This window comes from Heptranchias perlo, chromosome 18 (assembly GCF_035084215.1).
Source record: "Heptranchias perlo isolate sHepPer1 chromosome 18, sHepPer1.hap1, whole genome shotgun sequence".
NCBI classification, from domain to species: domain Eukaryota; kingdom Metazoa; phylum Chordata; class Chondrichthyes; order Hexanchiformes; family Hexanchidae; genus Heptranchias; species Heptranchias perlo.
The window spans coordinates 55,658,022-55,730,110 of record NC_090342.1 but is presented as its reverse complement, the minus strand read 5'-3'; the positions used below and the strand labels follow the sequence as shown (position 1 = coordinate 55,730,110).

General features: G+C 49.6%; 1 protein-coding gene and 1 pseudogene across 3 annotated transcripts; one reads left to right on the top strand and one right to left on the bottom strand.

The window, feature by feature from the left end:
- The first annotated feature begins 22,138 nt into the window (after positions 1-22,138).
- Positions 22,139-41,965, top strand: LOC137334473 (transcriptional regulator protein Pur-beta-like; annotated as a pseudogene).
- A 1,681-nt stretch (positions 41,966-43,646) lies between these two features.
- On the bottom strand, positions 43,647-53,978 carry mrps33 (mitochondrial ribosomal protein S33). Of its 3 annotated transcripts, none has more exons than XM_067999932.1 (3): positions 53,719-53,978; positions 48,721-48,967; positions 43,647-45,155 (listed from the first exon to the last, which is right to left on the bottom strand). In XM_067999932.1, the coding sequence occupies exons 2-3, from the start codon at positions 48,933-48,935 to the stop codon at positions 45,050-45,052; spliced, it is 321 nt and encodes a 106-aa protein (XP_067856033.1). In that variant the 5' UTR covers positions 48,936-48,967; positions 53,719-53,978; the 3' UTR covers positions 43,647-45,049. The 3 variants fall into 3 exon arrangements, with proteins under 3 accessions (XP_067856033.1, XP_067856034.1, XP_067856035.1); XM_067999933.1 differs by having other exon boundaries at positions 53,750-53,821; XM_067999934.1 differs by lacking the exon at positions 53,719-53,978 and adding an exon at positions 53,476-53,497.
- Positions 53,979-72,089: the final 18,111 nt, after the last annotated feature.

Here is a 72,089-nt window from a genome sequence, read left to right as displayed (position 1 = left end):
AGGTTATCGCAGGGAGAGAAAGGGAGAGAGACAGGTCATCAAAGGGAGAGAGAGAGAGAGGTCATCACATGGAGAGAGAGAGTGAGGGAGAGAGATTTCATCACAGAGAGAGACATTTCATCAGAGGGAGAGAGAGAGGTCATCACAGAGAGAGATAGCGAGAGAAACAGTTCATCATGGAGAGAGAGGGAGAGACAGGTCATCACAGGAAGAGAGAGAGAGAGACAGGTCATCACAGGAAGAGAGAGAGAGAGACAGGTCATCACAGGAAGAGAGAGAGAGAGTCAGGTCATCACAGGGAGAGAGAGAGAGACAGGACATGACAGAAAGAGAGAGAGAGACAGGTCATCACAGGAAGAGAGAGAGAGAGAGACAGGTCATCACAGGAAGAGAGAGAGAGAGACAGGACATGACAGAGAGAGAGAGAGGTCATCACAGGAAGAGAGAGAGAGACAGGTCATCACAGGAAGAGAGAGAGAGAGACAGGTCATCACAGGAAGAGAGAGAGAGAGACAGGACATCACAGGGAGAGAGAGAGACAGGACATCAAATGGAGAGAAAGAGAGAGAGACAGGACATCACAGTGAGAGAAAGAGAGAGACAGGACATCATGGAGAGAGAGAGACAGACAGACAGAACATCTCAGGGAGAGAGAGATACAGGACATCACAGAGAGAGAGAGAGAGACAGAACATCATAGGGAGAGCGAGAGACACGGCATCACGGAGAGATAGAGAGAGAAAGAACATCATCGGGAGAGAGAGAGAGACAGGACATCATCGGGAGAGAGAGTGAGAGATACAGGACATCACAGAGAGAGAGAGAGAGACAGAACATCATAGGGAGAGCGAGAGACAGGGCATCACAGGGAGAGATAGAGAGAGAAAGAACATCACAGGAAGAGAGAGAGAGAGACAGGACATCACAGGGAGAGAGAGAGAGGACATCACAGGAAGAGAGAGAGAGAGAGAGACAGGACATCACGGAGAGAGAGAGAGAGAGAGAGAGACAGGACATCATAGGGAGAGAGAGAGAGAGACAGGACATCACACGGAGAAAGAGAGAGACAGGACATCACAGGGAGAGAGAGACGGGGCATCATAGACAGAGAGAGAGAGAGAGACATGACATCACGGGGAGAGAGAGAGACAGGACATCACGGGGAGAGAGAGTGACAGGACATAACGGGGAGAGAGGGAGAGAGAGAGGACATCACAGCGAGAGAGAGAGAGGACATCATAGGGAGAGAGGGAGAGAGACAGGACATCACAGGGAGAGAGAGAGAGAGAGGACATCACAGGGAGAGAAAGAGAGAGACAGGACATCACAGGGAAGAGGGAGAGAGACAGGACATCACAGGGAGAGAGAGAGAGACAGGACATCACAGGGAAGAGGGAGAGAGACAGGACATCACAGGGAGAGAGAGAGAGACAGGACATCACAGGGAGAGAGAGAGAGACAGGACATCACAGGGAGAGAGAGAGAGACAGGACATCACAGGAAGAGAGAGAGACAGGACATCACAGGGAGAGGGAGACAGGATGTCACAGGGAGAGGGAGACAGGACATCACAGGGAGAGAGAGACAGGACATCACGGAGAGAGAGAGAGAGACAGGACATCAGAGGGATTTCGAGAGAGAGAGACAGGATATCACGGGGAGAGAGAGAGAGAGAGAGACAGGACATCAGAGGGATATAGTGAGAGAGAGAGGACATCATAGGGAGAGAGAGAGAGACAGGACTTCGGAGGGGGAGAGAGAGAGATTGGGCATCACAGGGAGTGAGAGAGCGAGACAGGACATCTAATGGAGAGAAAGAGAGAGAGACAGGACATCACAGTGAGAGAAAGATAGAGAGACAGGACATCATGGAGAGAGAGAGACAGACAGACAGGACATGTCAGGGAGAGAGAGATACAGGACATCACAGAGAGATAGAGAGAGAAAGAACATCATAGGGAGAGAGAGAGAGACAGGACATCATCGGGAGAGAGAGTGAGAGAGACAGGACATCACAGGAAGAGAGAGAGAGACAGGACATCACAGGAAGAGAGAGAGAGAGACAGGACATCACAGGGAGAGAGAGAGTGAGAGTGACAGGACATGACAGGGGGAGAGAGATAGAGACAGGTCATCACAGGGAGAGAGAGAGAGCGAGACAGGACATCATCGGGAGAGAGAAAGCAGAAAGGACATCGGAGGGAGATAGAAAGACAGGACATCACATGGAGACAGAGAGAGAGAGAGGACGTCACAGGGAGAGAGAGAGAGAGACAGGTCATCACAGGGAGAGAGAGAGAGTGACAGGTCATCACAGGGAGAAAGAGAAAGTGGGAAAGAGAGACAGGTCATCACAGGGAGTGAGAGAGAGAGAGAGACAGGTCATCACAGGGATAGATAGAGAGACAGAGACAGGTCATCACAGGGAGTGAGAGAGAGAGAGAAAGACAGGTCATCACAGGGAGAGAGAGAGAGGGACAGAGACAGGACATCACAGGGAGAGAGAGAGACAGAACATCACAGGGAGAGAGAGAGAGAGACAGGACATCACAGGGAGAGAGAGAGAGACAGGACATCACAGGGAGAGAGAGAGACAGGTCATCACAGGGAGAGAGAGGGAGAGGCAGGTCATCGCAGGGAGAGAGAGAGACACAGGTCATCACAGGGAGAGAGAGAGAGGGACAGAGACAGGTCATCACAGGGAGTGAGAGAGAGAGAGACAGGTCATCACAGGGAGAGAGAGGGAGAGGCAGGTCATCGCAGGGAGGGAGAGGCACGTCATCGCAGGGAGAGAGGGAGAGAGAGAGACAGGTCATCACAGCGAGAGAGAGAGGTCATCACAGGGAGAGAGAGAGCAAAAGAGAGAGACAGGTCATCACAGGGAGAGTGAGAGAGAGATAGGTCATCACAGGGAGGAAGAGAGTGAGAGCGAGAGAGAGATACAGGTCATCATAGGGAGAATGAGAGGGATAGATAGGTTATCACAGGGGGATAGAGTGAGAGAGAGGTCACAACAGGCAGAGAGGGATAGATAGAGAGAGAAAGGTTGCAAAGGAGAGAGAGAGATGGAGAGGTCATCAAAGGTACAGAGAGAGGGAGAGAGGTCATCACAGGGGGAGAGAGAGGGAGAGACAGTTCATCACAGGGAGAGAAAGAGAGAGAGAGAGAGACAGGTCATCAGAGGGAAAAAGAGTGAGAGAGAGTGAGACAGGTCATCACAGGGAGAGAGGTCATCACAGGGAGAGAGAGAGAGACGTCATCACAGGGAGAGAGAGAGAGAGAGACAGGTCATCACGGAGAGAGAGCGAGAAAGAGGTTATCACACGTAGAGAGAGAGTGAGAGCGAGAGACAGGTCATCACAGGGAGAGAGAGAGAGAGATCAGAACAGGGAGAGAGGGATAGAAAGAGACAGGTTGTCAAAGGAGAGATAGAGTCATCAAAGGGACAGAGAGAGGGAGAGAGGTCATCACAGGGAGAGAGAGAGAGAGACAGGTCATCAGAGGGACAGTGTGGGAGAGAGGGAGAGAGAGGTCATCACAGGGAGAGTTAGGGAGAGGCAGAGACAGTTCATCACAGGGAAAGAGAGGGAGAGACAGGTCATCACAGGGATGGAAAGAGAGAGAGAGAGAGAGACAGGTCATCACAGGGAGAGAGAGCGACAGGTCATCACAGAGAGAGAGAGAGAGACAGGTCATCACAGGGAGAAAGAGAGAGAGTGTGACAGGTCATCATAGGGAGAGGGAGAGTGTGACCGGTGAGCTATGGAGAGAGGGAGAGAAAAGGACATCACTGGGAGTGAGAGAGACAGGTTATCGCAGGGAGAGAAAGGGAGAGAGACAGGTCATCAAAGGGAGAGAGAGAGAGAGGTCATCACATGGAGAGAGAGAGTGAGGGAGAGAGATTTCATCACAGAGAGAGACATTTCATCAGAGGGAGAGAGAGAGGTCATCACAGAGAGAGATAGCGAGAGAAACAGTTCATCATGGAGAGAGAGGGAGAGACAGGTCATCACAGGAAGAGAGAGAGAGAGACAGGTCATCACAGGAAGAGAGAGAGAGAGACAGGTCATCACAGGAAGAGAGAGAGAGAGTCAGGTCATCACAGGGAGAGAGAGAGAGACAGGACATGACAGAAAGAGAGAGAGAGACAGGTCATCACAGGAAGAGAGAGAGAGAGAGACAGGACATCACAGGGAGAGAGAGAGACAGGACATCAGCGGGATATAGAGAGAGAGAGGGAGACAGAACATCATAGGGAGAGAGAGGGAGAGAGACAGGACATCATAGCGAGAAAGAGAGAGACAAGACATCACAGGGAGAGAGAGAGACAGGACATCAGCGGGATATAGAGAGAGAGAGAGAGACAGGATATCACGGGGAGAGAGAGAGAGACAAGACATCACAGAGAGAGAGAGAGAGGACATCACAGGGAGAGAGAGAGAGAGAGAGACAGGACATCACAGGAAGAGAGAGAGAGTCAGGACATCTCAGGGAGAGAGAGACAGGATATCATAGGGCGAGAGAGAGAGACAGGACATCACAGGGAGAGAGAGAGACAGGACATCACGGGGAGTGAGAGAGAGACAAGGCATCACATAGAGAGAGAGAGACAGGTCATCATAGGGAGATAGAGAGAGAGACAGGACATCACAGGGAGAGAGAGAGACAGGACATCACAGAAATAGAGAGAGAGAGGGAGACAGAACATCATAGGGAGAGAAAGAGGGAGAGAGACAGGACATCATGGGGAGATAGAGAGAGAGAGACAGGACATCATGCGGAGGGAGAGAGAGGGAGACAGGACATCACAGGGAGAGAGAGAGACAGGACATCATCGGGAGAGAGAGAGAGACAGGACATCATAAGGAGACAGAGAGAGAGAGAGAGACAGGACATCACAGGGAGAGAGAGAGAGAGAGACAGGACATTGCAGGGAGAGAGAGATGGGGAGACAGGACATTACAGGGAGAGAGAGAGAGAGAGTCAGGACATCAGAGGGAGAGAGAGAGACAGGGCATCATAGGGAGAGAAAGAGAGAGAGAGACAGGACATCTTTGGAAACAGAGAGAGACAGGGGAGAGAGAGAGAGGACATCACAGGGAGAGAGAGAGTGTTGGGACATTTTCGGGAGAGAGAGAGAGAGAGACAGGACATCATAGGGAGAGAGAGAGAGAGAGAGTCAGGACATCATTTGGAGAGAGAGGGAGAGACAGGACATCACAGGGAGAGAGAGAGAGAGAGAGAGAGAGACAGGACATCAGAGGGAGAGAGAGACGGTCAGGACATCATCGGGAGAGAGAGGGAGAGACAGGACATCATAGGGAGAGAGAGAGAGAGACAGGACATCACAGAGAGAGAGAGAGAGAGACAGGACATCACAGGGAGAGAGAGAGACAGGACATCACAGGGAGAGAGAGAGAGAGACAGGACATCATCGGGAGAGAGAGAGAGAGAGAGGACATCACAGGGAGAGAGAGAGACAGGACATCACAGGGAGAGAGAGAGAGAGAGACAGGACATCACAGCGAGAGAGAGAGACAGGACATCAGAGGGAGAGAGAGAGAGAGACAGTCAGGACATCACAGGGAGAGAGAGAGAGAGACAGGACATCACGGGGGAGAGAGAGAGACAGGACATCACAGGGAGGGAGAGAGAGAGAGAGACAGAACATCATAGGGAGAGAGAGAGTCAGGAAATCAGAGGGAGAGAGAGAGAGAGAGGGACAGGACATCATAGGGGGAGAGAGAGAGAGAGAGAGGGACAGGACACCATAGGGAGAGAGAGGGACAGGACATCATCGGGGGAGAGAGAGAGAGAGAGAGACAGGACATCATAGGGAGAGAGAGAGAGACAGGACATCATGGTGAGAGAGAGAGAGAGAGACAGGACATCATTGGGAGAGAGAGGGAGAGAGAGAGAGGACATCACAGGGAGAGAGGGAGAGATAGAGGTCATCACAGGGAGAGAGAGAGAGACAGGACATCACAGGGAGAGAGGGAGAGAGAGACAGGACATCACAGTGAGGGAGGGAGAGAGACAGGACATCACAGGAAGAGAGAGAGAGAGAGAGAGACAGGACATCACGGAGAGAGAGAGAGACAGGACATCACATGGAAGAGGGAGAGAGACAGGACATCACAGGGAGAGAGAGAGACAGGACATCACAGGGAGAGAGAGATGGAGAGAGACAGGACATCACAGGGAGAGAGAGAGACAGGACATCACAGGGAGAGAGAGAGAGAGACAGGACATCAGAGGGATTTCGAGAGAGAGAGACAGGATATCACGGGGAGAGAGAGAGAGAGACAGGACATCAGAGGGATATAGTGAGAGAGAGAGGACATCATCGGGAGAGAGAGAGAGACAGGACTTCGGAGGGGGAGAGAGAGAGATTGGGCATCACAGGGAGTGAGAGAGCGAGACAGGACATCTAATGGAGAGAAAGAGAGAGAGACAGGACATCACAGTGAGAGAAAGAGAGAGAGACAGGACATCATGGAGAGAGAGAGACAGACAGACATAACATCTCAGGGAGAGAGATACAGGACATCACAGAGAGAGAGAGAGAGAAAGAACATCATAGGGAGAGAGAGAGAGACAGGACATCATCGGGAGAGAGAGTGAGAGATACAGGACATCACAGAGAGAGAGAGAGAGACAGAACATCATCGGGAGAGAGAGAGAGAGAGGCAGGACATCACAAGGAGACAGAGAGAGAGAGGACGTCACAGGGAGAGAGGGAGAGAGAGACAGGACATCACAGGAAGAGAGAGAGAGAGGCAGGACATCACAGGGAGAGAGAGAGAGACAGGACATCACAGAGAGAAAGATAGAGAGACAGGACATCACAGGGAGAGAGAGAGAGAGGCAGGACATCACAGGGAGAGAGAGAGAGAGACAGGACATCACAGGGAGAGAGAGAGAGAGAGAGGCAGGACATCACAGGGAGAGAGAGAGAGACAGGACATCACAGGGAGAGAGAGAGACAGGACATCACAGGGAGAGAGAGAGAGACAGTACATCACGGAGAAAGAGAGAGACAGGACATCACAGGGAGAGAGAGAGTTTTAGGACATCATATGGAGAGAGAGAGAGAGAGGACATCACAGGGGGAAAGAGAGACGGGGCATCATAGAGAGAGAGAGAGAGACAGGACATCATCGGGAAAGAGTGAGAGACAGGACATCACGGGGAGAGAGAGAGAGACAGGACATCACGGGGAGAGAGAGAGAGACAGGACATCATAGGGAGAGAGAGAGAGAGAGAGACGGGACATCACAGGGAGAGAGGGAGAGAGAGAGGACATCACAGGGAGAGAGAGAGGACATCACAGGGAGAGAGAGAGAGAGAGAAAGGAGATTGGAGGGAGAGAGAGAGACAGGACATTACAGGGAGACAGAGACAGGTCATCACAGGGAGAGAGAGAGAGAGACAGGACATCACGGGGGAGAGAGAGAGACAGGACATCACAGGGAGGGAGAGAGAGAGACAGGACATCACAGGGAGAGAGAGAGACAGATCATCATAGGGAGAGAGAGATGCAGGAAATCATAGGGAGAGAGAGACAGGACATCATGGGGAGAGAGAGACAGAACATCATAGGGAGAGAGAGAGAGACAGGACATGACAGGGAGAGAGAGAGACAGATCATCATAGGGAGAGAGAGATACAGGAAATCATAGGGAGAGAGAGAGACAGGACATCATGGGGGGAGAGAGAGAGAGAGAGACAGGACATCATTGGGAGAGAGAGGGAGAGAGAGACAGACAGGACATCACAGGGAGAGAGGGAGAGAGAGACAGGACATCACAGGGAGAGAGAGACAGGACATCACAGAGAGAGAGAGAGAGAGACAGGACATCACAGGGAGAGAGAGAGAGACAGGACATCACAGGGAGAGAGAGAGACAGGACATCACAGGGAGAGAGAGAGAGAGAGGCAGGACATCACAGGGAGAGAGAGAGAGAGACAGGACATCACACGGAGAGAGAGAGAGAGACAGGACATCACTGGGAGAGAGGGAGACGACATCACAGGGAGAGAGAACGAGACAGGACATCACGGAGAAAGAGAGAGACAGGACATCACAGGGAGAGAGAGAGTATTAGGATATCATATGGAGAGAGAGAGAGACAGGACATCACAGGGGGAGAGAGAGACGGGGCATTATAGAGAGAGAGAGACAGGACATCACAGGGAAAGAGAGAGAGAGACAGGACATCACAGGGAGAGTGAGAGAGAGACAGGACATCACAGGGAGAGTGAGAGAGAGATGGGACATCACAGGGAGAGAGGGAGAGAGACAGGACATCACAGGGAGAGAGACAGGACATCACAGGGAGATAGAGAGAGAAAGGACATCGGAGGGAGAGAGAGAGACAGGACATTACAGGGAGAGAGAGAGAGAGACAGGTCATCACAGGGAGAGAGAGAGAGAGACAGGACATCACGGGGGAGAGAGAGAGACAGGACATCACAGGGAGGGAGAGAGAGAGATGGGACATCACAGGGAGAGAGGGAGAGAGACAGGACATCACAGGGAGAGAGACAGGACATCACAGGGAGAGAGAGAGAAAGGACATCGGAGGTAGAGAGAGAGACAGGACATCACATGGAGAGAGAGAGAGAAAGGACATCGGAGGTAGAGAGAGAGACAGGACATTACAGGGAGAGAGAGAGAGAGAGAGACAGGTCATCACAGGGAGAGAGACAGAGAGACAGGACATCACGGGGGAGAGAGAGAGACAGGACATCACAGGGAGGGAGAGAGAGAGAGACAGAACATCATAGGGAGAGAGAGAGTCAGGAAATCAGAGGGAGAGAGAGAGAGAGAGGGGCAGGACATCATCGGGGGAGAGAGAGAGAGAGAGAGAGGGACAGGACACCATAGGGAGAGAGAGGGACAGGACATCATAGGGGGAGAGAGAGAGAGAGAGAGAGAGACAGGACATCATAGGGAGAGAGAGAGAGACGGGACATCATGGGGAGAGAGAGAGAGAGAGAGACAGGACATCATTGGGAGAGAGAGGGAGAGAGAGAGAGGACATCACAGGGAGAGAGGGAGAGATAGAGGACATCACAGGGAGAGAGAGAGAGACAGGACATCACAGGGAGAGAGGGAGAGAGAGACAGGACATCACAGGGAGGGAGGGAGAGAGACAGGACATCACTTGAAGAGAGAGAGAGAGAGCGAGACAGGACATCACAGAGAGAGAGAGAGACAGGACATCACATGGAAGAGGGAGAGAGACAGGACATCACAGGGAGAGAGAGAGACAGGACATCACAGGGAGAGAGAGAGGGAGAGAGACAGGACATCACAGGGAGAGAGAGAGACAGGACATCAAATGGAGAGAAAGAGAGAGAGACAGGACATCACAGTGAGAGAAAGAGAGAGACAGGACATCATGGAGAGAGAGACAGACAGACAGACAGAACATCTCAGGGAGAGAGAGATACAGGACATCACAGAGAGAGAGAGAGAGACAGAACATCATAGGGAGAGCGAGAGACAGGGCATCACGGAGAGATAGAGAGAGAAAGAACATCATCGGGAGAGAGAGAGAGACAGGACATCATCGGGAGAGAGAGTGAGAGATACAGGACATCACAGAGAGAGAGAGAGAGACAGAACATCATAGGGAGAGCGAGAGACAGGGCATCACAGGGAGAGATGGAGAGAGAAAGAACATCACAGGAAGAGAGAGAGAGAGACAGGTCATCACAGGGAGAGAGAGAGAGGACATCACAGGAAGAGAGAGAGAGAGAGAGACAGGACATCACGGAGAGAGAGAGAGAGAGAGAGACAGGACATCATAGGGAGAGAGAGAGAGAGACAGGACATCACACGGAGAAAGAGAGAGACAGGACATCACAGGGAGAGAGAGACGGGGCATCATAGACAGAGAGAGAGAGAGAGACATGACATCACGGGGAGAGAGAGAGACAGGACATCACGGGGAGAGAGAGTGACAGGACATAACGGGGAGAGAGGGAGAGAGAGAGGACATCACAGCGAGAGAGAGAGAGGACATCATAGGGAGAGAGGGAGAGAGACAGGACATCACAGGGAGAGAGAGAGAGAGAGGACATCACAGGGAGAGAAAGAGAGAGACAGGACATCACAGGGAAGAGGGAGAGAGACAGGACATCACAGGGAGAGAGAGAGAGACAGGACATCACAGGGAAGAGGGAGAGAGACAGGACATCACAGGGAGAGAGAGAGAGACAGGACATCACAGGGAGAGAGAGAGAGACAGGACATCACAGGGAGAGAGAGAGAGACAGGACATCACAGGAAGAGAGAGAGACAGGACATCACAGGGAGAGGGAGACAGGATGTCACAGGGAGAGGGAGACAGGACATCACAGGGAGAGAGAGACAGGACATCACGGAGAGAGAGAGAGAGACAGGACATCAGAGGGATTTCGAGAGAGAGAGACAGGATATCACGGGGAGAGAGAGAGAGAGAGAGACAGGACATCAGAGGGATATAGTGAGAGAGAGAGGACATCATAGGGAGAGAGAGAGAGACAGGACTTCGGAGGGGGAGAGAGAGAGATTGGGCATCACAGGGAGTGAGAGAGCGAGACAGGACATCTAATGGAGAGAAAGAGAGAGAGACAGGACATCACAGTGAGAGAAAGATAGAGAGACAGGACATCATGGAGAGAGAGAGACAGACAGACAGGACATGTCAGGGAGAGAGAGATACAGGACATCACAGAGAGATAGAGAGAGAAAGAACATCATAGGGAGAGAGAGAGAGACAGGACATCATCGGGAGAGAGAGTGAGAGAGACAGGACATCACAGGAAGAGAGAGAGAGACAGGACATCACAGGAAGAGAGAGAGAGAGACAGGACATCACAGGGAGAGAGAGAGTGAGAGTGACAGGACATGACAGGGGGAGAGAGATAGAGACAGGTCATCACAGGGAGAGAGAGAGAGCGAGACAGGACATCATCGGGAGAGAGAAAGCAGAAAGGACATCGGAGGGAGATAGAAAGACAGGACATCACATGGAGACAGAGAGAGAGAGAGGACGTCACAGGGAGAGAGAGAGAGAGACAGGTCATCACAGGGAGAGAGAGAGAGTGACAGGTCATCACAGGGAGAAAGAGAAAGTGGGAAAGAGAGACAGGTCATCACAGGGAGTGAGAGAGAGAGAGAGACAGGTCATCACAGGGATAGATAGAGAGACAGAGACAGGTCATCACAGGGAGTGAGAGAGAGAGAGAAAGACAGGTCATCACAGGGAGAGAGAGAGAGGGACAGAGACAGGACATCACAGGGAGAGAGAGAGACAGAACATCACAGGGAGAGAGAGAGAGAGACAGGACATCACAGGGAGAGAGAGAGAGACAGGACATCACAGGGAGAGAGAGAGACAGGTCATCACAGGGAGAGAGAGGGAGAGGCAGGTCATCGCAGGGAGAGAGAGAGACACAGGTCATCACAGGGAGAGAGAGAGAGAGAGGGACAGAGACAGGTCATCACAGGGAGTGAGAGAGAGAGAGACAGGTCATCACAGGGAGAGAGAGGGAGAGGCAGGTCATCGCAGGGAGGGAGAGGCACGTCATCGCAGGGAGAGAGGGAGAGAGAGAGACAGGTCATCACAGGGAGAGAGAGCGAGAGAGAGAGGTCATCACAGGGAGAGAGAGAGCAAAAGAGAGAGACAGGTCATCACAGGGAGAGTGAGAGAGAGATAGGTCATCACAGGGAGGAAGAGAGTGAGAGCGAGAGAGAGATACAGGTCATCATAGGGAGAATGAGAGGGATAGATAGGTTATCACAGGGGGATAGAGTGAGAGAGAGGTCACAACAGGCAGAGAGGGATAGATAGAGAGAGAAAGGTTGCAAAGGAGAGAGAGAGATGGAGAGGTCATCAAAGGTACAGAGAGAGGGAGAGAGGTCATCACAGGGGGAGAGAGAGGGAGAGACAGTTCATCACAGGGAGAGAAAGAGAGAGAGAGAGAGAGACAGGTCATCAGAGGGAAAAAGAGTGAGAGAGAGTGAGACAGGTCATCACAGGGAGAGAGGTCATCACAGGGAGAGAGAGAGAGACGTCATCACAGGGAGAGAGAGAGAGAGAGACAGGTCATCACGGAGAGAGAGCGAGAAAGAGGTTATCACACGTAGAGAGAGAGTGAGAGCGAGAGACAGGTCATCACAGGGAGAGAGAGAGAGAGATCAGAACAGGGAGAGAGGGATAGAAAGAGACAGGTTGTCAAAGGAGAGAAAGATAGAGTCATCAAAGGGACAGAGAGAGGGAGAGAGGTCATCACAGGGAGAGAGAGAGAGAGACAGGTCATCAGAGGGAGAGTGTGGGAGAGAGGGAGAGAGAGGTCATCACAGGGAGAGTTAGGGAGAGGCAGAGACAGTTCATCACAGGGAAAGAGAGGGAGAGACAGGTCATCACAGGGATGGAAAGAGAGAGAGAGAGAGAGACAGGTCATCACAGGGAGAGAGAGCGACAGGTCATCACAGAGAGAGAGAGAGAGACAGGTCATCACAGGGAGAAAGAGAGAGAGTGTGACAGGTCATCATAGGGAGAGGGAGAGTGTGACCGGTGAGCTATGGAGCGAGGGAGAGAAAAGGACATCACTGGGAGTGAGAGAGACAGGTTATCGCAGGGAGAGAAAGGGAGAGAGACAGGTCATCAAAGGGAGAGAGAGAGAGAGGTCATCACATGGAGAGAGAGAGTGAGGGAGAGAGATTTCATCACAGAGAGAGACATTTCATCAGAGGGAGAGAGAGAGGTCATCACAGAGAGAGATAGCGAGAGAAACAGTTCATCATGGAGAGAGAGGGAGAGACAGGTCATCACAGGAAGAGAGAGAGAGAGACAGGTCATCACAGGAAGAGAGAGAGAGAGACAGGTCATCACAGGAAGAGAGAGAGAGAGTCAGGTCATCACAGGGAGAGAGAGAGAGACAGGACATGACAGAAAGAGAGAGAGAGACAGGTCATCACAGGAAGAGAGAGAGAGAGAGACAGGTCATCACAGGAAGAGAGAGAGAGAGACAGGACATGACAGAAAGAGAGAGAGAGAGGTCATCACAGGAAGAGAGAGAGAGACAGGTCATCACAGGAAGAGAGAGAGAGAGACAGGTCATCACAGGAAGAGAGAGAGAGAGACAGGACATGACAGAAAGAGAGAGAGAGAGAGAGAGGTCATCACAGGAAGAGAGAGAGAGAGAGGTCATCACAGGAATAGAGAGAGACAGGTCATCACGGGGAGAGAGAGAGACAGGTCATCACAGGGAGAGAGAGAGACAGGTCATCACAGGAAGAGAGAGAGAGAGAGAGGCTGTCATCTCAGGGAGAGAGAGAGAGAGAAACAGGCGATCAAAGGGAGAGAGAGAGCAAGAGTGAGGTTAACACATAATGAGAGAGAGAGAGGTCACAACATGGAGAGAGGGAGAGAGAGAGACAGATCGTCACAGGAGAGAGAGAGAGGGAGAGGGGTCATCAAAGGGAGAGAAAGAGAGAGAAAGAGAGACAGGTCATCACAGAGAGAGAGAGAGAGAGGTCATCAGAGGGACAGAGAGAGAGAGAGGACATCACAAGGAGAGCAAGAGAGACAGGTCATAACAGGAGGAAAAGAGAGAGAGAGGTCATCACAGGGAGAGATAGAGAGAGAGAGACAGGGCATCACAGGGAGAGAGAGAGAGAGACAGGACATCACAGGGAGAAAGAGAAAGAGAGAGGTTGTGTCAGGTCATCACAGGGAGAGAGAGAGTTTGACCAGTGATCACAGGGGGAGAGAGAGTGAGAAGGAGAGACAGGACATCACCTGGGGGCAGATAGAGAGAGAGAGAAAGAGAGAGACAGGTCATGTCAGGGAGAGAGAGAGAGAAACAGGTCATCACAGGGAGAGAGAGGGAGGGACATGTCATCACAGGGAGAAAGAGAAAGAGGGAGAGAGAGACAGGTCATTATAGGAGAGGGAGAGCCAGGTCATCACTGGGGAGAGAGAGAGAGACAGATCATCACAGGGAGAGAGAGAGAGAAACAGATCATCACAGGGAGAGAGAGAGACAGGACATCACAGGGGTGAGAGAGAGAGAGACAGATCATCACAGGGAGAGAGAGAGAGAGACAGATCATCACAGGGAGAGAGAGAGAGAGACAGATCATCACAGGGAGAGAGAGAGAGAGAAACAGGACATCACAGGGGTGAGAGAGAGAGAGACTGTCATCTCAGGGAGGAAGAGAGGGAGAGAGAGAGGGGGAGGTTATCACTGGTAGCGAGAGAGAGTGAAAGAGACAGGTCATCACAGAGGGAGAGAGACAGAGAGAAAGAGGTCATCACAGGGAGAGTTAGGGAGGGACAGAGACAGTTCATCACAGGGAGAGAGAGGGAGGGAAAGGTCATCAAAGTAAGAGAGAGAGTGAGAGAGAGAGACAGTTCATCACGGAGAGAGAGGGGGAGACAGGTCATCACAGGGAGAAAGAGAGTGAGAGAGAGACAGGTCATCACAGGGAGAAAGAGAGAGAGAGAGACAGTTCATCACGGAGAGAGAGAGAGAGAGAGACAGGTCATCACAGGGAGAGAGAGAGAGAGAGAGTTCATCACGGAGTGAGAGAGAGAGAGACTGGTCATCACAGGGAGAGAGAGAGAGAGAGTTCATCACGGAGAGAGGGAGAGACAGTTCATCACAGGGAGAGAGAGGGAGGGAAAGGTCATCAAAGTAAGAGAGAGAGTGAGAGAGAGACAGTTCATCACGGAGAGAGAGGGAGAGACAGGTCATCACAGGGAGAAAGAGAGAAAGTGAGACAGGTCATCACAGGGAGAAAGAGAGAGAGAGACAGTTCATCACGGAGAGAGAGAGAGACAGGTCATCACAGGGAGAAAGAGAGAGAGAGAGAGACAGGTCATCACGGAGAGAGAGAGAGACAGGTCATCACGGAGAGAGAGAGAGACAGTTCATCACGTCGTCACAGGGAGAGAGAAAGTAAGACAGGTCATCACAGGGAGAGAAAGGGAAAAGTCATCACAGGGAGAGAGAGAGGTCATCACAGAGAGAGAGAGAGAACAAGGTCATCACAAGGAGAGAGACAGAGAGAGCGACAGGTCATCACAGAGAGAGAGAGGTCACGGAGAGAAAGAGAGAGGTCAGAGAGAGAGAGAGAGAGAGGTCATCACAGAGCGAGAGAACACAGTTCATCATTGAGAGAGAGGAAGAGACAGGTCATCACCTGGGGGGAGAGAGAGGGAGAGAGACAGGACATCACAGAGAGAGAGAGGTCATCAGAGGGACAGAGAGAGAGAGAGAGAGAGACAGGACATCACAGGGAGAGAGAGAGAGAGAGGGGTCATCAGAGGGACAGAGAGAGAGAGAGACAGGACATCACAGGGAGAGAGAGAGAGAGAGAGAGAGGTCATCAGAGGGACAGACAGACAGAGAGAGAGAGAGACAGGACATCACAGGGAGAGAGAGACAGGACATCACAGGGAGAGAGAGAGAGACAGGACATCACAGGAAGAGCAAGTGAGACAGGTCATCACAGGAGAAAAAGAGAGGTCATCACAGGGAGAGAGAGACAGTCCATCACGGAGAGAGGGAGTGACAGGTCATCACAGGGAGAAAGAGAATGAGAGGTTGTGTCAGGTCATCACAGGGAGAGAGAGTGTGTGACCAGTGATCACAGGGAGAGAGAGAGGAGAGACAGGATATCACCTGGGGGCAGATAGAGAGAGAGAAAAAGAGAGAGACAGGTCATCAAAGTAAGAGAGTGAGAGACAGGTCATCACAGGCGAGAGAGAGAGAGACAGTTCATCACGGAGATAGAGGGGGAGACAGGTCATCACAGGGAGAAAGAGAGAGAGAGACAGTTCATCACGGGGAGAGAGAAAGTGAGACAGGTCATCACAGGGAGAGAGAGAGAGAGACAGGTCATCACGGGGAGAGAGAGAGAAAGTGAGACAGGTCATCACAGGGAGAGAGAGGGAAAAGTCATCACAGGGAGAGAGAGAGAGAGAGATGTCATCACAAGGAGAGAGATAGAGAGAGCGACAGGTCATCACGGAGAGAAAGAGAGAGAGGGGTCACAGAGACAGAGAGAGAGAGGGGTCATCACAGAATGAGAGAACACAGTTCACCATTGAGAGAGAGGAAGAGACAGGTCATCACCTGGGGAGAGAGAGGGAGAGAGACAGGTCATCACAGGAAGAGAGAGAGATAGGTCATCACAGGGAGTGTGAGAGAGAGGTCATCACCTGGGGAGAGAGAGAGGGAGAGACAGGTCATCACACCTGGAGAGTGAGAGAGAGAGAGACAGGACATCACAGGGAGAGAGAGAGAGAGAGGTCATCACAGGGAGAGAGAGAGAGTGAGAGGTCATCACAGGGAGAGAGAGACCGAGAGAGAGAGAGAGGTCATCACAGGGAGAGAGAGAGAGAGAGACAGGTCATCACAGAGGGAGAGTTAGAGAGTTCATTGCAGGGATATGGATGGAGAGGGAGAGGTGTCATTTCAGGTAGGGGGGTGGCGATAGATTGCAGGGAGAGTCTCTCTCGCTCTCTCCCTATGATGGCCTGTGTCTCTCTCTCTCTCGCTCCCTATGATGGCCTGTGTGTCTCTCTCGCTCCCTGTGATGACCTATTTCTCTCTCTTTCTCCCTGTGATGACCTGTCTTTCTTTCTTGGTCTCTTTCACTCCCTATGATGACCTCTCCCCCTCTTTCTCTCCCTGTGATGAAATCTCTCTCTCTCTCTTTCTCCCTGTGATGACCTGTCCCTCTCTCCCTTTCACTCCCTCTGATGACCTCTCTCTCTCTCTCCCACTGTGATGACCTGACTCTCTTTCTCTATCTCCCTGTGATGTCCTGTCTCTCTCTCTCTCTTTATCTCTCTCTCCCTGTGATGACCTGTCACTCTCTCTCTCTCTCTCTGTGATGACAGGTCATTACAAGGAAAGAGAAAGTGAGACAGATCATCACAGGGAGAGGGAGGGAAAGGTCATCTCAGGGAGTGTCATAGAGAGGTCATCAGAGGGAGAGAGAGAGGTTATCACAGGGAGAGCGAGAAAGAGAGAGACAGGTCATCATAGGAGGACAGAGTGAGAGAGGTCATCACAGGGAGAGAGGGTGAGAGAGACAGGACATCACAGAGAAACAGGTCATCACAAGGAGTGAGAGAGAGACACAGGTCATCACAGGGAGAGAGACAAAGAGAGGTGAACACAGGGAGACAAAGAGAGAGAGAGGGAGAGGTCATCACAGGGAGGGAGGGAGATAAAGACGCAGGTCACAGGGCGAGGGAGGGAAAGAGAGAGAAAGGGCATCAGAGAGAAAGAGAGAAAGAGGTCATCACAGGGAGAGAGAGACAGGTCATCACCGGAGGAGAGAGAGGTCATCACAGGAAGAGAGAGAGAGAGGTCATCACAGGGAGAGAGAGCAAGAGCGAGGTCAACACATAATGAGAGAGGTCACAACATGGGGAGTGGGAGAGAGAGACAGGTCGTCACAGGAGAGAAAGAGAGAGAGAGACAGGTCATCACAGAGAGGTCATCAGAGGGACAGAGAGAGAGAGAGAGACAGGACATCACAGGGAGAGAGAGAGGACATCACAGAGAGAGAGAGAGGTCATCAGAGGGACAGACAGAGAGAGTGACAGGACATCTCAGGGAGAGAGAGAGAGAGAGGACATCACAGGAAGAGCAAGTGAGACAGGTCATCACAGGAGAAAAAGAGAGAGGTCATCACAGGGAGAGAGAGAGAGAGAGACAGTCCATCACGGAGAGAGGGAGAGCCAGGTCATCACAGGGAGAAAGAGAACGAGAGAGGTTGTGTCAGGTCATCACAGGGAGAGAGAGTGTGTGACCAGTGATCACAGGGAGAGAGGAGAGACAGGATATCACCTGGAGGCAGATAGAGAGAGAGAAAGAGAGAGACAGGTCATAAAAGTAAGACAGTGAGAGACAGGTCATCACAGGCGAGAGAGACAGTTCATCACGGAGATAGAGGGGGAGTCAGGTCATCACAGGGAGAAAGAGAGAGAGAGAGAGACAGGTCATCACAGGGAGAGAGAGAGAAAGTGAGAGAGGTCATCACAGGGAGAGAGAGGGAAAAGTCATCACAGGGAGAGAGAGAGAGCGACAGGTCATCACGGAGAGAAAGAGAGAGAGGGGTCACAGAGACAGAGAGAGAGAGAGGGGTCATCACAGAATGAGAGAGAGGAGGAGACAGGTCATCACCTGGGGAGAGAGAGAGGGAGAGAGACAGGTCATCACAGGGAGAGAGGGAGAGAGACAGGTCATCATAGGGAGTGTGAGAGAGAGACAGGACATTACCTGGGGAGAGAGAGAGAGAGAGACAGGTCATCACACCTGGGGAGTGAGAGAAAGGTCATCACCTGGGGAGAGAAAGAGGGAGAGAGACCGGTCATCACAGGGAGTGTAAGGGGTTTTTACTGTTTCTCGGGCTTATTATAGGTCAGCCAGTTATGTTTTCCTGAGCTGCCCTGCCCGCTGTGCGGTTGCGAATCGCTTACCCCTTCCTGATTCTGAGCTGAGGACTTATCGGGCGGTAACAAGGACAGACAAACAGACCAGTGGATTGATACAAGGAAAACCAATGTTTATTAATAAGAAAACTAAAACTACAAGGTAAACAGTATTATACAGAAGATAAAAAAAAATCGCTATGGATGCAATACAGTCTTACACTTAACGGGGTGGAAGAAACGGACACATCGAGGGAAAATTCTAAAATCACAATTTTAGCAATATCCCTTTAACTCCCACCCTTACACTGATGCTAGGTTGTCTTGTGGTGGCCAGAAAATTAATGCTCACCGGTGAAACAGATGAAAAGGCCTGGCCCCTGTGCCCTGCTGCTGCCATCGACATGTGGTTGCGAGGTTTACTCGATGGTCTTCCTTCTTAGTTGCTAGCAGGCAGACAGGACACCGGGCCAGGAGGCGAAGAGAAGAGAGAGAGAGATACTGGGAAGCCCCAGTTATATCCTCCCGGTATCAGGTTATTTTCTCGTGCCTCATCAGCTTGCTCCATTGTTCGATTTGAGCACGAAAATGTAAGACAAAGGACCCCAATCTCTGGCCCATTTATATAATGGCCGGTATCTGTACTGATGAGTTCCATAACTGCTTTCCATTGTTCCGAATGTTCCTTGATGGGCTATCTTTTGTCCTGGGATTTCTCCTGCTCGAATTTTGATGTGCAGACCGGCAACGTTGATGGCTTGCCTCAGGGCGTGAATGCAACTGCATTGTTCAAAGAGAATCCAATTTCAAATGCGGCTGGCCTTTGGCCATGTGTCTGACCGCAGCCATTTTCAGAGACCCTGGATTTTTTAAAACACAGTCACACCAGGGGTTCTTTAATAACTCCAATAAATCTTCGCGGGGGGCGGGGGGGGGGGGGGAACATGTGAAATTTGCGAATCCCTTCAGGAGAGAGAGAGAGAGACAGGTCATCACAGAGGGAGAGTTAGAGAGTTCATTGCAGGGATATGGATGGAGAGGGAGAGGTGTCATTTCAGGGAGGGGGGTGGAGATAGATTGCAGGGAGAGTCTCTCTCGCTTTCTCCCTATGATGGCCTGTGTCTCTCTCTTTCTCCCTGTGATGACCTGTCTTTCTTTCTTGGTCTCTTTCTCTCCCTGTGATGAATTCTCTCTCTCTTTCCCTTTCTCCCTGTGATGACCTGTCCCTCTCTCCCTTTCACTCCCTCTGATGACCTCTCTCTCTCTCTCCCTGTGATGACCTCTCTCTCTCTCTCCCTGTGATGACCTGACTCTCTCTCTCTCCCTGTGATGACCTGACTCTCTCTCTCTCTATCTCCCTGTGATGTCCTGTCTCTCTCTCTGTGATGTCCTGTCTCTCTCTCTCGTTATCTCAGGGAGTGTCATAGAGAGGTCATCAGAGGGAGAGAGAGAGGTCATCACAGGGAGAGGGGGAGAGAGAGAGAGAGAGACAGGTCATCATAGGAGGACAGAGTGAGAGAGGTCATCACAGGGAGAGAGGGAGAGAGAGACAGACAGGACATCACAGGGAGAGAGAGAGAGAGACAGGACATCACAGGGGGAGAGAGAGAGAGACAGGACATCACAGGGAGAGAGACAAAGAGAGGTGAACACAGGGAGACAAAGAGAGAGAGAGAGGGTGAGGTCATCACAGGGAGGGAGGGAGATAGAGAGGCAGGTCACAGGGCGAGGGAGGGAAAGAGAGAGAAAGGGCACCAGAGAGAGAGAGAGAGAGAGAAAGATGTCATCACAGGGAGAGAGAGAGACAGGTCATCACCGGAGGAGAGAGAGAGAGAGGTCTACATTAATGACTTGGATATGAATGTAAAAGGTATGATCAGTAAGTTCGCTGATGATACAAAAATTGGTAGGGTGGTAAATAGCGAGGAGGATAGCCTCAGTCTGCAGGACGATATAGATGGGTTGGTCAGATGGGCGGAACAGTGGCAAATGGAATTTAACCCGGAAAAGTGCGAGGTGATGCACTTTGGAGGGACTAACAAGGCAAGGGAATACACAATGAATGGGAGGACCCTAGGCAAGACAGAGGGTCAGAGGGATCTTGGTGTGCAAGTTCACAGATCCCTGAAGGCGGCGGAACAGGTAGATAAGGTGGTAAAGAAGGCATATGGGATACTTGCCTTTATTAGCCAAGGCATAGAATATAAGAGCAAGGAGGTTATGATGGAGCTGTATAAAACACTGGTTAGGCCACAGCTGGAGTACTGTGTGCAGTTCTGGTCGCCACACTACAGGAAGGATGTGATCGCTTTGGAGAGGGTGCAGAGGAGATTCACCAGGATGTTACCAGGGCTGGAGCGCTTCAGCTATGAAGAGAGACTGGGAAGATTGGGTTTGTTTTCCTTGGAGCAGAGGAGGCTGAGGGGGGACATGATTGAGGTGTACAAAATTATGAGGGGCACAGATAGGATGGATACTAAGGAGCTTTTTCCCTTCGTTGAGGGTACTATAACAAGGGGACACAGATTCAAGGTAAAAGGCGGGAGGTTTAGAGGGGATTTGAGAAAGAACTTTTTCACCCAGAGGGTGGTTGGAGTCTGGAACTCTCTGCCTGAAAGGGTTGTGGAGGCAGGAACCCTCACAACATTCAAGAAGCATTTGGATGAGCACTTGAAATGCCATAGCATACAAGGCTACGGACCAAATGCTGGAATATGGGATTAGAGTAGACAGGGCTGATGGCCGGCGCGGACACGATGGGCCGAAGGGCCTCTATCCGTGCTGTATAACTCTATCATAGGGAGAGAGAGAGGTCATCATAGGAAGAGAGAGAGAGAGAGAGGTCATCACAGGGAGAGAGAGAGAGAGAGAGAGAGAGCGAGAACGAGGTCAACACATAATGAGAGAGAGGTCACAACAGGTCGTCACAGGAGAGAAAGAGAGAGAGAGAGAGACAGGTCATCATAGAGAGAGAGAGGTCATCAGAGAGACAGAGAGAGAGAGAGAGACAGGACATCACACGGGGAGAGAGAGAGAGACAGGACATCACAGGGAGAGAGAGAGAGAGAGAGAGAGGACATCACAGGAAGAGCAAGTGAGACAGGTCATCACAGGAGAAAAAGAGAGGTCATCACAGGGAGAGATAGAGAGAGAGAGAGACAGTCCATCACGGAGAGAGAGAGACAGTCCATCACGGAGAGAGGGAGAGACAGGTCATCACAGGGAGAAAGAGAACGAGAGAGGTTGTGTCAGGTCATCACAGGGAGAGAGAGTGTGTGACCAGTGATCACAGGGAGAGAGAGCGGAGAGACAGGATATCACCTGGGGGCAGATAGAGAGAGAGAAAAAGAGAGAGACAGGTCATCAAAGTAAGAGAGAGAGTGAGAGACAGGTCATCAAAGTAAGAGAGAGAGAGAGAGACAGGTCATCACAGGTGAGAGAGAGAGAGAGACAGGACATCACAGAGAGAGAGAGAGAAAGTGAGACAGGTCACCACAGGGAGAGAGAGGGAAAAGTCATCACAGGGAGACAGAGAGAGAGAGAGAGAGAGAGGTCATCACAAGGAAAGAGATAGAGAGAGCGACAGGTCATCTCGGAGAGAAAGAGAGAGAGGGGTCACAGAGACAGAGAGAGAGAGGGGTCATCACAGAATGAGAGAACACAGTTCATCTAACAGTTTAAAGAAGATGGCCGACCTCCAGCAGCAGCAGGAGACCCAGGAGCTGGCCTCCAAGCGGGTGGACATCCAGAACAAGCGCTTCTACCTGGACGTGAAGCAGAACGCCAAGGGCCGCTTCATCAAGATCGCCGAGGTGGGAGCGGGCGGCAACAAGAGCCGGCTGACCCTCTCCATGGCGGTGGCGGCCGAGTTCCGTGACTACCTCGGGGATTTCATCGAGCACTACGCGCAGCTGGGCCTCTCGGACTCGGACGCCGGCCTGAGCTCCAACGAGCCCCGCTGTGCGCTGAAGAGCGAGTTCCTGGTGCGGGAGAACCGCAAGTACTACATGGACCTGAAGGAGAACCAGCGAGGTCGCTTCCTGCGCATCCGCCAGACCTTAAATCGAGGCCCCGGCGTGGGGGGGACGCAAGGCCAGACCATCGCCCTGCCGGCCCAAGGGCTCATCGAGTTCAGGGACGCGCTGGCGAAGCTGATCGACGACTACGGCGTGGATGACGAGCCGTGCGGCCAGTCTGAGTTGCCCGAGGGCACGTCCATCACCGTGGACAGCAAGCGCTTCTTCTTTGATGTGGGCTCCAACAAGTACGGCGTGTTCATGCGAGTGAGTGAGGTGAAGCCCTCTTACAGGAACTCCATCACCATCCCCTATAAAGCCTGGTCCAAGTTCGGCAGCACCTTCAGCCGAGGAGATGAAGGAGATCCAGGACAAACATCGGGACAAAAAGGAAAAAGCAGGAACTAAGTGTCACAAAACACATTTGAAAGTTCTTTATCTGAATGCACGTAGCATTCGTAACAAAATGGACGAGTTAACGGCACAAATAACTACGTATGGGTATGATCCTGTGGCCATTACAGAAACATGGCTGCAGGGTGACAACGACTGGGAATTAAATGTGCCAGGGTATTTAACAATCAGGAAGGACAGGCAGGAAGGAAGGGGAGGTGGGGTGGCTATGTTAATAATGGAAGGAATCACTGTAATACAGAGAAATGATATTGGGACAAAGGATCAGGATAATGAAACAGTTTGGGTAAAGATAAGGAATAATAAGGGGAAAAAACACTAGTGGGCGTAGTATATAGGCCTCCTAATAGTTGCAACTCTGCTGGAAGAAGTATTAATCAGGAAATAGTCGGGGCATGTAATAAGGGAACAGCTGTAATTATGGGGGATTTTAATTATCATATTAACTGGACAAATCAAATTGGGCAGGGTAGCCTTGAGGAAGAGTTTATTGAGTATATTAGGGTTGGATTTCTTGAGCAGTATATAACTGATCCTACAAGGGGGCAAGCAACCTTGGACCTGGTCCTGTGTAATGAGCCAGGATTAATTAATAATGTCCTAGTTAAGGATCCCCTTGGAATGAGTGACCATAACATGGTTACATTCCATGTCCAATTTGAGGGTGAGAAGGTTGGTTCTCAAACAAGCATACTGAGCTTGAATAAAGGAGACTATGATGGTATGAGAACAGAATTGATTAAAGTGGACTAGGAAAATAGATTAAAGGGTAAGACGGTACATGAGCAGTAGTGTTCATTTAAGGAGTTATTTTACAACTTTCAAAACAAATATATTCCACTGAGGAAAAAAGGGTGTAAATGAAATGACAGCCATCCGTGGCGAAGTAAAGAAATTAAGGATAGTATCTGACTAAAAACAAGAACATATATGGTAGCCAAACTTAGTGGGAGGATAGAAGATTGGGAAGTCTTCAAAAGACAGCAAAAAGTAACTAAAGGATTGATTAAGAAAGGGAAGATAGATTATGAAAATAAATTAGCAAAAAATATAAAAACAGATAGCAAGAGTTTCTATAGTTATATAAAAAGAAAAAGGGTGGCTAAGGCAAACGTAGGTCCTGTTGGCCAGAGGCTGCAGAAGACTGCTGAGCTGGATTCAAAGTGCTAACAAAGACACTGACCTTTTGAACTGAGGTGACCTGGAGTTCAGTCACTGGTCTGAACTGGCCAGAACCGGTTTGAATTCGTTCCGCTTCTTACAGAGACAAAGGGACGGTGATGCTACCTGGGCCCTTGGAACAGAGTCAATCAGGGGATGACATCGGTCACTCCAGCAACTCTGAGCCAACCGGAGAAGACAGCATCGTTCGAAAAGACAGACTTGGGGAATAAAAACTGAAGAGTTGCTGGCTTGGGGGCAGTGTGTGTCTTTGTTTGTGAGAGTGAGAGTGAGAGTGAGAGTGAGAGTGTCTTTGTTTGTGAAGGAGACTCTGGGAGACTCTGGAAACTAACCCTCGTGGAAGTAGGAACCCTGCGTCAAGGACGTGGAGACTGCGTCGAGGACGTGGAGATGACGTCGGGAGTAAGAGGGAGAATTGCCTGGCCAGCAGCGTCTCTCCTTTCCGGGTAATATAATATCCTTTCTATTCTGGGACCACTCTGGGAGTGTCGTCAGGAAACCTAGTGGGTGTGCGTTTAAAGCTTGATACTCGGGGAGTATTACTAGAGAAACCTAGTGGGTGTGCGTTTAAATCCTAGTTTGAGTATAAACCTGTATAACCTGCTCTAAACTACACGCTTATATCTAACTAGACGTATAAGCGGTATGTACATGATCTAATAACGTTAATAAAGCGAATTGAGAATTAAGAGAGAATTGACTCTTTCTCTGTGTACTAAGCTAAAACCGTTAACCGGTGACTTCCGGTCAACATCTTTGGCGTCCCTGGGTGGGCTCGAGGATAAATCTCTCCGTTGCGTCAGTGGGAGCCTCGAGGCGAACCGAATTTGGCAAAGTATACAGAGAACAGGAGTTTGGGTTAATTCATAGTTAATAACGTAAGATGACGAATAAAGGGAAATCACCAAGTCCTCAGTGTGATACGATAGAAATATCACCGAGTTCCGGGTTGTACCCTGAACTGCAATGACGATGTCAGGCCTCTCCGTTATGGGTGTGTGACGCGCGGTTGGATGACACGGGGAGACCCCTAGTGAATGGTAGGGTCGGAGGCCGCCCTCTTACATTTCTTTGGGACACAGGGGGATCTCGAACCACCGTTAACACCACTCAGATCAATGACACAGATTGGAAAATTCAAAACAAAATTATTTTAAGTGGATTCACAGGGCATTCACAAGTGGGATATGTGAGTGTACCGTTGGAAGTCGGTGTGTGAGACATAGTGATAGAGCATTCAGTGGTCCTTATTAAATTACCCAGAGAACAAGAACATATATTAGGGAGTGACTATATGGCCAAAGCGGGATTCTGCTTCGACCCCGTTAATTGTATGATTTGGCAAATGCCTTTGGGCATGGGCAGTATAAATCACACACTCGTCCCGGTGGGGGAATATCAGGATAGGATATGCACGATCGGGGAAATGTGGATAGAACCAGGAGAAATGAGTAACGATCGTGAAGTACAACAGATTATTGCACAAAACTCAATAGTATTTGCCCGACATAAACATGATTGTGGGAAAATGACCGGGAGTGTGTGTATACAAGGTCCAGACCCCAAACCACAGAAGCAGTATGGTTTCCCAAAGCAAGCAGAAGAAGAGATAGAGAAGGTGATACAGAGTCTGCTGCAGCAAGGGATATTAAGACCAATAGCTTCTACTAATAACGCACCTATTTGGCCAGTAAGGAAACCCGACGGTAGCTGGCGACTAACGATAGACTACAGAGAATTAAATAAAGTCACCCCGCTAACAGCCCCTACTGTAGCAACTAGCCCAGAGACAGTAGTTCGACAGAATGAGGATGCGCAGTGGTTTACGGTTTTGGACATAAGTAACAGTTTTTGGTCTATTCCACTGGAGAAAGAATGTCAATATAAATTTGCATTTACTTTCCAAGGACAGCAATATACATGGACCGCCCTGCCGCAGGGGTTTCACAATTCCCCGTCCATATTTCACCAACGACTGAGGGAAGGGTTAAAAGGATTCTCAAGGCCTGAATGTCTAGTGCAGTATGTAGACGACTTACTCCTACAAACTGAAACCAAGAAGGAACATTATCAACTGCTAAGTGAATTACTGCAGTTGTTACATGACTTGGGATTAAAGATTAACCCTAAAAAAGCGCAGATCATGAAACAAAAAGTTACTTACTTGGGAGTGATTCTGATGCCGGGACAAAGGGACATTGACAAGCGAAGGGTAGAGACAGTTGGCAGACTCCCTGTTCCGCGGGATGTAAAAGGGTTAAGGTCCTTCTTAGGGTTGGTGGGATATTGCAGGGACCATATTGATGGATTCGCCACAAAGGCGGCCCCACTGATGGAATTATTAAAAAAGAATGTGGCCTGGGAGTGGAAAACAGAACACAGCCAGGCCACGACTGATCTAAAGCAAGCACTAGCTGTCGCGCCTGCTTTAAAAACCCCAAATCCAACGGAACCGTTTGCATTGGAGGTGGCTACCACAGACACCACCCTCTCGGCAGTTCTATTACAGGAGACACACGGGAAATTACGACCAGTAGCGTACGCCTCACGTATGCTCTCACCAGTAGAGCAGGGGTATACGGTATGCGAAAGACACTTGCTAGCTGTCTTTTGGGCAGTGCAGCATTTTACTTATATAGTGGGACTAAATCCACTTACAATATTAACAGAACACACCCCAGTACAGTTACTGTTAGATGGAAGGATTAAGGATGGTTCAGTTAGCCAAAATAGAATTGCTAGATGGACATTGTTGCTGCAAGGGAGAAATATAACCGTAAAGGGGGTAAAAACCACCACTATGTTAGCAGACAACTTAGTTTATCAGGGAGAAAAACATGAGTGTCAATTGATGATAGCAAATGACCCCAAGGGCCCATTTGTATCAAAACAAAAAGGAGGGGGTAAGACGGGGCCTGAAAGCAGAAAGACAAAGGAAACAGGAAAGGAAGAACCCTCTTTTACAATTTTTGTGGATGGCTCTTCATCAGTACAGGACAGGGAAGGAAGAAACAGCAAAGCAAGGCTTATTTCAATGCAAAAGCCAGTCCGATAGAGTTGAGCCCTGGACAAAGAGTAATGATTAGAATATACCAGCCCACCTCATTCTTGAGTCCAAAGTTTGCCGGTCCCTATGAGCTAGCCCATCTGTATACAGGATATTAACGGCACCAGATAAGAGTGGCTGGTACCACATTAATCAGCTAAAGTTGGTCGGAGAAAAACAAGATAATCATCATTGGCATGTGCTGCTCAATGCTAACGATGTTCTGAATTCTGAAGGTCAGGGAGATCACAAACTGGACCAGTTACAGGTCCAAGAGGAGGTGATCGAAAACAAATTTGATACTGTGCGTTCGCATGCAGAGGCGAATCCAGGAACAAAACGAAAGGAACATAAAACAAAAAGGGGGAGTAAGTGGGTTCGAAGAAACGGACGGTTAGAATCTGAAACAAATTGGGAACAGGATTTGGACGGTCTGGCTCAGTATATGGAGAGACTGGACTTATGATAGTACCTAAAAGAAACTGTACATAAGAGCAGAAATTACGCTTGTTTATTCCAGGTCCAGCCTAGAATGAAGGGGATGATGCATTTTGTTGCTGTCGGATTGATCGTCATCACAGCTGTGGTTGAACCTGCCTCGGAGCCGTCACGACGAATGAACGTGCCTGAAGCAGTGTCGACGGCGGAGGGAGATCCCGAGACCAGGGACAACTTTGCTCTGCAGAATAAGACAGTCCGAACCAACAACGGGAAAAGAGGGGATTTAAATTTGTATTATACGGGAGTGAATGGGTTAGCGTGTGTAGGAAAGACTTTGGGTATACCGGAGGGAGCGGGAGTACGGTTTTCATGTAACACAGTTCTAGAGGTGACATTATCGGTAATCCCAGAGGGAAATATTATTAATCAATTTGTGGGTCCATTTATGGAGCGACCATCGGGGAGCGACAGTCGAGGTAAAATTATGGTCCACTGGGACCACACTTATGTAAATATTGACTGGAGTAGTGACTCATAAAGGGACATATTACGTTGGGGCGGTGTTTCATATTCCCCGGCACGGAAGCAATTTGACCTATCCGTTAAAAAGAGTTCATAACGTGGGCAAGTATCATGAGGGTACTTGGATCTCTTTGAGCAATCCACCATCTCATGCTATTGTAATGGACGGTGCTGAGAAAGGGGTAGATTTGTCAAAGTGTCACCAAGGAGGGAATCACTGGGCCTGTCCAGAAGAGATAACGAGACAGAGACTGACTAATTGTGGGTTCAGTACTTATGAAAATTGTTCATTGTCCATTTTGCCAGTTAACAACCAGTCCTTTTTACAATACGCCCTTGTGGGACAAACGTATTACACAGCCACAGCGGCTATGAGCTATAACAAAGGATGGAAACAGTGCCCTCTGGAAGGACACAATGTGGCCATTAACAATGTGACCTCAGACTTGGTTGTCGGTGGACAAGTTCTGCCTAAGCCAATAATGAGGATGGTAATAAACGAAAACCTCACAGTCCAACGTACCGATATAGACCAAGATCTGTGGAAATATGTTCCTACCGAACTACCACCCATTCCGCACCTGACTGCAGATTGGATGCAAATAGCGGAGGAAGCTAATGAGATAATTCATCAATGGACTAAACACACTAAAATAATTAAAACGCATGCTGATAAAGCAGGGGAACTGTTACGGGACCCCGGGTTCTGGAATAAGTTTTGGAATTGGGGATCTAATGTTCAAATACATCCATGGGTCAGGATTTTATCACATGCTGCTGTAGTTGTGATTTTATGTGCATTAGTACTTGTCATATTCAATGTATATCAGCTTAGAAGGTGGAAAAATGAAATTTTGCAACAATTGAATGTTAGTGCTATAATGAAACAGAAGAAGCGATTATCAACATAAGGACAGTGTGTGAAGTATATTTTATACGCTTCCTTTTTGTATTGTTTATATAACCATTTATATATTTTTTCTATAATCATATGAAATCGTGGATGTAACATACCCATTGGGGGACAATGACGGCCTCAGGAGTGGTACCCAGAAAGGGAGAATAATGATCCTAAGATAGGCATCTTTGGATCAAAAGGGGGGAGATGTTGGCCAGAGGCTGCAGAAGACTGCTGAGCTGAATTCGAAGTGCTAACAAAGACGCTGACCTTTTGAACTGAGGTGACCTGGAGTTCAGTCACTGGTCTGAACTGGCCAGAACCGGTTTGAATTCGTTCCGCTTCTTACAGAGACAAAGGGACGGTGAGGCTACCTGGGCCCTTGGAACAGAGCCAATCAGGGGATGACATCGGTCACTCCAGCAACTTTGAGCCAACCGGAGAACACAGCATCGTTCGAAAAGACAGACTTGGGGAATAAAGCTGAAGAGTTGCTGGCTTGGGCTCAGTGTGTGTCTTTGTTTGTTTGTGAGAGTGTGTGTGTGTGAGTGTGTGTGTGTGTGTTTTTGTTGGTGTGTCTTTGTTTGTGAAGGAGACTCTGGGAGACTCTGGAAACTAACCCTCGTGGAAGTGGGAACCTTACGTCAGGGACGTAAAGACTGCGTCGAGGACGTGGAGACGACGTCGGGAGTAAGAGGGAGAATTGCCTGGCCAGCAGCATCTCTCCTTTCCGGGTAATATAATATCCTTTCTATTCTGGGACCACTCTGGGAGTGTCGTCAGGAAACCTAGTGGGTGTGTGTTTAAAGCTTGATACTCGGGGAGTATTACTAGAGAAACCTAGTGGGTGTGTGTTTAAAGCTTGATACTCGGGGAGTATTAATAGAGAAACCTAGTGGGTGTGCGTTTAAAGCTTGATACTCGGGGAGTATTAATAGAGAAACCTAGTGGGTGTGCGTTTAAATCCTAGTTTGAGTATAAACCTGTATAACCTGCTGTAAACTACACGCCTATATCTAACTAGACGTATAAGCGGTATGTACATGATCTAATAACGTTAATAAAGCGAATAGAGAATTAAGAGAGAATTGACTCTTTCTCTGTGTACTAAGCTAAAACCGTTAACCGGTGACTTCCGGTCAACAGTCCCTTAGAGGATGAGAGCGGGAAATTAATGGTGGGAAACATGGAGATGGCAAAAATGCTGAACAAATATTTTGTTTCAGTCTTTATGGTAGAGGACACTAAGAATATCCCAACACTGGGCAAACAGGGGGCTCTAGGTGGGGGGAGGAGCTAAATACGATTAAAATCACTAAGGAATTGGTACTTAGTAAATTAATGGGACTCAAGGCGGATAAATCCCTTGGACCTGATGGCTTACATCCTAGGGTCTTGAGGGAAGTGGCAGTAGGGATTGTGGATGCTTTGGTAATAATTTTCCAAAATTCTCTGGACTCGGCAAAGGTCCCGGCAGATTGGAAAACTGCTAATGTAACACCGTTATTTAAAAAGGGTAGTAGGCAGAAGGCTGGAAATTATAGACCAGTTAGTCTAACATCTGTGGTGGGTAAAATTTTGGAGTCTATTATTAAGGAGACAGTAGCAGAACATTTGGATAAACATAATTTAATAGGACAAAGTCAGCATGGCTTTACAAAGGGGAAGTCATGTCTGACAAATTTGCTTGAGTTCTTTGAGGATATAACGTACAGGGTGGATAAAGGGGAACCAGTGGATGTATTGTATTTCGACTTCCAGAAGGTATTCGACAAGGTGCCACATAAAAGATTATTGCTCAAGATAAAGATTCACTGGATTGGGGGTAATATTCTGGCATGGGTGGAGGATTGGTTATCTAACAGGAAGCAGAGAGTTGGGATAAATCGTTCATTCTCGGACTGGCAACCAGTAGCCAGTGGTGTTCCGCAGGGGTCGGTGCTGGGTCCCCAACTCTTTACAATCTATATTAACGATTTGGAGGAGGGGACCGAGTGTAACATATCAAAGTTTGCAGATGATACAAAGATGGGAGGGAAAGTAGAGAGTGAGGAGGACATAAAAAACCTGCAGGGGGATATAGACAGGCTGGGTGAGTGGGCGGAGATTTGGCAGATGCAATACCATATTGGAAAATGTGAGGTTATGCACTTTGGCAGGAAAAAACAAACAGCAAGTTATTATCTTGATGGCAAGAGACTGGAAAGTACTGCAGTACAAAGGGATCTGGGGGTCCTAGTGCAAGAAAATCAAAAAGTTAGTATGCAGGTGCAGCAGGTGATCAAGAAGGCCAACGGAATGTTGGCCTTTATTGCTAGGGGGATAGAATATAAAAACAGGGAGGTATTGCTGCAGTTATATAAGGTATTGGTGAGACCGCACCTGGAATACTGCATACAGTTTTGGTGTCCATACTTAAGAAAAGACATACTTGCTCTCGAGGCAGTACAAAGAAGGTTCACTCGGTTAATCCCAGGGATGAGGGGGTGGACATATGAGGAGAGGTTGAGTAGATTGGGACTCTACTCATTGGAGTTCAGAAGAATAAGAGGCGATCTTATTGAAACATATAAGATTGTGAAGGGGCTTGATCGGGTGGATGCGGTGAGGATGTTCCCAAGGATGGGTGAAACTAGAACTAGGGGGCATAATCTTAGAATAAGGGGCTGCTCCTTCAAAACTGAGATGAGGAGAAACTTCTTCACTCAGAGGGTGGTAGGTCTGTGGAATTTGCTGCCCCAGGAAGTTGTGGAAGCTACATCATTGAATAAATTCAAAGCAGAAATAGACAGTTTCCTAGAAGTAAAGGGAATTAGGGGTTACGGGGAGCGGGCAGGAAATTGGACATGAATTTAGATTTGAGGTTAGGATCAGATCCGCCATGATCTTATTAAATGGCGGAGCAGGCTCGAAGGGTCGATTGGCCTACTCCTGCTCCTATTTCTTATGTTCTTATCATTGAGAGAGAGGAAGAGACAGGTCATCACCTGGGGAGAGAGAGGGAGAGAGACAGGTCATCACAGGGAGAGAGAGAGATAGGTCATCATAGGGAGTGTGAGAGAGAGAGACAGGACATTACCTGGGGAGAGAGAGAGGGAGAGACAGGTCATCACATCTTGGGAGAGAGAGGGAGGGAGAGACAGGTCATCACACCTGGGGAGTGAGAGAAAGGTCATCACCTGGGGAGAGAAAGAGGGAGAGACAGGTCATCACATCTTGGGAGAGAGAGGGAGGGAGAGACAGGTCATCACACCTGGGGAGTGAGAGAAAGGTCATCACCTGGGGAGAGAAAGAGGGAGAGAGACCGGTCATCACTGAAGAGGTAAGGGACAGTATAAGACATAAGGAAAGGGCATACAAAAAGGCAAAAAATGGCACAGATTCTGTCAAATGGGAAAGATACAAAGATCAACAAAGGGTCACAAAACAGAAAGTAAGAGCTACAAAAAGAGAGTATGAAAAGAAACTCGCAAGGGATATCAAAACCAACACGAAGAACTTTTATAGTTATATTAGGAAAAAGAGGGTAGTCAGGAGCAGTGTTGGCCCCTTAAAAACTGAAAGTGGGGATATTGTCATTGACAATGGGGAAATGGCGGACATGTTGAACAATTACTTTGCATCAGTATTTACAGTCAAAAAAGAGGATAGCATGCCGGAAATCCCAAGAAAACTTATATTGAATCGGGGACAGGGACTCGATAAAATTAACATAAGTAAAGCAACAGTAATGAAGAAAATAAAAGCACTAAAGAGTGACAAATCCCCAGGACCAGATGGTTTCCATCCCAGGGTTTTAAAGGAAGTAGGTGAGCACATTGCAGATGCCCTAACTATAATCTTTCAAAGTTCTCTAGATTCAGGAACTGTCCCTCTAGATTGGAAAATTGCACATATCACTCTGCTTTTTAAGAAAGGAGCGAGGGAAACCGGGGAATTATACACCAGTTAGACTAACATCTGTTGTGGGGAAAATGCTGGAGTCTATAATTAAGGATAGGGTGACTGAACACCTCGAGAATTTTCAGTTAATCAGAGAGAGCCAGCATGGATTTGTGAAAGGTAGGTCGTGCCTGACAAACCTGATTGAATTTTTTGAAGAGATGACTAAAGTAGTGGTAGGGGAATGTCAATGGATGTTATTTATATGGACTTCCAGAAGGCATTTGATAAGGTCCCACATAGGAGACTGTTAGCTAAGATAGAAGCCCATGGAATCGAGGGAAAAGTACGGACTTGGTTAGGAAGTTGGCTGAGCGAAAGGCGACAGAGAGTAGGGATAATGGGAAGGTACTCACATTGGCAGGATGTGACTAGTGGAGTCCCGCAGGGATCTGTCTTCGCGCCTCAATTATTCACAATATTTATTAACGACTTAGATGAAGGCATAGAAAGTCTCATATCTAAGTTTGCCGATGACACAAAGATTGGTGGCATTGTAAGCAGTGTAGATGAAAACATAAAATTACAAAGCGATATTGATAGATTAGGTGAATGGGCAAAACGGTGGCAAATGGAATTCAATGTAGACAAATGTGAGGTCATCCACTTTGGATCAAAAAAGGATAGAACAGGGTACTTTCTAAATGGTAAAAAGTTAAAAACAGTGGATGTCCAAAGGGACTTAGGGGTTCAGGTACATAGATCATTGAAGTGTCATGAACAGGTGCAGAAAATAATCAAGAAGGCTAATGGAATGCTGGCCTTTATATCCAGAGGACTAGAGTACAAGGGCGCAGAAGTTATGCTGCAGCTATACAAAACCCTGGTTAGACCGCACCTGGAGTACTGTGAGCAGTTCTGGGCACCGCACCTTCGGAAGGACATATTGGCCTTTGAGGGAGTGCAGCGTAGGTTTACTAGAATGATATCCGGACTTTAAGGATTAAGTTACGAGGAGAGAATACATAAATTGGGGTTGTATTCTCTGGAGTTTCGAAGGTTAAGGGGTGATCTGATCGAAGTTTATAAGATATTAAGGGGAACAGATAGGGTGGATAGAGAGAAACTATTTCCGCTGGTTGGGGATTTTAGGAGTAGGGGGCACAGTCTAAAAATTAGAGCCAGACCTTTCAGGAGCGAGATTAGAAAACATTTCTACACACAAAGGTTTGTAGAAGTATGGAACTCTCTTCCGCAAACGGCAATTGATACTAGCTCAATTGCTAAATTTAAATCTGAGATAGATAGCTTTTTGGCAACCAAAGGTATTAAGGGATATGGGCCAAAGGCAGGTATATGAAATTAGATCACAGATCAGCCATGATCTTATCAAATGGCGGAGCAGGCACGAGGGGCTGAATGGCCTACTCCTGTTCCTATGTTCCTACAGGGTGTGTGAGAGAGAAAGAGACAGGTCATCATCTGGGGAGAGAGAGAGAGGGAGAGACAGGTCATCATCTAGGGAGAGAGAGAGGGAGAGACAGGTCATCACACCTGGGGAGAGAGAGAGAGGGAGAGACAGAGACAGGTCATCACACCTGGGGAGTGAGAGAGAGACAGGTCATCATTTGGGGAGAGAGAGAGACAGCATCACAGGGAGAGAGAGAGAGACAGGACATCACAGGGAGAGAGAGAGACAGAACATCACAGGGAGAGAGAAAGACCGAGAGAGAGAGAGGTCATCGCAGGGAGAGAGAGGGAGAGAGACAGGTCATCACAGAGGGAGAGTTGGAGAGTTCATTGCAGGGATATGGATGGAGAGGGAGAGGTGTCATTTCAGGGAGGGGGGTGGAGATAGATTGCAGGGAGAGTCTCTCTCGCTCTCTCCCTATGATGGCCTGTGTCTCTCTCTTTCTCCCTGTGATGACCTGTCTTTCTTTCTTGGTCTCTTTCTCTCCCTATGATGACCTCTCCCCCTCTCTCTCTCCCTGTGATGACCTGTCTCTCTCTCTCTCTCTCTCTCTGTGATGACAGGTCATTACAAGAAAAGAGAAAGTGAGACAGCTCATCACAGGGAGAGGGAGGGAAAGGTCATCTCAGGGAGTGTCATAGAGAGGTCATCAGAGGGAGAGAGAGAGGTCATCACAGGGAGAGAGAGAGTCAGATCATCAGAGGGAGAAAGAGAGGGAGAGAGACAGAGTAAGAGAGGTCATCACAGGGAGAGAGGGAGAGAGAGAGACAGGACATCATGGAGAGAGACCCAGGTCATTACAGGGAGAGAGAGAAAGAGAGAGAGAGCTCATCACAGGGAGGAAGGGAGAGAGAGAGAGAGAGAGAGAGGCAGGTCACAGGGCGAGGGAGGGAAAGATAGAGACAGGGCATCAGAGAGAGATAGAGATAAAATATTCATCACAGGGAGAGAGAGAGAGACAGGTCATCACAGGAAGAGAGAGAGTCAGATCATCAGAGGGAGAAAGAGAGGGAGAGAGAGGTCATCAGAGGGAGAGAGAGAGAGAGAGAGGTCATCACAGGGAGAGAGAGAGAGAGACAGGATATCACAGGGAGAGAGAGTGATGTCATCAGAGGGGGAGAGAGAGAGAGAGAGGTCATCACAGGAAGAGGGAGAGAGACAGGACATCACAGGGAGAGAAAGAGAGAGACAGGACATCACAGGGAGAGAAAGAGGGACAGGTCATCACAGGTGGAGAGAGAGACAGGGCATCACAGGGAGAGAGAGAGGGACAGGTCATCACAGGGAGAGAGAGAGAGAGACAGGACATCACAGGGAGAGAGAGAGAGGGACAGGTCATCACAGGTGGAGAGAGGGGGACAGGTCATCACAGGTGGAGAGAGAGAGAGACAGGACATCACAGGGAGAGAGAGAGGGACAGGTCATCACAGGGAGAGAGAGAGAGAGAGACAGGACATCACAGGGAGAGAGAGAGTGACAGGTCATCACAGGAGAGAGAGAGAGACAGGACATCACAGGGAGAGAGAGAGGGACAGGTCATCACAGGGAGAGAGAGGTCATCACAGGGAGAGAGAGAGAGAGAGGTCATCACAGGGAGAGAGGTCATCACAGGGAGAGAGAGAGAGAGAGACAGTCAATGAAAGGAAAGAGAGAGAAACAGGTCATCACAGGAGGGGGGAGAGAGAGAGAGAGAGAGAGGTCATGACAGGGAGACAGAGAGAGAGAGAGTCAGGTCATCACAGGGAGACAGAGAAAGACAGGTCATTATAGAGAACTGGAGAGAGAGAGAGGTCTTCACAGGGAGTAGATAGGGAGAGAGAGACAGAACATTGCTGGGAGATATGGAGATATGGAGAGATGGAGAGAGTTCATTCTAGTGAGATAAAGGGAGAGACTGGTCATTCTCGTGAGATGGAGAAAAACAGGTCATTGTAGGGAGAGAGAGAGAGAGAGAGAGAGAGAAAGACTGGTCAGTCGAGTGAGATCGAGAGAGACAGGTCATTGTAGGGAGAGAGAGAGCGACAGATAGGTCTTTGTAAAGAGTTAGAGGGAGTCAGGTCATTGCAGGGAAATAGAGAGAGACCAGTCATTGCAGGAAAAGAGTGAGAAAGAGGTCATTGCAGGGAGATAGAGACAGATCATTGCAGGGAAATAGAGAACCAGGTCATTTCAGGGAGAGAGTTAATGTAGAGGCAGAGAGAGTGGGAGAGATGGCTCATTGAAGGAAGATAGAGATAGAAGAGGGAATTTTAATCCTGCCCCCCCTGCCCCGATGACTGGGGGGGCGGGGGAGGGTTTAAATTAGTAAAAATGTGAAACACGACCCAAACCGCCTCAAATGTGCCTACTTCTGGTTTAACTGCGGCGGGTTTGGTTCGGCCGAGTAACCCACTCTGGAGAGGCGAGTCAGTGATTATAATATTTAAATAAGAACATAAGAAATAGGAGCAGGAGTAGGCCATCCGGCCCCTCGAGCCTGCTCCGCCATTCAACAAGATCATGGCTGATCTTCTACCTCAACACCATTTTCCTGCACCATCCCCATATCCCTGATGTCTTTAATATCTAGAAATCTATCGATCTCTGTTTTGAATGTACTCTCAATGACTGAGCCTCCACAGCCCTTTGGGGTAGAGAATTCCAAAGATTCACCACCCTCTGAGTGAAGAAATTTCTCCTCATCTCAGTCCTAAATGGCCTTTCTGTTATTCTGAGACTGTGACCCCTGGTTCTAGACTCCCCATCCAGGGGAAACATCCTCCTTGCATCTACCCTTTCGAGCCCTGTAAGAATTTTATATGTTTCAATGAGATCCCCTCTCATTCTTCTAAACTCTAGAGAATACAGGCCTAGTCTACTCAATCTCTCCGCATATCACAATCCCGCCATCCCAGGAATCAGTCTGGTGAACCTTAATTGCACTCCCTCTATGGCAAGTATATCCTTTCTTAGGTAAGGAGACCAAAATTGTACACAATACTCCAGGTGTGGTCTCACCAAGGCCCTGTATAACTGCAGTAAGACATCTTTACTCCTGTACTCAAATCCTCTTGTAATAAAGGCCAACATACCATTTGCCTTCCTAATTGCTTGCTGCACCTGCATGTTAGCTTTCAGTGACTCATGTACAAGGACACCCAGGTCCTTTTGAACATCAACATTTCCCAATCTCTCACCATTTAAAAAATACTCTGCATTTCTGTTTTTCCTACCAAAGTGGATAACTTCACATTTTTCCACATTATATTCCATCTGCCATGTTCTTGCCCACTCGTTTAGCCTGTCTGTATCCCCATGAAGCCTCTTTGCATCCTCCTCACAACTCACATTCCCACCTAGTTTTGTGTCATCAGCAAACTTGGAAATATTACATTTGGTTCCCTCATCCAAATCATTGATATATATTGTGAATAGCTGGGGCCCAAGCACCGATCCCTGCGGTACCCCACTAGTCACAGTCTGCCAACCTGAAAAAGACCCGTTTATTCCTACTCTCTGTTTCCTGTCTGTTAACCAATTCTCAATCCATGCCAGTATATTACCCCCAATCCCATGTGCTCTAACTTTGTTCACCAACCTCCTGTGTGGGACCTTATTGAAAGCCTTCTGAAAATCCAAATACACCACATCCACTGGTTCCCCCTTATCTAATCTACTAGTTACATCCTCAAAGAACTCCAATAGGTTTGTCAAACATGATTTCCCTTTCATAAATCCATGCTGACTCTGCCAAATCCTATTATTATTTTCTAAGTGTCCTGTTATCACATCCTTTATAATAGACTCTAGCATTTTCCCTACTACTGATGTCAGGCTAACAGGTCTGTAGTCCCCTCTTTTCTCTCTCCTTCCTTTCTTAAATAGTGGGATTACATTTGCCACCCTCCAATCTGCAGGAACCATTCCAGAATCTATAGAATTTTGGAAGATGAATTTTGGAAGATTTTGGCAGCTATTTGAATTTAACGGCTGTGGGCCGGCTTTCCCATGGCTCAGGAAACCCGGCAGATGAAGGGAGGTGAGTGCCTTTCCAGCACTGCTTGTGGGCCAGGGGGAGCAGGATTGCTTCCCCCAAGGCTCCCCCAAGCAAACCTTCTGCCGCGATCTCTCCCTCCCTCCTCGCTGATGTGCACCGAGCCTCCCTCACCCCCCACAAACCCCCGATCTTCTCCGATTGCCATGACCTGTCCCCAGCGGTTCCCGGCTGCAGCCTTCCAATGCAGGCTTTCCCACCGAGCTGTCGGCCGGCCTTCAATAGGGAGTGGTCATTGCAGGGGATAAAGAGAGAGATTCAGGGCAGGGGATAGAGAGAGAGAGACAAGTCATTGCAGGGGTTAGAGAGAGAGAGAGATTTAGGTCATTGCAGGGGAGAGGGAGGGGAGAGAGAGAGAAAGACAAGTCATTGCAGGGGATAGAGAGAGAGAGAGAGAGAGAGAGACAGGTCATTGCAGGGGAGAGGGAGGGAGAAAGAGAGAGAAAGAGAGAGAGAGACAAGTCATTGCAGGGGATAGAGAGAGAGAGAGAGAGAGAGAGACAGGTCATTGCAGGGGAGAGGGAGGGAGAAAGAGAGAGAGAAAGAGAGAGAGAGACAAGTCATTGCAGGGGATAGAGAGAGAGAGACAGGTCATTGCAGGGGAGAGAGAGAGAGAGGGGTCATTGCAGGGGATAGAGAGAGAGAGGTCATTGCAGGGGGAGAGAGAGAGAGGTCATTGCAGGGGGGAGAGAGAGAGACAGATCATTGCAGGGGGAGAGAGAGACAGATCATTGCAGGGGGAGAGAGAGACAGATCATTGCAGGGGAGAGAGGGACAGATCATTGCAGGGGAGAGAGGGACAGATCATTGCAGGGGAGAGAGGGACAGATCATTGCAGGGGAGAGAGGGACAGATCATTGCAGGGGAGAGAGAGACAGATCATTGCAGGGGAGAGAGAAAGAGAGACAGAGAGAGAGAAAGAGAGATCATTACAGGCAAATAAATAGAGAGAGAGAGAGTCAGGTCATTGCAGGTAGTAAGAGAGAGAGACAGGTCATTGCAGTGAGGTAGATGGGTAGATAGAGACAGAGAAACCCGGGAGTGTAGGTACACAAATCTTTGAAGGTGGCAGGACAAGTTTAAAATGTTAAAGTATACGGTGTCCTTGGCTTTATAAACAGAGGCATAGAGTACAAAAGCAAAGAAGTTATGCTAAATCTTTATAAAACACTAGTTCAACCCGAATTGTGTTCAATTCTGGGCACCATACTTTAAGAAGGATGTCAAGGCCTTAGAGACGGTGCAGAGGAGATTTACTAGAATGGTACCAGGGACATGCAGAGACTGGAGAAGCTGGGATTGTTCACCTTACAACAGAGAAGGTTAAGGGGAGATTTAATAGAGGTGATCAAAATTATGAACGGTTTTGATTGAGTAAATTTTTTTTTTTTATTCGTTCATGGGATGTGGCCATTGCTGGCAAGGCCAGCATTTATTGCCCATCCCTAATTGCTCTTTAGAAAGTGGTGGTGAGCCGCCTTCTTGAACCGCTGCAGTCCGTGTGGTGAAGATTCTCCCACAGTGCTGTTAGGAAGGGAGTTCCAGGATTTTGACCGAGTGACGATGAAGGAACGGTGATATATTTCCAAGTCGGGATGGTGTGTGACTTGGAGGGGAACGTGCAGGTGGTGTTGTTCCCATGTGCCTGCTGCCCTTGTCCTTCCAGGTGGTAGAGGTCGCGGGTTTGGGAGGTGCTGTCGAAGAAGCCTTGGCGAGTTGCTGCAGTGGATCCTGTGGATGGTACACACTGCAGCCACGGTGTGCCGGTGGTGAAGGGAGTGAATGTTTAGGGTGGTGGATGGGGTGCCAATCAAGCGGGCTGCTTTGTCCTGGATGGTGTCGAGCTTCTTGAGTGCTGTTGGAGCTGCACTCATCCAGGCAAGTGGAGAGTATTCTATCCCACTCCTGACTTGTGCCTTGTAGATGGTGGAAAGGCTTTGGGGAGTCAGGAGGTGAGTCACTCGCCGCAGAATACCCAGCCTCTGACCTACTCTTGTAGCCACAGTATTTATATGGCTGGTCCAGTTAAGTTTCTGGTCAATGGTGACCCCCAGGATGTTGATGGTGGGGGATTCAGCGATGGTAATGCCGTTGAATGTCAAGGGGAGGTGGTTAGACTCTCTCTTGTTGGAGATACTCATTGCCTGGTACTTGTCTGGCGCGAATGTTACTTGCCACTTTTCAGCCCAAGCCTGGATGTTGTCCAGGTCTTGCTGCATGCGGGCACAGGCAGCTTCATTATCTGAGGGGTTGCGAATGGAACTGAACACTGTGCAATCATCAGCAAACATCCCCATTTCTGAACTTATGATGGAGGGAAGGTCATTGATGAAGCAGCTGAAGATGGTTGGGCCTTGGACACTGCCCTGAGGAACTCCTGCTGCAATATCCTGGGGCTGAGATGAATGGCCTCCAACAACCATTACCATCTTCCTTTGTGCTCGGTATGACTCCAGCCACTGGAGAATTTTCCCCCCGATTCCCATTGACTTCAATTTTACTAGGGCTCCTTGGTGCCACACTCGGTCAAATGCTGTCTTGATGTCAAGGGTAGTCACTCTCACCTCACCTCTGGAATTCAGCTCTTTTGTCCATGTTTGGACCAAGGCTGTAATGAGGTCTGGAGCTGAGTGGTCCTGGCGGAACCCAAACTGAGCATCGGTGAGCAGGTTATTGGTGAGTAAGTGCCGCTTGATAGCACTGTCGACGACACCTTCCATCACTTTGCTGATGATTTACAGTAGACTGATGAGGCAGTAATTGGCCGGATTGGATTTGTCCTGCTTTTTGTGGACAGGACATACCTGGGCAATTTTCCACACTGTCAGGTAGATGCCAGTGTTGTAGCTGTACTGGAACAGCTAAATAATGAGAAACTGTTTCCAGTGGCAGAAGGGTCGGTAACCAGAGGGCACAGATTTAAGGTAATTGGCAAAAGAACCAGAGGTGACCCAAGGAAAAAAAAAATTACGCAGCGAGTTATGATCTGGAACTCACTGCCTGAAAGGGCGGTGGAAGCAGATTCAATCGTAACTTTCAAAAGGAAATTGGAAAAATACTTGAAGGGGAAAAATATTCAGGGCTATGGGGAAAGAGCAGAGGAGTGGGCCTAATTCGAAAGCTCGTCCAAAGAGTCGGCACAGGCATAATGGGCCGAACGGCCTCCTCCCGTATCATTCTATGATTCAAAGTGCAGCCGACTGCGAGACCCTTGCTATGTGGTTTTGAAGGGGCCGGAGGCAAAGAAATTGGTGACTTTCACAGCTGCTGGTATTGTGGGGCCGCCAGGTCCAGTAGGTCTTCCTGTAGGAGGCTGCACAGGTCTGCGACCACCTGACGTGACAATCTCAGTTTTCAGAAATACTGCTCCTCTGACAGGTCAAGGAAGCTGAGCCTCTGTCTGTATACCCTTTCAGGTGGGTGATGCCTCCTATGACCTCGTCCCCTCTGTTGCGCTCTTCTCCACTGGCACCTCCAGCTCCCTCCACATCACGAGCTTGCAGCTGCTGATCCTCATTCTCCTCCTCTTCCTCAGTCTAATCGAGAGCAGCCACGGTGCCACCCATCATGAGCTTTTCTCTCTGAACAACTCAAAACTCTCCAAATAACACTCTCACGCCAAGTATTCTCACTAAACCGTATCCCAGAACGACTGAGAATGGACCGCTGAGCAATGAACCTATATTGACGTCAGGCCCCCTGACCTTTAACCACCCCAATTAAAGTGCCGAGTAATCTCACCTCTGTTCCCCTGGTGAATTTCCTGTCCTTCGGCAAACCCGTGCTGCACGAGGTCCCAATTGCATGATAGGAGCCCGATTTAAATATGTTAATGAGCCTCTCACCTCTCCCCAGCAGGACACTCGGACACCCCGATATCTGCCGCTGTAAAAATAATGGCGGGCACGTATGCGGTGGATTGGGGTCGGATTACTTAATTTTGACACTTTAACCCCCTCTCCCACCCATCATGGAGGGAGGGGGGGAGGTGGTGGTGGATAATATTGAGGCCTGAGTCTTGAGTTTAAGAGTGAAAAAGCGAATCTAAATATAAACTTGTGTAAGCCTGGCCTTAGAGACACTTGCAACAACCTTTGGCACAGACTCACTGTCAGTCTTTCAATTTAGGTTTAATTAAACAACTGAATATAAAAACTGAATTCTAATTCTCAAACTGCCATGGGTGGTATTTGAATTCGCGTTCTCTGGGTTATTAGTCCAGTAACATAACCACTACACTATCAAGACCATCTGTTCCAGAGGGGTAAGACATGGTGAGTTGAGTAGCTAAAAGGGAATTTGACGGGTTCTTGTGGACATGATGCTAGCCAGATGTGGTTCTGAGGAATCCTGGGCAACATGGCCTCCAGGAGTTTGCGCGATTGCTTCAGGGGGTTGGAGAGAAATTTCCCAGAGTTTTCCCTGAATTGGCCACATGTTTTTTTTTGCCTGGACCATAAGATAATGTGGTTAGAGAGTGGGAGGACAGTGCACGAGGTTTCACAGTTGACTGGATGAGGGAGGTCTGATGGTCTTTGTTCACCTTTCTTTTCATATATAATTGCTCCACGTGATCAATCCAGCTTCTCAAAGATGACAGTCACAGAGTTCAAGTCTCCCGCAATCAGGAAAAGCTGGACCAGAATGACCCTCAAAATCTGATCCAAACAAGGCAAAGTGAAGCACCTGCCACCCAACTACAATTCAGATTCCCTGAAGGTATTAATTCAACAATTAAATAAAAATATGGACAGGCGGTGCTCTCCAACTAGTAGTGTAGCCCCCAGCCTTACAGTCCAGAGGGTCTCACTTCGACTCCCAGTCAGGGCCCAGTTAGTTAGTCACACCTGAGACACTAGAATTGGCTTTGGCCTCAGCAGCCTCGGTTGGGGAGGGTGATGGGGTGGAGAGAGGGAGAAGAAAACCTACCAGTGTTCCAAAACACAGTGATCCCTGCCGGAAGGAGGCATCGAGTAAGGACGGGAGTGGGCCTGGCTGCAGTGCCTACCATGGCTGAAGAAGCCGACACTCTGAGGAAGAAAGGTTACCTGATCACAGTACTGAAGAGCTGCTGGTACTCGTAGAAGCACATACCAACAAGAGTCACACCTTCAGGAAAGGAGAGGCGGAAAGGGGGAGGGACTGACACTCCTTTTGTTACATGTGCTTTCAGAGCCTCACATGGCTTCCCCCATCTCTTCCCAGAGGAATTTGTTCAGATAAATATTTTTCAACCAATAGAACTTTCAATTTCCCAGCTAACAAACTGAAAGACATCAGACCCTGCGACACATTTCAGCTTTTATTACAATAGCAGGGTTACCGGTCAGACTTGTACTGTGCCCCAGTGACCAGTTAAGGTCTCAGAACTGTATTACATTAGCCGAGAGTCCACCAGTCAATTACTTTCCCACCTCGGGCAGTCGGTCACAAACTGCCAACAACCCCAGGTGGCTTGTGCAGTCGTAACACTCAGAACCATCCGAGATAGTTATAAACATTCCAATTCAATTCAACTAGTAGTTGACAAGCTGCCTGGCGCTCTACCAGTTCAAAAAAAAAACACAGCAGACAATTCTTATTGTGCATATCAAGCCCATCACTCTCTCTCTCTCTCTCTCTCTCTCTCCCGTGCATTCGATGGTGAATGGGGACATCGGCTGCCATTAAGTGGGCTGTAGCGATGCTGTGGGGAAGGCACAGACAATGGAATGGGTAGCGGGGGAAAGGGGAAGGTGACGAGGAAGAACAGATTCGTGCTGCCTCCCATGGCTGCTGATCTGAGACTGGCAAGTCAGCAGCACGGGAGAATCAGACCAGCATTACTATAGTCCTGGCAGTGAGTGTTCCAATCCACCACCTCAGGTACCCTGCATATGTATCTTTACAATTGATATTCCCTCACATACAATTATGGTAAAATTGATTCTTTGGGAACATCTCAGCATTTCCTTTGTTGCTCCCCCCTCCCTCCCTCCCTCCCTTCCTCACCCCATCCCCAGCAAGCAGACAGTCACAGTGATCAAGCTGCTGCCTCTGGCCTGAATCATTTCCCTTGAATCTTCTCCTGAAGCTGCCAGAGCTCCGTTCCACTGGCATTGGTAGCCTTCTAGTGCTGCCCCCAACAGGCCGCTCCCCGTGAGGGAGTCAGGGCAGTGAGTGCTGCTGGCAGGCTTCACAGCGGGGGTCCCAATTATGTCCACACCCAACACCCGCCCCTTACTTGCTGGGATGACTGCTTAACAATCAGGGATTATGACCTCTGCCAGATTTGTTCCCCCAGCCCCCCCCCCCAATCCCAGAGGGCCCTAACCAACTGTAGCACCCCGAATGAGGTGAGCTAACTCAGCACTGATCAGGGATTGAACCTGGCACCTTCCACTCTCTATGGGTTAATACCGACACCCAACTAGGCCAGCAGAGGGGAGGAGGGGAGACTGACTAACTTGGTTTGACTTGCTCCCTTACACTCGGGGCTCGATCAGGAACTTTGCTGCATTGAGAACTGCAGTTAGAATACCCCACATTGGGCAAAGGGAGAGCCAAAACAGAAAGGAAACAGGAGAAAAGACAAATTAAAATCTACAATCATTTTTTTAAAATAAAAATACCCAAAATGAAAGGGGCTGTGCAGATGGACGAGAGGCAGCCAGATGTGGCTGATCACCCAGGTGAGGCTGCAGCCTGACCTTCTATTTCTTCTTCAAGGCTCGCTTCCCTTCTCCTTTCTTCGGCTTCCCTTTGCCTCGCAACTTCTTCAGCCGTCTCATTTCCTCTTTGAAATCTTCGTGCTCGTCTCTGTGGAGACAAAAGGAGTGAGACAGTCATGGCCGATGCGGCCGGGCTCTTGCGTGCTGGGCGGCAGGTGTTTATTCTGATCCCGCGACACGACCCTGTGCGGCTGGCCTCCCCGGTCATAATCTGGACTCAATCCCCAGTAGCTTTGGATTCAGTACCTCCCGCCTTTTGTTGTTCTGATGTTTTTACCCCACTGGCTTTTTCTATTTTAAAAAGTTCCCACCCTACAATTTCTTCCCGGGCCCTTACTCTGTTGTGGTTCCGCAGAGACCACGAGCTCTCTGGTAATTCACCCATTTGCCCCTATTCGGCCACGGCTGGCATCACAGCCGAGCCTGATCTCGTCCTCACCCTATCTCCACATGTGGGGAACACGAGGCAGTGTTCAGTGAGAAAAATGTAGCAGCATGTTCGGGAGGAACAGGTCACTTTGGTTTATAGGAACAGGAGGAGGCCATTCAGCCCCTCGAGCTTGTTCCGCCATTCAATTAGATCATGGCTGATCTGTATATTAACTCCATCTGTATATTAACCCTTAATGGCCTTATCTTACAAAAATCTATCAATCTCAGTTTTGAAATTTTCAATTGACCCCCAGCCTCAACAGCTTTTTTTTGTGGGGGGAGAAAAAGAGTTGCAGATTTCCAGTACCCTTTGTGTGAAGAAGTGCTTCCTCATTTCACCCCTGAATGACCTAGATCTAATTTTAAGGTTATGCCCCCTTGTTCTGGACTCCCCCCACCAGAGGAAATAGTTTCTCTCTATCTACCCTATCAAATCCTTTAATAATCTTAAACACCTCAAGGCTCTCCGCCACTGGGGTTTTCCTCACCTCATGTCTGGGTCTGTTACGAGCATACGAATTAAGAGCAGGAGTAGGCCATTCGGCCCCTCGAGCCTGCTCTGCCATTTGATAAGATCACGGCTGATCTGATTGTGACCTCAACCCTACTTTCCCGTCTACCGACTATAACCTTTGACTCCCTTGTTAATCAGGAATCTATCGAACTCAGCCTTAAAAATATTCAATGACCCTGCCTCCACCGCTCTCTGGGGAAGGGAGTTCCACAGACTCACGACCCTCAGAGGGAAAAAAAATTCTCCTCATCTCCGTCTTAAATGGGAGACCCCTTATTTGTAAACTGTGGCCCCTAGTTCTAGTCTCTCCCACAAGGGGAAACATCCTCTCAGCATCTACCCCTTCTAGTCCCCTCAGGATCTTATATGTTTCAATAAGATCACCTCTCATTCTTTTAAACTCCAGTGTATACAGGCCCAACTTATCCAACCTTTCCTCATAAGATAACCCCCTCATCCCAGGAGTCAGTCGAGTGAACCTTCTCTGAACCGCCTCCAAAGCAATTATGTCCTTTCTTAAATAAGGAGACCAAAACTGCACACAGTATTCTGGATGTGGTCTCACCAATGCCCTGTACAACTGTAGCAAAACATCTCTACTTTTATATTCCATCCCCCTTGCAATAAATGACAACATTCCATTTGCCTTCCTAATCACTTGCTGTACTTGCATACTAACTTTTTGTGATTCATGTACTCGGACACCCAGATCCCTCTGTACCTCAGAATTCTGCAATCTCTCTCCATTTAAATAATATGCTGCTTTTCTATTCCTCCGGCCAAAGTGGACAAGTTCACATTTTCCCACATTATACTCCATCTGCTAAATTTTTGCCCACTCATTTAACCTATCTATATCCCTTTGCAGACTCCTTATGTCCTCTTCACAATTTACATTTCCACCTACCTTCGTGTCATCAGCAAATTTAGCAACAATACATTCGGTCCCTTCATCCAAGTCATTGATATAGATTGTAAATAGTTGAGGCCCAAGCACTGATCCCTGTGGCACTCCACTCGTTACATCTTGCCAACCAGCTAATGACACATTTATGCCTACTCTCTGTTTCCTGTTAGCTAACCAATCCTTTATCCATGCTAATATGTTGAAGACTAATTGATTGAGATTGATTGTTACCATTAATCAACAACTCCATTATTGCATCACACAACTACCAGGATGGCAGAAGGTGAGCTAGATGGACCTTGGTCTTTTCTCATCGAGCAATTCCTATGTTCTGACGTTAAATTATTTCTGCTCCCTAGCCGAGGCTGACTGCAATGTCCCAATCCTGGCTGAAATCAGGTAGCTCGACCTAGACCGGGGATCAAACCTAGAACCTTCCTGTCTGTATGGCTCAGCAGCGTACCAGCCAGTATGTTTACCTACAAAGACACGAGCTGTGTTCTCTGTAAACACAATGTGTGCTCTAATCTGATCTCCTTGCTGTTTAGTATAAACAAAATGAAACATGGGTATTCCAATCACTCTCTTTCATTTAATAAATTTGTATATAATTTTCCAATGCCAAGTGTGACAGTCAGGAAGCATGACAGGCATGAAGTGCATTTATATGCAATAGATAACGTCCTGCTGACACTGCTCACGGCACGTGCTGTTTTATAAGGACAGCAACATTGTGTAATGTAAAATACAATGCATTATTCTGCTGCTAAACTATAGGTGTGTGTCCCTTTCAGGCTTTCGTTGATTCACAGGAGTGGCGGAGGAGGCGAAGGTCACAAACAACAGGTCCTGGCATACTCAACAAACAGCAGTTTTGCTGTCAACCTTGGAACAAAATACTAAAGGGTGGCCGGGCACAGATTCGTACGGGGAATTGCAGCTCGCCTGTCGAGTGTCTTTACTGAAGTCTTCGGCTTCTCAGAAAGGCACAAACCTCAGACAGAAACCATTGTTAGCAGCATTTCAGACACATAAAATAGTACTGTATAGGTAGGTTTAATCCTCATCTTGTAAATATTTTTTATGCCTTTATTTATCTTATTCAAGTACTGAGCACTTAGTTTAATGGAACAAGCACAGTGAAATGACAGTGCGAACTCATTGCTGCATCTTGTGTCCACCTGAAAATCAATTCAAAGCACTCCATCAGGAGGCATGGTAAGCTCTAGCATGTATCAAACCTGAAATGAAGCACAACACGGCTGAATCCAACACTCCGTCCTTTACCACAAAGATTAAATAAGATTGACAATCATGCTTAGTGCTACTTGACATTCAGATGCACCATCATCCAACCTCAAAGGATAATACTCCCTGCAACAGCATAATACTCTACTGTCCATGATGAATTTTGAGTTCACCGAGATGGGGGTTCGTACTGGAGAACACAACACTTGGCATTCTAGGCACCCGGTGCCAGTCTCAAGTGCGCCCAGGTCAGGCATATCACGTTTCGAAAGCACTGTCCATTTCCTTCTGCTGAGCCCCAACAATGTGCCTCAACTCAAATTCAGAAGAATGTCCATTCTACACCATTCCCCACACGGACCACTCTCAGAGGCTGCCAGTTTAGGTGCAGCTTTGTGTGATAGGCCCATGCCTAGTTCAGCCTTAAACTGTGTGGTCCAACAGGCATCTGCTGCAAGACACAAAGCGCATGCACCCTAACCTCCCTGAATAGCTAGGGCTACTCTAGCAAGCTACGCGATGAAGGAAGAGTAGAGAAACGAGCACCGTTACCTGTATAAACCCAGGAATCGCAGCTTCCTCATCAGGGAGTAGTACTGGTTGTGCTGTGGGTACCAGTCGTACACCTCTTTCCGCAGTGCCAGTGGCTGCTCGCTGAACAGCTTCACCACTTTCATCGACCGGTCATCAGTCGGCCGAGCGACCTCATGAAAGATCTGTGCACTGAGACGCACCATGCGCCGGGCGTAACTGGACAGCGTCGACATCACAGTTTCTCAAGTACGACAACAGTCAGTCCCTGCAAGGGAAACAGCAGTACAATATGGCAATGTCGGCAGTAGGTTTAGAGTATTGACTAATACCAAGTCAGGGAAAATAATGTACATTTCAATGCTGTGTTACTCTCCATTCCCAAAATCCACCTTCTACCACCCCATGACAGACCAGTACTGTACCCCAGTGTTATACAGTGACAGACCTGTCCCCACCAGTACTGTACCCCAGTGTTATACAGTGACAGACCTGTCCCCACCAGTACTGTACCCCAGTGTTATACAGTGACAGACCTGTCCCCACCAGTACTGTACCCCAGTGTTATACAGTGACAGACCTGTCCCCACCAGTACTGTACCCCAGTGTTATACAGTGACAGACCTGTCCCCACCAGTACTTTACCCCAGTGTTATACAGTGACAGACCTGTACCCACCAGTACTGTACCCCAGTGTTATACAGTGACAGACCTGTACTCACCAGTACTGTACCCCAGTGTTATACAGTGACACACCTGCACCCACCAGTACTGTACCCCAGTGTTATACAGTGACAGACCTGTACCCACCAGTACTGTACCCCAGTGTTATACAGTGACAGACCTGTACTCACCAGTACTGTACCCCAGTGTTATACAGTGACACACCTGCACCCACCAGTACTGTACCCCAGTGTTATACAGTGACAGACCTGTCCCCACCAGTACAGTACCCCAGTGTTATACAGTGACAGACCTGTACCCACCAGTACTGTACCCCAGTGTTATACAGTGACAGACCTGTACCCACCAGTACTGTACCCCAGTGTTATAGTGACAGACCTGTCCCCACCAGTACTGTACCCCAGTGTTATACAGTGACAGACCTGTACCCACCAGTACTGTACCCCAGTGTTATACAGTGACAGACCTGTCCCCACCAGTACTGTGTCCCAGTGTTATACAGTGACACACCTGTACCCACCAGTACTGTACCCCAGTGTTATAGTGACAGACCTGTACCCACCAGTACTGTACCCCAGTGTAATAGTGACAGACCTGTCCCCACCAGTACTGTACCCCAGTGTTATACCTGTACCCACCAGTACTGTACCCGTTATACACTGACACACCTGTACCCACCAGTACTGTGTCCCTGTGTTATACAGTGGCACACCTGTACCCATCAGTGCTGTAGCCCAGTGTCATACAGTGACAGACCTGTACCCACCAGTACTGTACCCGTGTTATACAGTGACACACCTGTACCCACCAGTACTGTACCCCAGTGTTATACAGTGACAGACCTGTACCCACCAGTACTGTACCCCAGTGTTATACAGTGACAGACCTGTCCCCACCAGTACTGTACCCCAGTGTTATACAGTGACAGACCTGTCCCCACCAGTACTGTACCCCAGTGTTATACAGTGACAGACCTGTACCCACCAGTACTGTACCCCAGTGTTATACAGTGGCACACCTGTACCCACCAGTGCTGTAGCCCAGTGTTATACAGTGACACACCTGTACCCACCAGTACTGTACCCCAGTGTTATACAGCAACAGGCCTGTACCCACCAGTACTGTACCCGTGTTATACAGTGACACACCTGTACCCACCAGTACTGTACCCGTGTTATACAGTGACAGGCCTGTACCCACCAGTGCTGTACCCCAGTGTTATACAGTGACATAACTGTACCCACCAGTACTGTACCCCAGTGTTATACAGCAACAGGCCTGTTCCCACCAGTACTGTACCCGTGTTATACAGTGACAGGCCTGTACCCACCAGTACTGTACCCCAGTGTTATACAGTGGCACACCTGTACCCACCAGTGCTGTAGCCCAGTGTTATACAGTGACACACCTGTACCCACCAGTACTGTGTCCCAGTGTTATACAGTGACACACCTGTACCCACCAGTACTGTACCCGTGTTATACAGTGACACACCTGTACCCTCCAGTACTGTACCCCAGTGTTATACAGTGACAGACCTGTCCCCACCAGTACTGTACCCCAGTGTTATACAGTGACAGACCTGTCCCCTCCAGTACTGTACCCCAGTGTTATACAGTGACAGACCCGGACCCACCAGTACTGTACCCCAGTGTTATACAGTGACAGACCTGTCCCCTCCAGTACTGTACCCCAGTGTTATACAGTGACAGACCTGTACCCACCAGTACTGTACCCCAGTGTTATACAGTGACAGACCTGTCCCCTCCAGTACTGTACCCCAGTGTTATACAGTGACAGACCTGTCCCCTCCAGTACTGTACCCCAGTGTTATACAGTGACAGACCTGTCCCCTCCAGTACTGTACCCCAGTGTTATACAGTGACAGACCTGTCCCCTCCAGTACTGTACCCCAGTGTTATACAGTGACACACCTGTACCCACCAGTACTGTACCCAGTGTTATACAGTGACAGACCTGTACCCACCAGTACTGTACCCCAGTGTTATACAGTGACAGACCAGTACCCACCAGTACTGTACCCCAGTGTTATACAGTGACAGACCTGTACCCACCAGTACTGTACCCCAGTGTTATACAGTGGCACACCTGTACCCACCAGTGCTGTAGCCCAGTGTTATACAGTGACACACCTGTACCCACCAGTACTGTACCCGTGTTATACAGTGACACACCTGTACCCTCCAGTACTGTACCCCAGTGTTATACAGTGACAGACCCGGACCCACCAGTACTGTACCCCAGTGTTATACAGTGACAGACCTGTCCCCACCAGTACTGTACCCCAGTGTTATACAGTGACAGACCTGTCCCCACCAGTACTGTACCCCAGTGTTATACAGTGACAGACCTGTCCCCTCCAGTACTGTACCCCAGTGTTATACAGTGACAGACCCGGACCCACCAGTACTGTACCCGTGTTATACAGTGACAGACCTGTCCCCTCCAGTACTGTACCCCAGTGTTATACAGTGACAGACCTGTACCCACCAGTACTGTACCCCAGTGTTATACAGTGACAGACCTGTCCCCTCCAGTACTGTACCCCAGTGTTATACAGTGACAGACCTGTCCCCTCCAGTACTGTACCCCAGTGTTATACAGTGACAGACCTGTACCCACCAGTACTGTACCCAGTGTTATACAGTGACAGACCTGTACCCACCAGTACTGTACCCCAGTGTTATACAGTGACAGACCTGTCCCCACCAGTACTGTACCCCAGTGTTATACAGTGACAGACCTGTCCCCACCAGTACTGTACCCCAGTGTTATACAGTGACAGACCTGTCCCCTCCAGTACTGTACCCCAGTGTTATACAGTGACAGACCCGGACCCACCAGTACTGTACCCGTGTTATACAGTGACAGACCTGTCCCCTCCAGTACTGTACCCCAGTGTTATACAGTGACAGACCTGTACCCACCAGTACTGTACCCCAGTGTTATACAGTGACACACCTGTACCCTCCAGTACTGTACCCCAGTGTTATACAGTGACAGACCTGTCCCCACCAGTACTGTACCCCAGTGTTATACAGTGACAGACCTGTCCCCACCAGTACTGTACCCCAGTGTTATACAGTGACAGACCTGTCCCCACCAGTACTGTACCCCAGTGTTATACAGTGACAGACCCGGACCCACCAGTACTGTACCCCAGTGTTATACAGTGACAGACCTGTCCCCTCCAGTACTGTACCCCAGTGTTATACAGTGACAGACCTGTCCCCACCAGTACTGTACCCCAGTGTTATACACTGACAGGCCTGTACCCTCCAGTACTGTACCCCAGTGTTATACAGTGACAGACCTGTCCCCACCAGTACTGTACCCCAGTGTTATACAGTGACAGACCCGGACCCACCAGTACTGTACCCCAGTGTTATACAGTGACAGACCTGTCCCCTCCAGTACTGTACCCCAGTGCTATACACTGACAGGCCTGTACCCTCCAGTACTGTACCCCAGTGTTATACAGTGACAGACCCGGACCCACCAGTACTGTACCCCAGTGTTATACAGTGATAGACCTGTCCCCTCCAGTACTGTACCCCAGTGTTATACAGTGATAGACCTGTACCCACCAGTACTGTACCCCAGTGTTATACAGTGATAGACCTGTACCCACCAGTACTGTACCCCAGTGTTATACAGTGACAGACCCGGACCCACCAGTACTGTACCCCAGTGTTATACAGTGATAGACCTGTACCCTCCAGTACTGTACCCCAGTGTTATACAGTGACAGACCTGTCCCCACCAGTACTGTACCCCAGTGTTATACAGTGACAGACCTGTCCCCACCAGTACTGTACCCCAGTGTTATACAGTGACAGACCTGTCCCCACCAGTACTGTACCCCAGTGTTATACAGTGACAGACCCGGACCCACCAGTACTGTACCCCAGTGTTATACAGTGACAGACCTGTCCCCTCCAGTACTGTACCCCAGTGTTATACAGTGACAGACCTGTCCCCACCAGTACTGTACCCCAGTGTTATACACTGACAGGCCTGTACCCTCCAGTACTGTACCCCAGTGTTATACAGTGACAGACCCGGACCCACCAGTACTGTCCCTGTCCTGGTTCCCAGTCCCTGATCCCCCTGTCCCCTGGTCCTGGTCCGAGTCCTACTCCCCTTCCCCCCTCCCTCTCCCTCTCCCCCTCCCTCTCACCCTCCCCCTCCCTCTCCCCCTCACCCTCCCCCTCCCCCCTCCCCCTCCCCCCTCCCCCTCCCCCTCCCCCTCACCCTCACCCTCACCCTCACCCTCCCCCTCCCTCACCCTCACCTCTCCCTCCTCCCCCTCACCTCTCCACACTCTCTGTGACCGACTCTTCACCTCTTCCTCCATCAATCTTCTACTTCCGCCGGATGTCGGTCCGTCCGCCACATGGGCTCGGCTCGGCCGGTCCCGCGGCCGGTCCTGTCTTTCTCCGGGCCCCGGTCTCACTTGGGGTGTGGGGCCGGGACGGGACTCCCAGAGGGACACCGATTCTCTTCACGTTCGTTTAACGACGGAGAACCGGCGGGGTCCGGGGGCCGGGGTCCAGCGCGCCGGCGGGGTCCGGGGGCCGGGGTCCAGCCTGGGCCCAGTCCCCGGTCTCCGGTCCTGAGCAGCGAGCTCAGTGTCGCCGCCCGTTCAATCAGCGGGAGCCGGATTATCTTCCAGGGTCGATCTCTGTGTTTTCATCAACATGTGGGACCGAGAGCCGACGAGTGGTCCGCCGGGTGGGGGACTGGTCGCTCACGGCAGCATCAGCCCAACATCAAGAGGTTTTCATTCCAACATTGCAAAATCCAAGTATTCACCTTGCAGTATTTTTATTTTTATTTCCATTTCCCTGCAGTGTGCAATAAAGTACATTTCCGCAACAATCTCTCGATGTTTCAGTGTACAATCTACTCCTCAAGATTAATTTAAGGCTGCAAGACTCTGATGGGAGTTGTCCACAGACCAGGAGCGGGATCTATAAATATGGAGATCAGAGAAGCAAAGGCAAAGCAGTTCTAATTGGAGATTTAAATTTTCATATAGACTGGGGGATTGCAAATCATCTTAATTCATCAACGCAATGAATTTCTAGAGTGTATCCAGGACAGTTTTCTGTAACTATGTTTTTGAACAGGCCTCGGGCAACATCCAGCCCGCTCCTCCACCATCCAGTACGTCCCTGACTGGTTACCTTGGCAGCCAGGGGCCCGCTTCTCCGCCAGCTGAAGCTGACCACGCGGAGGTGCGGGTTCCTGAGCAGCGGCTCCCATAGGATGGTCGCTGCTCCTGACGGGAGAGAGCTTCAGCTGAAGGCAACCATTTTTAAAAATTCGTTCATGGGATGTGGGCGTCGCTGGCGAGGCCGGCATTTATTGCCCATCCCTAATTGCCCTTGAGAAGGTGGTGGTGAGCCGCCTTCTTGAACCGCTGCAGTCCGTGTGGTGACGGTTCTCCCACAGTGCTGTTAGGAAGGGAGTTCCAGGATTTTGACCCAGCGACGATGAAGGAACGGCGATATATTTCCAAGTCGGGATGGTGTGTGACTTGGAGGGGAACGTGCAGGTGGTGTTGTTCCCATGTACCTGCTGCTCTTGTCCTTCCAGGTGGCAGAGGTCGCAGGTTTGGGAGGTGCTGTCGAAGAATCCTAAACGAGTTGCTGCAGTGCATCCTGTGGATGGTACACACTGCAGCCACTGTGCGCCGATGGTGAAGGGAGTGAATGCTTAGGGTGGTGGATGGGGTGCCAGTCAAGCGGGTTGCTTTGTCCTGTATGTCGAGCTTCTTGAGTGTTGTTGGAGCTGCACTCATTGAGGCAAGTGGAGAGTATTCCATCACACTCCTGACTTGTGCCTTGTAAATAGTGGAAAGGCTTTGGGGAGTCAGGAGGTGAGTCACTCGCCGCAAAATACCCAGCCTCTGACCTGCTCTTGTAGCCACAGTATTGAAATGGCTGTTCCAGTTAAGTTTCTGATCCCCAGGATGTTGATGGTGGGGGATTCGGCGATGGTAATGCCGTTGAAAGTAAAGAGGAGGTGGTTAGACTCTCTCTTGTTGGAGATGGTCATTGCCTGGTACTTGTCTGGCGTGAATTTTACTTGCCATTTATCAGCCCGAGCCTGGATGTTGTCCAGGTCTTGCTGCATGCGGGCACGAACTGCTTCATTATCTGAGGGGTTGCGAATGGAACTGAACACTGTGCAATCATCAGCGAACATCCCCATCTCTGACCTTATGATGGAGGGAAGGTCATTGATGAAGCAGCTGAAGATAGTTGGGCCTAGGACACTGCCCTGAGGAACTCCTGCAGCAATGTCCTGGGGCTGAGATGATTGGCCTCCAACAACCACTACCATCTTCCTTTGTGCTAGGTATGACTCCAGCCACTGGAGAGTTTTCCCCCTGATTCCCATTGACTTCAATTTTACTAGGGCTCCTTGGTGCCACACTCGGTCAAATGCTGCCTTGATGTCAAGGGCAGTCACTCTCACCTCACCTCTGGAATTCAGCTCTTTTATCCATGTTTGGACCAAGGCTGTAATGAGGTCTGGAGCCGAGTGGTCCTGGCGGAACCCAAACTGAGCATCGGTGAGCAGGTTATTGGTGAATAAGTGCCGCTTGATAGCACTGTCGACGACACCTTCCATCACTTCGCTGATGATTGAGAGCAGACTGATAAGGTGGTAATTGGCCGGATTGGATTTGTCCTGCTTTTTGTGGACAGGACATACCTGGGCAATTTTCCACATTGTCGGGTAGATGCCAGTGTTGTCGCTGTACTGGAACAGTTTGGCTAGAGGCACGGCTAGTTCTGGAGCACAAGACTTCAGCACTACAGCCGGGATGCCGCCGAGGCCCATAGCCTTTGCTGTATCCAGTGCACTCAGCCGTTTCTTGATATCACATGGAGTGAATCGAATTGGCTGAAGACTGGATTCTGTGATGGTGGGAATATCGGGAGGAGGCTGAGATGGATCATCCACTCGGCACTTCTGGCTGAAGGTGGTTGCAAACGCTTCAGCCTTGTCTTTTGCACTCACGTGCTGGACTCCGCCATCATTGAGGATGGGGATGTTCACAGAGCCTCCTCCTCCCATTAGTTGTTTAATTGTCCACCACCATTCACAACTGGATGTGACAGGACTGCAGAGCTTTGATCTGATCCGTTGGTTGTGGAATCGCTTAGCTCTGTCTATAGCATGTTGCTTCCGCCGTTTAGCATGCTTGTAGTCCTGAGTTGTAGCTTTACCAGGTTGGCACCTCATTTTTAGGTACGCCTGGTGCTGCTCCTGGCATGCTCTTCTACACTTCTCATTGAACCAGGGTTGATCCCCTGGCTTGTGGGTAATGGTAGAGTGAGGAATATGCCGGGCCATGAGGTTACAGATTGTGCTGGAATAAAGTTCTGCTGCTGCTGATGGCCCACAGCACCTCATGGATGCCAAGTTTTGAGCTGCTTGATCTGTTCTGAATCTATCCCATTTAGCACGGTGGTAGTGCCACACAACACGTTGGACGGAATTTTGTCTCCACGAGGACTGTGCGGTGGTCACTCCTACCAATACTGTCATGGACAGATGCATTTGCGACAGGTAGATTGGTGAGGATGAGGTCAAGTAGGTTTTTTCCTCGTGTTGGTTCGCTCACCACCTGCCGCAGGCCCAGTCTGGCAGCTACGTCCTTCAGGACTCGGCCAGCTCGGTCAGTAGTGGTGCTACCGAGCCACTCTTGGTGATGGACATTGAAGTCCCCCACCCAGAGTACATTCTGTGCCTTTGCTACCTTCAGTGCTTCCTCCAAGTGGTGCTCAACATGGAGGAGGACTGATTCATGAGCTGAGGGAGGACGGTTGGTGGTAATCAGCAGGAGGATTCCTTGCCCATGTTTGACCTGATGCCATGAGATCCAGGGTCAATGTTGAGGACTCCCAAGGCCTGACTGTATATCACTGTACCGCCACCTCTGGTGGGTCAGGACATACCCAGGGATGTTGATGGAAGAGTCTGGGACGTTGGCTGAAAGGTATGATTCTGTGAGTATGGCTATGTCAGGCTGTTGCTTGACTAGTCTGTGGGACAGCTCTCCCAGATGTCAGTGAGAAGGACTTTGCAGGGTCGACTGGGTTTGGTTTGCCTTTGTCGTGTCCGGTGCCTCGTGGTCCGTTGGTTTTATTCTTATTGTGACTTTTTTTTAAAGCGAGATTGTACAACTGAGTGTCTTGCTAGGCCATTTCAGAGGGCAATTAAGAATCAACCACATTGCTGTGGGTCTGGAATCACATTTAGGCCAGACCGGGTAAGGACGGTAGGTTTCCTTCCCTAAAGGACATTAGTGAACCAGATGGGTTTTTACGATAATCTGGTAGTTTCATGGCCATCATTACTGATACTAGTTTTTTTTAATTTCACATTTTTTTATTTAATTAACTGAATTTAAATTCCCCAGCTGCCGTGGTGGGATTTGAACTCATGACTCTGGATTTTAGTCCAGGCCTCTGGATTACTAGCCCAGTAACATAACCACTATGCTTTCGTACCTTCCATATTTAGGGGGTCGCTGCTGTGGTTCTGAGTTTACCTCTTAGGGAGGGCGGTCAGTCGCTGGTGTGCATTCATACCCAGGTTGCGACTTTCCGCCTTCAGACCCTGCAGCGATACATTTACATTAAGGATCCTCCCAGATGGTGCACGCTGGCAGCATATTTCTTCCATCAGCTGCAAGGCCTGAATTACGACATGCAGCCCCTGTTAGTTAAGTCGCTGGGCATCCATGTATCCTTGCAGGAGCTGCCTGTCTTATCAGGATCTGATCAGGGTCTGGAATATGGTTGCCTTCAGCCGGAGCTCTCCCCCGTCAGGAGCAGCGGCCATTCTACGGGAGCCGCTGCTCAGGAACCCGAACCTCTGTGTGGTCAGCAGCTCTAGAAGCAGGCCGACACACACAAGAAGAAACCAGAGCAACAGCCCCAGTGACCATCGGACACCTCGCGGCAACAAGGGCCTTACGCAACAACCAACCGAATATTACCACCAACCAACCGGGTAATATTGGGCCACCGCGACCAAAGAAAACCAACTCGGGAGAAAACCGAAGATCCGCAAAGTTTCCACTCGTTCCACCAAAGATTCGTTTGGTGAGCATTATCTCTGGCCCTTTAGAGTCCAACCTAGCTAGTACAGTGGGATTGGGAGGGGTGAGGTATCTTTCTACTGTAATTTCCCTCGTGTGTATTGAAGTGTTCCCCATTTTATTAGAGTGTTAAGATTGTTGTGTTGTATTTCCTCTCTTGAATAAAGGTCAAAGTTTCTTGCACCAAAACCAGTTGTCTGCTGCACTTTGTCACAACCCCCAAATAAGTCCAAGGTCTAGAACCCAGGGAGTGGGAGCGATTCGAACCGCTCAGAAGTCAGAGAGGAAGCTGACACACACCACCACCCTCTACACTCCCTGTGATGATCTGCCCCTCTCTCTCCCACTGTGAAGGGACCTTGGCAAAAGGGATGTAATACAGTGGACACTGATTTGGAAGAGAGAACTGTAATGGAAGAGAGGATTTCAGATTATGTGTTCAGTAAGGTGAATATGGGAAAAAAATGGGTCACTAATCTGTTAAAGGCTGGGCGCCCGGTAGATGCTGCAGGTAAATGGACAGGAGGGAAGGATCATAAGAAATCCATAGAAAAGGCAGTCTGGCTGATGTGCTTCAAGAAACAGATCCAGCTTTTGGACAGGCTCGTTGAAGCACAGGCAGCTGAGATTCGGGAGTCAGCCCTGGAAGTCCAAACAAAGGCCCTAGCAGGGGAGAAGTTACTGTTAGCATTGCAGACTCTGAACCAGGAAAGGGTGCAGTTAGTGGGGGAGCATAAGACCCGGCAGGAATATTTACAGTGTCAGGTCACTGAGGCCAAGAACAATAAGCTGAGGTTGCGGGAAAAGAATGCCCGCCTAGCAAGACAAATAAGAGAGCAAGAGGAGAAAGTAAAAGGCTTACAGGCAGCCTATAAGATAGTGAGCGCACAGGGGCTTGAGGATGCAGACCATGGCCCCTGCCAGAAGCAGATAGAGAGTCTGAACCTTGCTCGAAGGACGGCAAAAGGCATGGTGTGCCTCATAAGCCCAAGTGCAGCCCAGGTCGACTTCACAGGGAACCTGGGGAGAATGGTTCAGACACCACAGGTAGTGCCAAGGGACGACCCGGTTGAGGAGCAGGAGGGCCCACGACCACCACCCGTAGCGCCAAGCTTTAGCGAAATCTGGCAGAAGGAGGGGGTGGAATTAGGGGCAGAAGCTGAGGAGGAAAACCCCCAGCAAAAGAGGCTGGGACCGGGGCCGATGTGCCCGGCCCGGCAGCAAAGGTTCGGCTGATAACGGGGATGAGGGACCCCTCCAAAACCAGTTCATAGTTCCCCACGGCACCCAACAGCTTAGGGCCATGGTAAGCCATTTAACTAAACTTGCTGCAAATGGGGACCCCTCGGTCCACTTCAGGGAAGTCGAACAAGCAGCAAGCATCAACGAGTGCAATGATGCCGAACAGGCCAAAATGCTGCTATTCTCCCTGGAGAGTAAGCTCTTCCAGTCCCTCGCTGACCAATGTAAGATGGGACAGTGTGATTATGGGGAGCTCAAGGAGGAAGTTCTTGAGGCCATGGGGATGAATGAGGGAAGTCCTTTCTCCCGGGTGGAAAAAACAGTGCAGCTCGTAGGAGAGACCCCGCAGGCTTTTGCAGACAGGTTGTGGCCGGTGTATGGGAGCGCATGCAGTGGGACGCCAAACCGGGCTAACCTGGACCAGGATCAGCGGGCCCACTGGCTCCGTTGCCTGGTGGCAAACAGCTTGCCACAGGTCAGGGCCGCGGCAGGAATGTGGTTTGACCCAAAGAATCCCATGACTACCGAACTCACAGTGGTCAGACAATTGACCATAGCTTACCGTAATGGTAAAGGAACCGATGCACACCCACCTAAAGGGAAAGTGCATGAAATGAAACCCGGCCAGGGTAGGAAGGAGTGGCATCAGGAAGGGAATGACCCTTCCAGCACAAAGCTCAACTGTTATGGGTGTGGGAAGGATGGACACTGGAGGAAGGAGTGTAAGAATCCTTAGAAAGATAACAAGGGAAATAATTCCTCTACCCCAGCCCAAAAGGCAGAGACAGGAATCCCTCCCGCCACGGTCGAGTCATTTTTGGACGCCATGAGAACCCTATTGACTGGCCCAGGGAAGGTAGCAGCCACCACCGGCGCTCTGACCCCATCAGCCCCATCTAACCCACAACCCTGACCAGAGCCAGCGCAGCCTGTTTACCTGTGTTCCCTTACCTACGACTTATGGAAGAGACCCCTCGTTGAGATGGAGGTAGAAGAGGTAAAGGGGACCTATCTGTTGGACACGGGAGCATCATGTACTGTGATCCATTCAGCTAACCCCACCACCTCACCTCTATCTAACGGGGTCCCATACAGTCTGTCGGGATTCACAGGTAAAGAACAGGCTGGCTCATTTTCCATCCCGCTGAACATTCGTTTAGGAACACTCCGCTGTAAGTGGACCTGTGTCCTCATGAAGTGGGAAGTGGAGGGTGGAAAAGGGATCCTGGGAGCCGATTTTATTGTAGGCCACGGGATCCTAGTGGATTTGAGGAATCACTGCCTGTGGGGGGCAAATACAGGAAAGGAAGGCGGAGTAGTCGTCATCCCAGGGAAACTGGGGAAGGGGACCCTGTGCACCATGAAGCCTAAAGAGGGTTATAACCTCGAACTCATGGTCAGCAATACCCCAAGGGAGTTCCAGGCATTTGTGCGAGCCCACCTAGCCACATTTGCCACACACAAACACGACTGTGGGAGGGTCAACGGGTTCGAGGTCAGTGTAGATGGGGACCCTATGGCCCGACCACAAAAGCAATATAACTTCCCCAGGGGAGTGGAGCCAGACATGGAAGCAGCCATGTCCTCCTTAGTGCAACAGGGGGTCCTGAGACCGATAGCCTCGCACGTGAACTCTCCACTGTGGCCGGTTAGAAAACCGGACAACTCCTGGAGGGCCACAGTGGACTATCGGGTGCTCAACAGTAACATCCCAGCCTGTGCACCCACGGTAGCAGCAGTTGCCGACCTGATAGGAAGTATCCCAGCATCCGCGACCACTTTCACGGTGCTGGATATCTCCAACGGGTTTTGGTCCATCCCTTTAAGGAGAGAGGATCAGTACAAGTTTGCCTTTACCTTTAAAGGGCAACAGGACACCTGGAACTGTCTGCCTCAGGGATTCCACAATAGCCCCAGCATTTTCCACCAATGCATGGCAAACAGTTTAAAGGGCTTCAGCCAGCCCAGGCAGCTGGTACAATACGTGGATGACCTGCTCCTATTCACCGATGCGAGAGAGGAGCATGGCCCACTTCTGGCCGAACTGCTGGAAATGCTCGGGCAGGAAGGTTTTAAAGTGAACCCAAAGAAAGCGCAGATCAGCCAGCAGGAGGTGAAATTCCTGGGCCTGACAATAGGTGCTGGGGAAGGGGCCATAGATAAAGCTAGAAGGGAATCAGTACAGGAGTTACCAGTCCCCAACACAGTCACGGGAGTGAGATCGTTTCTAGGGCTAACCGGGTAATGCAGAGACTTCATTGAGGACTATGCGGCCACAGCAGCCCCTCTGCTCCGACTCCTGCATAAGGGAGTGGAGTGGGTTTGGGATGAGGGGTGCCAGGCAGCATTTGTCAGGCTCAAGAAAGATCTGCAGACCGCACCAGCTCTAGGGGCCATAGATGGAGGGAAAGAGTTCTTCCTGGAGGTAGCAGCCAGCGGGGACAGCCTGAGTGCTGTGCTGCTCCAAGAGCGGCATGGCAAGCTGAGACTGGTGGTCTGCTCCTCCAGGATACTCACAGATGTGGAGAAGAGCTACTCCAATTGTGAAAGGCACCTCTTGGCCACATATTGGGCTGTGAAAAGATCGCTGATCTTCACAGGCACCTCTCCCATCACCCTCCTCACCCATCACACGCCCACCCAGATGCTCCTGGACAGGAGAATCAAGGATGGGACAGTGAGCAGTGCCCGCATTGCTTGCTGGACCCTGCTTCTCTCACAGTTGAACCTGAAAGTAAAAGGGCTCTGTGAGCCAAAGCTCGCAGCTAACCTGGTATATCCTGGAACTGCCCACCGGTGTTCCATAGAAGGGGTTTGGGAAGTAAACATAGGTTTATGGGCCGGGATACACCCCACAGGCCGTGAAATCTATGTGGATGGCTCCAGCACAGTATTTGCTGGTGAGCAACTCACGGAGTGTGGAGTTTATGACCCAGCGGCAAACCTTGCCCTGGCAATTAAGCTCCCCAGCACCATGAGCGCCCAGCAGGCTGAACTGTCCGCGGTAGTGTACGTGGTTACACACCCCGAGATCTTCCCCACCCCATACACGATTTGCTCGGACAGTATGTTCACATGCAATTCGTGTACGGAGTACCTGGCCATCTGGTCCCGCCGCGGATACACCTCCGCTGACGGGAGACCCCTCACAGTGAAACCCTTGCTGGAGAAAATCTCAGCAGCAGTGGGGGAGGAAGGGGAGGTTTTCATCCATAAGGTGAAAGCCCATTCCTCCACAGAACCCCGGAGTGAGGGCAACCGGCAGGCCGACGTGCTAGCTAAGGAGGGTGCCCGCACAGGCACTTTCTGGGACCCATATGGGTCCTGTCCTATAGCAGCAGTCATGGGTAGGAATGGGACACAGGGGAGTGCAGGGGTAGCTTTAACCCCGGACCTTAAGACGGTCCAAACCCAAGACCCCGTCCTCAAGGCAGTCCTCAGTGCAGTGGCAGAAGGGAAAAGGGTAGAGGGCCCTTCCAGCACAGCAGCCCTCTCTGTAAAGGAAGGCATGCTGTTTAAGGGAGAGCAGTGGGTAGTACCGCAGCAGCACAGGAGGGAATTCCTTCAACTGGCCCATGAGGGTCCAGGAGCGGGGCATCCCGGGCCTGAGACCACCTGGCAGTGGGTAGAACAGGCCAGGACTCAGGGAAGATGTCCGCGAGTTCTGTGCCAGCTGTCTGGTGTGTGCTGCTAACAACCCTGACCCCCACAAAAGGAAAGTACCTATGGGACACATCAGGAGGGTAGAGGGACCATGGTAGTCGATCCAGGTCGACTACATCGGGCCCCTACCCAGCGCCCAGGGAGGCTATAAGTACTGCCTAGTCCTGGTGGATGTGTTCACAAAGTGGGTAGAAGCCTTCCCCTGTCGAACAGCCACAGCTCTGAGTACAGCCAGGATCCTGGTCAGGCAGGTGTTCTCACGATGGGGGCTACCACAGTACGTGGAGTCCGACCAAGGGAGCCACTTTACCGGGCAGGTCATGCAGAATACCCTTATGGTACTCGGCATAGAGGGGAAATGGCACGTTGCACACAACCCACAGTCCTCAGGGATTGTAGAGAGGATGAACAGAACCTTGAAAGAAAGGCTGAGGAAAGAGACGGGAGACTCACCTAGAAAGTGGGTAGAAGTCTTACCGTTGGTCCTAATGGGGATCCGAGCCAGCCAGTCAAAAAGCACGGGGTATTCCCCACACGAGCTCATGATTGGTAGGGTTATGCGGACCCCCACCCATGTGCTAGCCCTGGTGCTCACGGAGGGTCAGCTCAGAGAGGTGAACCGGGACAGCTTCGTCAGGAATCTGTCTGAACACCTTAAACAGGTTCACTGGCAGGCTGCTAGCAACATGGGAAAACAGCATCGGAGTGACCGACTGCTGCTAGAACCCCTCAAGCACCACGAGTGGGAGATAGGGGATCAGGTTATGGTTAGGAATTTTGCTCGGGTAGGCAGTCTGGAACCATTGTAGATAAGGCAAGCCCCATTGTATACGCCATAAAGCTGCCTCGGTGCAACAAATGGTTCCACATTAACCAATGTAAGTTGTTTAAATCCGAGAGAAGGGAACAGCCAGTTGGGGCAAGGTGTGAGGATAAAAATCCTCAGCCTGCAGCAGGAGCAAACTCTCAGACTGCACAAGCAGGTGCAGTGGCTTGTTTTAAGGGAAGGGCCATCCCACCCACCATTTGGGACACTCCCCCACTCATCTGGGACTCAGACAAGGTGGGACCTGAGGGCAGAGAATTACCTGCCCTGACATAGGTTTAGAAGAGGTACAGCCTGAGGATAGAAATCCCCAGCCAGCGGCAGTGGAGATTCCACAGACCGCACAAGAGGGGACAGTGGCTCGGGTTAAAGACTCACCAGCCAGAAAACCCCGACCAGCCAGAGTCCCAAGAAGGCCCCCACGAACACCACGGCCAAAGAAACCGTGGTCCCCGGCTCCCCAGTTTAAAAGGGCCGCCCCTCAAATCAGGGATCGATCTGAGGACAGAGGTCCCCAGCCAGCAGCCGCAGGCTGCGAGGGACCAAAGGTACAGGACAGGGCGGCCACACCGAAGGGAGTAGTGTACTGTAGCCCGAACAGGGATTAGCCTGGCCGCCCGGGGATGGGCGGCGGATGTACATAGCTTCTGTTATTTAATTTTGAGATTGTTAAGTTTGGATGTTTTAGTTAAATTTTATATAAGGTGGTTGGTAGTTTAAGTATTATTGTTTACCATGTATTATTTTTCTATGTATGTACTGTATTTTCCAAGTGGTGCAGGGGTGTTGGACCCCCTCCGTGCTTGGATATGAATGTAACTGAATTCTTACCTGTGTCTGCATCTGAACACTACACCTAAAGGGGAATGTATGTTTTGGGTCTTAGATAGGTAAACTACAGGGGAAGGTTGGCTCTCGAGGATCAAGAATTTTGCTCACCTTTTACCAGTATGATACTTGAAGCAAGGGTTCGTTTGGTGAGCATTATCTCTGGCCCTTTAGAGTCCAACCTAGCTAGTACAGTGGGATTGGGAGGGGTGAGGTATCTTTCTACTGTAATTTCCCTCGTGTGTACTGAAGTGTTCCCCATTTTATTAGAGTGTTAAGATTGTTGTATTGTATTTCCTCTCTTGAATAAAGGTCAAAGTTTCTTGCACCAAAACCAGTTGTCTGCTGCACTTTGTCACAACCCCCAAATAAGTCCAAGGTCTAGAACCCAGGGAGTGGGAGCGATTCGAACCGCTCAGAAGTCAGAGGTGAAGCTGACACACACCACCACCCCCTACAGGTCAGCTTCGGCTAGTGGAGAAGAGGGCCCTGGCTTCCAAGGTAGCCAGAGTCAGGGACGTACTGGATGGTGGAGGAGCTGGCTGGATGTCGCCAGAGGCATTGGTAGCAAGAATGTCATGGCGCTACATCCGGCAAGCAGACAAAGCCATCCAGGCGCTAAAAGTCACACTCGGCCCTGGCCCCACTAGGTGTATTGAGGAGGCTCAAGCATGTGGAGCACTCCCATCTAATGTTACCCCCATGCGGACGGAATTTCTCATCGGCACGAGACCCCGAAACCTCCCTCGGGATCCTGCGCCTCACAACTTGAGCCGACTCTCGGAAATTCCCTCCGTGCCATTCCACTCTGCACAGAGGGGTTTCCTGTTTGGGCTGCTGCTGCACACTCTCCAATTCTTTGCTCTCGTCTTCAACCGGACACATGCCATCTTGCCTTCCGGCGGAGGTGGGGTGCCCCAATGGAGGTCTCTCTACGTCGGTGTCCTCCCCTGCAGCATTGAGGACCTATGTTGCACATAGCAGTTCTGTCACTTCACGGACTCCCAGGCCGCCTGTAACTTTTGCGGCCAGGATGAGGCCACATTTCACATTTGCACTGAATGTGGGAGGTTGTAGCCCCTCTTCCACTATTTGAAGGGGCTGCTTCTCAACTTCTGGCTGCACTGCAACCTGGGCCTGTGTACCCGACTTCATGGCCCGTGCTGATCCTGGCAAGCACCTTTAATTTAACTCTTTCTCTACTGGGTCATTCTGTGCTTTCTCTCATTGTTGCACATAAATAAATATGAAGCTTCCCCCACCATTCGGAACATGTTACAAAATAATTTTGGAACAAGTGCAAAATTTTCAAGTGCAAATTTTCGCTTGTCCCACTAACTCAGCACAGACATAAATGAAGCATTTTGTCTAAGGTTTAGATTAGTATGAGCATCTTTAACCGTCACAGTACTTAAGGGGTTAAAACCAACTTCACCCACAGAAGAAAGTGCCAGCTCATTTTGATACAGTTGTTGCTGAATTGGTGATTGATGTCGGGCAGATGCCTGAGGGTTGAGCCAAACCATTCAATTCAAATACAAACATCTTGTGCTATTTGTGTTTGATAGGCAGATATTTGTGAATTCTCCAGTTATTGAGCGGGTCTCGGTTGCTTTATTGAAAGTATTTTTCAGCCTGCCTTTATCAAATCAGAGACTGAAGCCTTTGAATAGAGATAGGCAGTCAAGATAGCTTCCAGAGATGGCAAGAAAGGGGAAAGAGCTGCTATGTAAGGATGCAACTTATATCTAAGTTTATCGCAGCAGTTGCAAACTATTTATTATTTTCTACTGCACGAGGAGCTAGCTAAACTTAACAACTGCTATAACAATATATGTTGTATTAATGCTTGTTCTATTACTGTTTAATGCAATTGTTGGCAGTTAAAGCCCGAGATAAAGGGTAGTGTTCTTCTGCCAAAGGTGTGGAGGCTTGCGTCAGATCGTCTGATAAAACCAGTGGCTGAAATAAACTGAAGAGGGTTCTCTTCATCCCCTGGGCACGCGACAGATTCACCAAGTGGGAACACTGTCTGGGACATACAGAGCTGGAACTCACCGACAAGAACACTCCAAAGCATGACGTTTTCTGGCCTGTGTGGCTCATTACACCAGGCAATGCCTCAACCCACTGGGCCATCTCATAAGAGCCAATTGTTATGATCTGGAATGCATTGGCTGAAAGGGTGCTGGAAGCAGATTTAATAATCATTTTCAAAAGGGAATTGGCTATATTCTTGAAAAGGAGAAATTTTCGGGGCTATGGGGAAAGAACAGGAGAGTGGGACTAATTGGGCCGATGGGCCGAATGGCCTCCTTCTGTGCTGTAAGATTCTATGATTCTACGTAATTGCCATTTTAATTCCCCTTCCCACTCCCACTCTGACCTCTCTGTCCTCGGTCTCTTACATGAAGCTCAATGGAAGCTCGAGGAACAGCACCTCATCTTTCGATTAAGCATTTTACAACCTTCTGGACTCAACTCTGATTTCAATAACTTCAGATCATAACCACTGCTCCCATTTATTTGGACAGCAAGTGCTGGTAATGGTTCTGCTGTTGCCATTCACAGCTCCTCTAGACCCATCTTTTGTTTCTTTACTTGTCCCATTCCCACCCTCCTTGCCTTGCACCATCATCCCTTTTCTCATTTAACCACTCCTGCCCTCCACCCTATCAGAGACCTTCCCTTTTGTTCTTTCCTCCCCTCCCCTTCCTCCTCCTCCCTTTCCCTGGCTCTGTATTTGCTTAAAAAGTATTAAATCTTCAGCTTCTTGCAATTCTGATGAAAGGTCATCGACCTGAAACATTAACTCTGTTTCTTTCTCCACAGATGCTGCCTGATCTGCTGAGTATTTCCAGCATTTTTTGTTTCTCTTTTAGGTACTGTTGGTCACTTGTCCGGATCCTATTTGCACCATGGTCATTCATAGGCTGCGGTCATCCTGAGTCATGAAACAAGCTGCATTTTCCACTTGTTCCCACTCGTGTAGCCTTCTCCTTGAGCCTTGCATTCATAACTCTGAGCGTTACACTCTGCAGTGACTAATGGAGCTGAGATTTGCCTCTCAGTGGGCCATTGCTTGTAACGATGGGATGTCCTGTTGTTTTACAGATGTTCACCAGGCCTCTCGCCTAAAGACAAACATTAATCTTGGAGAAGCTTCTCAACAGTGCGGTGGTTTGCAAGGATTCAGTGAGCGCTCCGTGTGTGGAGATGAGCCTTGTGTCCCCTTCAAATCTGCCATCATCACCCCGCTTCTCAAAAAACCCACTCTTGACCCCTCTGTCCTTGCAAGCTACCGCTCCATCGCCAACCTCCCTTCCCTCTCCAAAGTCCTTGAATGTTTTGTTGCCTCCCAAATCCATGCCCATCTTTTCCGCAACTCCATGTTTGAATCCCTCCAATCAGGTTTACGCCCCCTGCCACAGTACTGAAACGGCCCTTATCAAAGTGACAAATGACATCCTCTGTGACTGTGACCATGGTAACCTATCCCTCCTCATCCTTCTTGACCTGTCTGCAGCCTTTGACACTGTTGACCACACCATCCTCCTCCAACGCCTCTTCTCCGTCGCCCAGCTGGTTGGGACTGTGCTCGCCTGGTTCCATTCCTATCTATCCAGTCATAGGCAGAGAATCACCTGCAATGATTTCTCGTCATTCTCCCACACCGTTACCTCTGGAGTCCCTCAAGAATCCACCCTTGGCCCCCTTGGTGACATCATCCGAAAACACGACATCAGGTTCCACATGTACACTGACGACACCCAACTCTACCTTACCACCACCTCCCTCGACCCCTCCCCGTCTCTGATTTGTCACACTGCTTGTCCGACATCCAGTATTGGATGAACAAAACTTTTCTCCAACTGAATACTGGGGGAAGACCGAAGCCATTGTCTTTGGTTCCTGCCACCAACTCCATCCCACTCCCCGGCCGCTGTCTGAGGTTAAACCAGACCGTTCGCAACCTTGGCGTCCTATTTGACCCTGAGATGAGCTTCCGATCACATGTCCTCTCCATCACCAAGTCCGCCTACTTCCATCTTGGTAACATCGCCCGTCTCTGCCCCTCCTCAGCTCATCTGCTGCTAAAATCCTCATCCATGGCTTTGTTCACTCCAGACTCGACTATTCCAATGCTCTCCTGGCCGGCCTCCCATCTTCCATCCTCCATAAACTTGAGCTCATCCAAAACTGGGCTGCCCGTATCCTGACTCGCACCAAGTCCTGTTCTCCCATCACTCTTGTGCTCATTGACCTCGGTCCAGCAACGCCTCGATTTTCAAATTCTCATCTTGTTTTCAAATCCCTCCATGGCCTCTCCCCTCCCTATTCCTGTAATCTCCACCAGCCCTACAATCGTCCGAGATCTCTGCGTTCCTCCAATACTTGCCTCTTGCGCATCCCCGATTTAAATCACTCCACCACTGGCGGCCGTGCCTTCAGCTGCCTAGGCCCTAAGCTCTGGAAATCCCCCCCCCTCACCGCAAACCTCTCCGCCTCTCTAACTCCCTCTCCTCCTTTGAGACACTCCTTAAAACCTACCTCTTTGACCAAGCTGTCCTAATATCTCCTTATGTGGCTCGGTGTCAAATTTCGTCTGATAATCGCTCCTGTGAAGCACCTTGGGAGGTTTCACTATGTTAAAGGCGCTATATAAATGCAAGTAGTTGTTGTTGTTGATCAAGCTGAGTGGGAGTAAGCCCACGGACCTTTCATCTCTACCAGCATCCGATGGTCAGTGGACTCCAAAGGTCACGGGGTCGGGGGTGGAATGTCACCTCATTTAAGTAATCTGGGCCACTATCTCCAGCACTGGAGGCATCTCTCTTGCACCTGTCTGCCCCAGCAGGCCAGAAATCCAAGGTGGGCTCCACGTCTGCTGTCGGGCTGAGCAGCCCACCTAGTCCCATTCGTTGGCCTGTAGCTCTACCGCCATCCCAGGGAGGCAGGAACTGGGAGTCTCCAATCCCCAGTCCCCAACCCATTGCCCTGGCTTGGGGCGGGCAGAGGCTCCACCCATTACAAAGCCCCATGGGAGGGCCAGAATCCTGCGTATCCAGATCCTGCTTAATCCGTGGCCCTTCTGTCGCACTCCTAACCTTAGTTACGGTGATGGAAGGGGTGCAGTCTCTTGGTCACAGTTTGAAAAATTTCTTTGAACGCTTCTGTTTATTAGTTATAAAAATATTGGAGATGAGAAAAAAGGCTGTTTGACTGACAGTCAAGAATCATCCCAATCGGGTAGTGCTACTGCCGGCCACCAGGTGGGGCAGGAGGCCTCGAAATGGAAGGCTGGGCCAGGTTCTTTCCCTGTATCAGGAGGGCCGTTCAATATGAGACTTTCACTATGAAATCCCTGGAGTAGAAACACACCAGAGTGCTTGACCCTTGAGCACTCAGTACATTAACTGTCCTGTTCACGGTGTTTAAAGCAGCTTAATCACCTTAACCAACAATGTCCTCCACTCTGACTCAGTGTCACGGGTTCCCTTCCCTTGATCTACTGTTTTCATATTTTGCACCATCAGAAGTAAACAGAATCTGTGATCCAGAGTTCCCCTAAAATGCAACCAGTTTGTTCCCCTATAAGGGTTGTGTATGCTCGTTTATTGTTTTGTAGCCCGGTACCGCCCCTTGGTGACAGTGTGTCGAGTGCATTTCAGAAGCCTATCCTAGTGCAAGTGAGGTGGTTGGCTGCCAACCCTAACCCTAAACTTAACCATAACCCTAACCCTAAACTTAACCATAACCCTAACCCTAAACATAACCATAACCCTAACCCTAAACTTAACCATAACCCTAACCCTAAACTTAACCATAACCCTAACCCTAAACTTAACCGTAACCCTAACCCTAAACTTAACCATAACCCTAACCCTAAACTTAACCATAACCCTAACCCTAAACATAACCATAACCCTAACCCTAAACTTAACCATAACCCTAACCCTAAACATAACCATAACCCTAACCCTAAACTTAACCGTAACCCTAACCCTAAACTTAACCGTAACCCTAACCCTAAACTTAACCGTAACCCTAACCCTAAACTTAACCGTAACCCTAACCCTAAACATAACCATAACCCTAACCCTAAACTTAACCATAACCCTAACCCTAAACTTAACCGTAACCCTAACCCTAAACTTATCTCTAACTGTAAGCGTAGCCCTGACCTTGGGCCCAACCATCTTCAGCTGCTTCATCAATGTCCTTCCCTCCATCATTAGGTCGGAAATGGGGATGTTCGCTGATGATTGCACAGTGTTCAGTTCCATTCGCAAACTCTCAGATAATGAAGCAGTCCATGCCCGCATGCAGTAAGACCTGGACAATGTCCAGGCTTGGACTGATAAGCGGCAAGTAACATTCGCACCAGACAAGTACCAGGCAATGACCATCTCCAACAAGAGAGTCTAACCACCTCCCCTTGACATTCAACGGCATTACCATCACCGAATCCCTCACCATCAACATCCTGGGGGTCACCATTGACCAGAAACTTAACTGGACCAGCCATATAAATACTGTGGCTACAAGAGCAGGTCAGAGGCTGGGTATTCTGCGGTGAGTGACTCACCTCCTGACTCCACAAAGCCTTTCCACCATCTACAAGGCACAAGTCAGGAGTGTGATGGAATACTCTCCACTTGCCTGGATGAGTGCAGCTCCAACAACACTCAAGAAGCTCAACACCATCCAGGACAAAGCAGCCCGCTTGATTGGCACCCCATCCACCACCCTAAACATTCACTCCCTTCACCACCGGCTCACAGTGGCTGCAGTGTGTACCATCTACAGGATGCACTGCAGCAACTCGCCAAGGCTTCTTCGACAGCACCTCCCAAACCAGTAACCTTTACCACCTAGAAGGACAAGGGCAGCAGGTACATGGGAACAACACCACCTGCACGTTCCCCTCCAAGTCACACACCATCCTGACTTGGAAATATATCGCCGTTCCTTCATTGTCGCTGGGTCAAAATCCTGGAA

Excerpts from the sequence above, each read along its gene's own strand:
- mrps33 (XM_067999932.1), bottom strand. The coding sequence starts at position 48,935 with ATGTCGACGCTGTCCAGTTACGCCCGGCGCATGGTGCGTCTCAGTGCA. Across the intron at positions 45,156-48,720 it reads CGATTCCTGGGTTTATACAG|AGACGAGCACGAAGATTTCA; the intron begins GTAACGGTGCTC and ends TTGTCTCCACAG.